This window comes from Daucus carota, chromosome 4 (genome assembly GCF_001625215.2).
Source record: "Daucus carota subsp. sativus chromosome 4, DH1 v3.0, whole genome shotgun sequence".
Taxonomy (NCBI): Eukaryota; Viridiplantae; Streptophyta; class Magnoliopsida; order Apiales; family Apiaceae; genus Daucus; species Daucus carota.
Window position 1 is genome coordinate 25,220,049 of NC_030384.2, and position 65,416 is coordinate 25,285,464.

A 65,416-nucleotide genomic window follows, 5' to 3' on the forward strand; every position below is an offset into this window, starting at 1 on the left:
CCAATTGAATGCCATCAAATTTTAAAGAATAATTTGAAATCCTAATTGAATACCACCAGATTTTATAGTATAATTTAAAATCGCAATTGAATACCTTAAGATTTTAATATTTTTCAAACAATCCCAATCGAATACTCTCGGATTTCATAAATGCAAAAAAAAAAAACTTTAAAATCCCAATTCAATATACCCCTTTTGTTTTCTTTGCGACTTTACAATACCCAAAAAATGCTTTAAAATACGAATCCAATATACCCTTTTGCTCTCTTTGCGACTTTACAAAACCCATCCCGCATTGCATAAACAAAAGCACACATATAACGTTTTCACGTCACTCCCATTAAATACCAGTTGATTATACTCCTCCTTCCTCCTCTCCTCTCCTCTCCGTGTGTGTTTGATCATCTCATCTACCTCTTCCATTTCATCCAGCTAACTCCTTCTATCAATCACTTTATTCGATTAAAATGGGCGAGGAGAGCGAGTCAACTCAGTCGCTTCCCCTCGGCGCCGCCGCAGCCGACGACGCCGTTTCCATCAACGTCCGCTGCTCCAACGGCTCCAAGTTTAGTGTCCGAGCGAGTGTGGGATCCACTGTGTCGCAGTTCAAACAAGTCGTCGCGGAGAATTGCGATGTTCCAGCTGTGCAGCAGCGGCTGATTTACAAGGGACGGATCTTAAAGGATGATCAAACCCTAGATAGTTATGGTATTCGCCTCTTTCTCTTCTTTGTTTTCGCCTTTCGTTTTGTTTTAATTGCTTATTTTGCTGTTAATTGTTGTGATTCTGTTCATTTATCGAGATTATTCATTTCTGATACACCGTCTGTGTTATGTTGGGACCGGAGTAGTTTATGTGTTCGACAAGGTTATTGGCTCATTGAATCCTCATTTATCGAGGTTTTTAGGGCACTGGAGTATGATTATTGTAATGATGTGTTGATGTATATGTTGTCGGCATTAGTTATGATCTCGATTTCACTGGAAGCATTTGAGTTTTAACCTAATATGCACGTTTTTTTTACTACATAGGGGAATATCTAATATTATGAAGATCGCTTTCGTTTTGTTTTAATTGCTTGTTTTGCTGTTAATTGTTGTGATTCTGTTCATTTATCGAGATTATTCATTTACAAATACACCGTCTCTCTGTTATGTTGGGAGCGGAATAGTTTATGTATTCAACGAGGTTATTGGCTCATTGAATGCTCATTTATCAAGGTTTTTAGGGCACTGGAGTATGAAGCGGATCAAAACTCTTATTTTGGAATGTCAGTATATATATGATTATTGTAATGACGTGTTGATGTATATGTTGGCGGCATTAGTTATGATCTCGATTTTACCGAGCATTTGAGTTTTAACCTAATATGCACGTTTTTTACTACCTAGGGGAATATTTAATATCATGAATGTGTCATGGCGGTAGTGGTTCTAAAGTTTATTTTGTTCATCTGGATGAATTAATTGCTGTCCGTTAATCTTGCCTTGGCTGCTTATAGTTAGAAAGCGGATAAGATTTAAATTTACAATCTGAGCTTGTTTGTAGTTAATGTCTTTAAAGTCAATATAAGCGAAAATGCTGAAATATTTTTATTGACCGGCACTTGCTTTGCCAACTTCAAAGGTTATATGAATAAGTGTGTTCTGATTTTGGATGCCAAAACTGCTGTCTGAAGTATGTGACAGAAATTTCATTGTGTGAAAGCGAGATGCAACATATAAGAATTGAAAAAAAAATGTTTCGTATGAGTTGTCAAAATTTGGTTGGTTTAAGAGCAAGTAAATAGGGAGATTTCTCATCATGTCGATGATTACATGGATATGTTATGAAAATAGACTTCATTTCGTATGTTTTGTCCTGTACAAATGATTTGGGAATTTGGGGGGGGGGGGGGGGGAGTTGTTTGTTTACATATATGTTTATCTTTATGTTTCTTGCTTGTCGGGTGGGACCTACTGTCGCTCGCTTTTGTCACATGTTAAGTGTTCTCCAATGTATTGAGGTTTTATTTTGTTTGCATGAATAGGTAAGTACATACCTTTTTTGCTTGTCGATAGTGGCTTGACATTATTTTCTTTCTGCATTAAGGTTTCGTAATAAGTGTTCCCTAATGCAATTCAAACTTTTATAGAAGGAATGGGTTGTTTGTTTGCACAAATGAATAAGTATATACTCCGTTGCTTATCTATAGCGATTTGCTATGGCTCTCTATCTACGCTAAGGTTATGTGTAATATGTAAGTTACATAATGTAACTCAAGCTTGTGCAGTGTTGTTCCTCTGTGAATGTTGGATATATTTTCTGTCTGTGGTCTCATGGAGATGCTTATCATCTTCATATTTCCTGCAAAACTTCAGTTTTAAATGCATTTAATGTTTTGCACTTGTGCCGTGGTTCTTTATATTAATACTGCCTGAGTATAACTTAAACTTTCGAGTTTATATACCTAAAGATAAGCTGCTCTGATTGACCTGAGGTCCACATAGCTCATGTTCTTCAGATGCATTTTTATAATTGACTTCTAGATTTTTGTTATGGATTCACAACTATTAAGTGTTTTCATGTTTTTCTGCTGCAGTAGATTATTTGGCCTATTATATATTCGTCAATAATATTGTTTCATTGTTTTTGGGTGTTGCTAAAGGTCTTCAAGCTGACCACACCGTGCACATGGTTCGGGGTTCTCCCCCTATTGCATCGCCACCAGGTGCTGCAGCTTCGAGTGTTGGAAATCCAAATGCCACTACCAATGCTACCCAGCCTGTTAATCCTATTGATGGAGGGGGTTTAGGAGGTGCTGGTCTTGGGGCATCACTGTTAAACGGTCTTGGTGGTTTTGGTGGGCTTGGCTTAGGTGCAGGCAGTGGTACTGGTGCTCAGGGCTTATTTGGAGCTGGACTTCCAGAGTTTGAACAAGTTCAACAGCAACTTGCTCAAAATCCCAACATGATGCAGGATATGATGAATACACCAGCCATTCAGAACTTAATGAATAACCCAGAGATAATGCGCAGCTTGATTATGAGCAACCCCCAAATGCGTGATATCATTGATCGGAACCCGGAACTTGCGCATGTTCTTAATGATCCTGGCATTCTTAGGCAGACATTGGAGGCTGCTAGAAACCCTGAACTCATGCGTGAGATGATGCGCAATACTGATAGGGCAATGAGTAACATTGAATCATCTCCTGAGGGTTTTAACATGCTTAGGCGCATGTACGAAAATGTTCAGGAACCTTTCCTGAATGCTACAACAATGGGTGCAGGGGCTGGAAACGATTTAGGATCAAATCCATTTGCCGCGCTTCTAGGAAATCAGGGTGGTGGTAACCAAGGCACAAATGCCTCTAGCGACACTTTGAACACCGGTTCTGAAGCAGCTGCAGGGACTACTATTCCTAACAGCAATCCTCTTCCTAACCCTTGGGGTGGTACTGCTGGTAAGCTTAATTGTATAGTTCATTTTATGACCTTTCTGCTTTCTGTAAGGAATATTGGAAGTAGTTTGTGTCAGTAGGATAGAGAACATATGCCATTAGTAGGTATAAATAGCTGGAAACAATAAGACCTAAGCGCCATATGGGTTTTGCAATGTCATTATACCAGAGTTTGACCTGAAGATCATGATATACTGATTAAAGAGAGCAGTTGCTTTCTGTACTAGTTCTTAGAATTTATAAGGTTTCAACTACTTTTTATTTGTGATATGTATTATGACATTGTACCAACTACCAAGAGATGCCCATGTATGCGAGGAGATGCTCATGTAAGTGCACCAAGGCAATAGAATTTTTTTAGCTGAATAGGACAGGATGACAGATGCTAATGGAGTTGTATACAATGTTATAAAATTTGTTTGGATTTACTAATCTAAAGATCACTATGTTATTTATTACTGGATTAAGTTGAATATTTGTGCATAATATTTACCCATTACTTTCTTCCTTCTATATTTAAAGAATATTTATCATACTTTTTGCCAATATAATTTAACACATGCAAGTGAGTAGGCTAACAAGTGTCAAACATTAGGTTTATTGTTTTAAGTAATCAACGTGAAAAGTTGTACATGTACCAGATGGCAGATGGGTGTCATGTCAATTTTGTGCAAATATGTGATCCTGAATGGTTACTACAGTAATACTTGTTTGCAGCAACAAGAAATGCTGACATTGGAAGTAAAAGTTGGCAACCTGTTTTCCTGATTTTCGCGGCCAAATAATTACTTGAGCTTGTAATATGATATATATATAGTTTCCTCACTTGCAGTGCTGTGTGTAAGCAGGTTCCCAAACAAATACTGCTGCAAGGTCAAATCCAACAGGAGATGCAAGGGGAGCAGGAATTGGTGGTCTGGGAGGACTTGGTCTCCCAGGGTTGGATCAAATGGGCGGTGTTCCGGATCCATCAGCGATGAACCAACTTCTGCAAAATCCAGGTGTTTCACAGATGATGCAGAGTCTGCTTTCAAACCCACAATACATGAATCAGGTAAGTGTATAGAGTACTGAATGTCTTCTAAAATATAGGATGTTCTTTTCAGCTAATTAATTGTTGGATGTTGTTAATGCTTTAGATAATATATAGATTTTATTACTTAAAATTCTTCTTTATAATTTCAGTTTCTTGGAACTAATCCTCAACTCCAGAGTATGTTTGACATGAACCCTCAATTAAGAGAAATGATGCAGAATCCAGAAATCATTCGTCAGCTTACGTCTCCAGAAATGATGCAGGTTCATAAGAATGCAGTCATCTGTTTGTTCTCTTGTCTTCACCTTTCAGTGGACCTTTCTTTTATTAACAAACAAATGGTACGATAATTTGACGATTGATATTTTTCTTGCAGCGGATGTCGACATTTCATCAGGCACTTCTTTCTCAGCAGAACAGACCACAAACAACTCAGTAAGTGCAGTGTTTCATGTAACATGTTGCTATAGCAAATATATTTGGTCTTGAATCTTGATGTTGTATATTAGGTAAAGCACTGATGTTAGTCAAAACCTTAAGCTAGCGGGCATCTGCTACTTTGTTATGTATAATTTATCTAGTTTACCATGTCTGGATAGTGGTGAATATTAAATAGGGTTTCAAGGTTTCTGAAGAGTGAAGACATGTAGTGTTAAGCTATTCCTGAAATTTTTTCCGAGGACTTGAATTTTTTGAAACATCAGGTTTTAGTCAGAAGGAATGAACTATGGGCAACCCGAGTAATTAGGTTGTGATTTTATTGTAGGTATTAATAGGGTAGCATGATATACTAGGATTATAGGGAAAACTTTTTGTCTTATCTCATGCATCATGCAAACGGACCTCGCCTGAGTTATTGCGATCTTAAATAGACACACTACATAAATATTAGTTCCAGTGGTAGTTTAATCACATTATCCAGCACTTTCCAGTTCTATTCTTCAAAAGATTGAAACTGTTATAATTATGCTTCTTCTTGGGTAATATCTTTTTGCATCCAGCTACATGGATCGGTTAGTATCCTGTGATCTTTAGTAGGCTCTGTTGATAGATTAATTTAAAGCACACACTTGTTCGTGCAACAAGAAAACTGCCTTTATAACTATAATAAATTAGTTAATCTATCTATTATAGAAATAGGTGAAGCGTTAATAGAAGTTGGGGGTGAACCAGTAAGCATGTGTTAATTATCAAAATTCAATTTCTTTTATAGGTATTAAAATTTAACTTACATCAACTACTGCTATTAAATTGTTTTGATTTTTTGTTAAGATCCAACTCCACTTCGACCTGATTAGCATATCTGGAGATGGATTAAATATTTTGCACGTCGCTTCATCTTATTGTATATTGTTTACTAAATACTAATTTTATTGGTTGTTTTGCTGTTTTCTTGCAGGGAACCAGCTCAAACTGGTGGGACTACAGGTATATAAGAGTCGGAAAGTAGATAGCTAAATAAATTTTCAAAAAGTTTCCAATCTAATATGCATGTTCCTGTTCCAATTGAAGGTGCAGGAGCACAAAACAACATGGGACTGGATATGTTGATGAATATGTTTAGTGGACTTGGTGGACTTGGAGCTGGTGGCTTGAATGTCCCAAACACTTCCAATGGTACACTTACTGTTGAATTTGCAATTTGATATTGATTAGCATTCTTTACCCTACTAAACTTGTTTTTATGTTTGTTCGTGTAGTGCCTCCAGAAGAACTCTATGCTACTCAACTTTCGCAACTTCAAGAAATGGGTTTCTTTGATACCCAAGAGAATATCAGGGCATTGCGTGCTACCTCAGGGAATGTGCATGCAGCAGTGGAGAGACTTTTAGGCAACCTCGGGCAGTAGCACCATTTCTGTTTCCTCGGAAACTTGGTGGTGTGTAAACTTAATCAAGTAATACAAGTGTCTTGTACAGACAATAGACATGTCAGGCACTTGTTTTAATAAGTTAAACATTTACATAGTTAGAGTTGAGAACTTGGTAAATGGTGTGGCCTTTGTAAAACAGGAGTCTCAAACATCCTCCCTTAGCATATGCCTGCCTGTTTGTGTACATGCATTGTTAAAATTTTTGTTTTAAATTATTATTATAAACAATTGTTACAGTTCCGGAGACTAAGTCCCTGGTTTTGTGTATTTGATCGTATCTGTTAAAGCTATATCTTGTTTAAACAGCAGTTTTTGTTCAGCAGTAATTTGGGGGACGTTTAAGGTGAGATCAACATGCCTTGAAACCTGTTTATGCCTGGAATCTGGATCAATATGATGTTGATCAGTGCAAGTCTAAAATTATGCAATATTTAGTTAAACTGTTTTCATTAGTTGGCTGTGATTAAGTTTAAACAAAAACCAAATTTTTCTACAATATTTAGTAATAAGTATAACTAATGCAGTAATGCTGCACAATACTTTACCCTTGAAATAAGTAACACCACCCTTGAAATAAGTAACATTCTTATTATAAGTTGTACCTTCGAAATCTATATTATACTGGAAAAAAGTTGTGCCCTTTAAATAAGGAATAATCTTATCAAAATAAATTGTTTTTCCGATACTAGTATAAAGAAGATAAAATTGACAATGAAAAACGTTTTTGTTTGGGAAAAAATTGATAATGAAAAAAATATTTTTTTCCAAACGCCCTTATTTTATTTTTGTAGTATCTAAATCAGTAATCTCTCTATAATCTCTCTATAAGAATAACTGTTTTGTTTTTATAATATTTAGATCATTAATTTTCTGATAATTATTTTTGTTTTTGTAAAATATTATATTTGATGAGATATTTGAATTATATAAGTCTTCTCGATGATAAACGGATACATAGAGATGATACTATAGTTTTGATAAACTAGTTTTTTTTTTCTTTTTTTTTTTTCTGACACAAAAAGAAAGATTTTATTAAGTCAAATCTTTACATAGAATAGAAAGGAATTCCGGATGGACATTGTCCTTTCCCCACTGACGATCAGCTATTGAAGAGTTATGACTTGATAGGTAATGAGCCACGCTATTTGCAAACCGTTTTACAAATCTTAACATTACGTTTTGTTTTTGCAATCCTATCAAGAGCAGCCTACAATGAATTGTATGAGCTTCGAATCCATTGGACTATAATGAGACAATCAGTTTCAATCGTAGCGTTGTAATCTTGCTTCTCTTTCACCGAGCTGAAAGCCTCACGGATCTCTGTTGCTTCTACTAACTCTGGAGTTACCGTACCTTGAAGCACTTCGACTTAGCTTCAATTAGGTGTACATTGTGATATCTGACTATCTGAGCATGACTGAATCTGTGTGGATTGGTAAAGAGCGATGCATCAATATTAATCTTGACTTTGTTACATTTTGGAGCTTGCCAAGATATTCTTCCATCCTCAGGCGTCAAAAGACTGATGGAAGGAGTAAATTTTTATCTTGGACGTATTGTCATTGATCAAGAACAAACATTGCTGAATTTACCACCTCTAAAACCGTCAAACATCTTTGATTCTAAACAAGATCATTTCTATTTTGCCACACCATCCAACAAAGCATAACTGATTGAATTATAACTTTTTTCTTATCATGAGAATAAAGTGTCTGTAACCGGTCACCAAAAGTTGTGAACTCACCTTATTATTGCTAATGATGCTGCTGCCCTACAACTCTCCGTAAATGGGCATGAAACGAGCGTATGAAGAATTGATTCAACAGAATTTTGACATAAAGGACAAATAACATTAATAGGAACCTGTTTTGTTCTGAGAAGATCCTTGGTAGGTAGACAGTTTTGAACAGCCCTCCACAAGAAATTCTTTGCCCTGGGTGGAATTTTCAGATTCCATAATTTCCTCCAAAACCCCGGGTTATTGTCTTAACTACTCCTTCTAGCATTGAAGCTCTAGGTATTTGCTCTTCACTGTATAAGTACTCAGTTTTTTTTCTCTTAATTTTAAGATTATTATTTTAAAAAGATTAAGCATATTGAATTGTGAATTGTCATAGAGGTTGTAAAATTTGCTCCTAAAATTCAAAACTAGATTATAAAGCTAAATTTATTTAGGTTAAAAACTTGTAAATAATAAAATTTTAATTTACACTAAAACTGATTTTGCGACTTGTCTATTTATTACGAACTAGGTATTTTTGCCCGCGCTTCGCGTGCTCTAAGTGCATCTATTAAAATTTTGTTTTTTTTTATTCATATTTTTTATATTGTTTTGTTGTTATGGTTATATTTTTACTTAATCAATTACTTTTACTTATATTTTTACTTAATCAAATATTTTATTTAATCAATTATAAATTTTCTATTACTTAAATTTATTTTATTTATAAATGACACGGGTCAAATTAAATTATTAAATTACTATTTTATTATTAATATGAATAAATATTATATACGTCATCAAAATATTATTTTATTAAAAATAATAATTATTTTCATGTGAAACATTGAAAAAAGAAATTAATTCTTATAAAATTCTATTAAGCATAATTTATTCATCTACATGTCTATTCAAAGAAAAGCTCAAACATTCTACCATCCTTGAAAATCACTTTTTTGGACTGAATAAAATCACAATATACAATTAATAAAATTAATAGAAATATTCTCTTAAATGATGATATCAAATAAATTACAAACTCCCTGACCAAAAATAAATAAATTACAAACTCAATTTTATTTTAAATGAAATAATATAGCTATCTTTCTCCATGTCTCCATCTATTTTTCTCTTTTGCTAAGTGGCAGTAGCTACTTTATATTTAGTCATTCAGGCTCTTTTACTGTCATCAAATCAAGCTATTGCTGATGCAGGCACTCAAGATTCTCCGAGATAATAATAAAATTCTGATAGCTTACCCAGAAAAAAGTCATTGACATTCATATCAATGGTGTAGGTCTGGACCAAGCAGAACCCATTCATCCATATGAATTTCTGTAATTAGAAGATTTTCTGTCTTTGTTGGTTCCATTAGGCAATCACCTTCATGCATTAGTAAGATGCACCATATAATCAGATAACATTAACACACGTAACAGAATGTCTTCGTGCAAAGCTAATCTAGGAATACCGAGGTCAAAAAACTAATATCTACTCCAAGCAATCTTGTATAGCTCAACCCCAGAGGAATTACATGACCATCATTGTGGTATTACTTCTGTCTTCTTTTTTCTCAACAACATCCCCGACCACATCCAGGTTTTGTGTTAATGTTGCTAGTATAACCAAGTGGCCTGCCATTCCTTGGAGCTGCAAAAGTATTTTTGCCCTTCATCTGCACCTCTTTCCCTCTGAACCCTTAATCAGAATGAGGACCTTGTGCGACCGAAACCTGACGTGGTCAAAGTAAAGTACTACAGAATACATGTGACTTTGTCCAGAACAAACGTTGTATAAAGCTTGTAGGATAATGTTCAAGTTAAAATTCTATATTGGAATGGTTATTTGCACCATAAAAAAAAGAAATTGATGAGTTGGGAGTATAAGACGATACCTACTTGTGCATCTGCCTGCAGAATGAAATCTTGTTGACCGAATTACTCAGAATATAGCTACCTGTGCTTAATCAGAATGAACAAAACTATAATTTTTATTTAAAGAGATATTGTGTAATAATCAATCGAAACAATAGTAACCGATCATGAGGAGAGGAGAATACCTACCTGTGGACGACAATAAAATTCAAGAATTAGAAATCTGGAGAAGAGAAGATTATTATCAGTTTCAAATTGATTTGAAATCTGGAGAAGAGAAGATTATTATCAGTTTCAAGTATATTTATTACCTCCTTTTATCAAGGTTTGATGTTTAGATACAGGTAGAGAATCCTCGGCAAACCTCTGCGCATACAACTGCTCTATTCCCGGACCTCTTCCTCTACGTCTGGCAGTTGTGCTTGCTGTAATACATGTCGGAATTACCAAAGCTGATATATATTTGCGTTCAAAAACTACATTAAAATGTTTTACAGATTAAACAAAAGCCTGACCATCTGAATTTCCACGTGCTACATTAAAGTCTTTCATATCAATACAAATTAGGACGTGAATGTAAATTGCTTACATTGCGAGATGTGAAATAGTAAATCCTTGTTTTGAGCTTCCAGAAGTTAATTATGCCTAGACCTCTGCCTCTTCACTTTTGAACTGATAAGTGTAGGTTTAAGACGAAAAATTCACATTAAATTTTTCCTGTAAATTGAATAGTAGAATGAAATATGAGATGATACCTGAGTTTATTGTGTTTTCATGTCTAGTTTCGAAATCAGAAGCATTTGATTGGAGACTATTGATAGCAACAAATCTAAAATCTAATGATAACAACAAATTCCTAAATTATGAGAAACTGAATCACTTAAAGATTATTGTAACAAAGGAAATTAAATTGGATTTTAATTGGAGAAAAATTGCTAAAATATGAATCGTGACAAATTGGAATCCTTGTATACCTGCTGGTTTTTTCCGGTTATTATTGCTGGTTAGTAGCCATGAAACTTCAAGTATTTCTGTAGTATCCTCACATTGTTTGTTTGGCCACAAAGAAATTAAATAACATAAATTTCAATAATAACAAAATTGCTAAAATATGAATCATGACAAACCGGAATCCTTATATGCCTGCTGGTTTTTTTCGGTTACTACTGCTGGTTAGCCATGAAACTTCAAGTATTCCTGTAGTATCCTCACCATTGTTTGTTTGGCCACAAAGAAATTAAAGAACATAAATTTCAATAATAATAAACCTTGAACAATATTAACTCTTTACAAATTATATTTCACTACATTATATAAAAGATTATATACACAATTAGCTAAAACTATATTGTAGGGATATGAAATTGTTCCCATATCAGGTGCAGGAACATCTGTCACCAATCAGATCATGTATCTACTGCATAAAAACTATGCTAATTCATTCTAGCTCAAAAATACTCCCTCTTTTAGCACCACCGTAAGGCACTACTCTTTTCCAAGTCATTAGTATGCTGACGCATTCACCTCGTCAGGATCAACCAACAAACATCTATCAGTCCAGTTATTTTTGGCCATTTACGACCCAAATAGATTTTAATTTCGATATGATCCTTAAATTTATACTACAAACCATTTATACTTTTTAATGTTGAAAGCAAGAACCTTATACCATTGAATAGAGCATGCTAAAAGAGAGAACAAATATAAAACTAAGCAGAGGCTGGTAACGACCTACATTACTCAACCAAATAGAATGCAACAAACTAAACACTTATAGTTTACACATGTATGAGCCCAACTCTCCTCGATGATTATTAAATTACCTTCGAAAGTTTAATCATTATAGGGCATGGAAACATGCATGAGTTAAAGAAAGAACTAATCCTGACATAACATAACAACAACACATTTCATTTGTTAGATTAGCCAGGAAGGACTATACTTTGTTTCTGGAAGATAATATTAACATTTATACCACATGCTTTTCACTTGGAACTTGGTCAACCATGCAACAACAAAGCAATATCCCAAACAATATTCCCAAGAAATATCATAGAGTAATAAAATATTTTATCAAATTAGCTACAGAAAATAACTAATGTTTAAAATTCACAGAATTATCACCCATTTCAATTTTCTTACCATTTAATTTTGTGTCCAGTAGTGACATAGTTTGATCCTTGGCATTGTGATCAACGACAATAAGAGAAGTTCGCTGTGAACAATGAATGGCAGAGGATCACAAGTAGAAATTCATGGCCTGCTTGTAACTATTAAATTTAAAAGTCACCAATATATAGTGTTTTTTTTATGTTAATAGTACTAACCGTTTGAAGGCAGTGAAATCAAGTTTTGAGAAGGAGTATGGACTATGTTAGCAATTTCAGATGTATGGTCTATAGACGGAAAAAGATAGTAAATGGTGTAGCCTTTAACATCAAAAAGAAGATTAGCGTCTATTTGTTGAACAAAAGCATGCCGCAATTTAGAACTCTGTGCAATGTTCACCTCCTCGATTAGCAGATGTGCAGTTACCACCTAAATTTGTTTTGCAAATGCTAAATCCTGAACTCGTCACTTATATGTCGGGCCTCCAAAGTCGGGGAACCTGTTAGTTTGCACACCAAAATAGGATCAATTTGACAGTTTAAAATTTTAGCCTTTAAAGAAGTATAAAATCACACACACACACACACACAACATCCATTCCAGGCTTCTGTCCAAATTGAAGGTTTATAGGGTCTTTTGGGAAGAATTCACCTTGGTAGACTCCATTACATGTATTAATCTGCAGCACTTACACAACTTGATCACTAATGATCTTGCTTTTAAAGTGAGAAATAAGTTATATAACTTTAGAATAAAACATGAGGACATTTCAACAATGACGATAACAAATAATGAAGAATTAATGAGCTTTGAACTCAAACCTGAGAGAGCATGATAGGGCCTCCTTGAGACTCTTTGTAACCTTGAATGGCTCATTGTATGTCCTCAAGCTAATGCCCAGAAGTATGTCAAGCCAAATAGGAAACCCTATGAACACATTACACAAAACACACATTATAAATTAGTGTATAAATGAAATTTAAAAGAATAATTCACTAACTACACAATAATCAATAGAAGTTTTATGACACATTAACGAACAAAATCTCAAAATGATCATTCATATTTTTAAAAAAGTACAGGACACTAAGCAAAACTAATTAGTACCAAACATTAAAAGTTTGAGCAAAATCAAATATACCAGTAACAAAATAATAGTGTAAGCAATGTGGTTCCATAACATAAAAATATTAAATTACCAACCTTGATATGCCACAATCCTGGTTGATTTTTGTTTACTCCTAACAAACACTTTATGCCTCTGATTTATAGTAATAATAAATTAGAAATCATACATGACAAACTATAACAAAATCAAAATAAATTTAATCCAGAAGAAATAAAAGACAAACACAAACCACTATTTTTTTTCCAAGCTTCCACCATCAAAATCATAGCCCCTCTCACTACTTTCACCTACAACACTTACAATCCACAATAATAAAAAATATAATTAAACTTTTAGGTTATGGTTTGAGAAATCTATAAATTTCAAGATTTGAGCTGCAAATGCATATGTTCCAAGAATGTTTTGTTTTATATTTTTATTAAAGAAGAAGATGCTACCACCACTAAGCTCAGATATCCATTTGAATTCAAAACAGAAATGGTTAAAAAAATTTCAAAAAAAATACACTAATATTGCAACATACTAACATGCTCAACTCTTTCTTTAAAGTTCTGTAAGCAGAGCATCAGAATTAGATGAAGGCACATATCAGCTTTTTTATTCTGATAAAAAAATGATGCATATGTTCTGGTGCTAACCTGATGCATATGTTTCCAATAAAGAAATGGTGACAACTTATGATTAATACCAAAAACTTGTACATGACATTGGTAAAAACACAACAAATAAAGAGTTAATAGTCACTCTATTGATAACACTTGACAACCATTCTGTTATGCAAAAATGCATATACACCATTGCCAGACTTTTTCCTTGGCTCACCTAATACATACATATACTTAAAGAGTTAATAGTCACTCTATTGATAACCATACAACACTGTATTATGAATTAAGGCAACTATAGTGTGCCAAGTGAGAAGTATTACCATCAATAATTTCAGTTTTGAGATGAATTCCAAGTACGTTTACGGGTCCAGTAAAAGATCAACTAAAATACTTGCAAACAAAAATAATAGTATTAGAGAACCATAAAGACAGACATGTTTTAGTTCCTGGATTTTGCAAGAGTGGACGGTATAATCATTTGGGCAACTGCATCAGCACATCACTAATGTGTCCAATCAAATTAAAGAAAATAATTAAACTTACACAATTAAATTTTCAAAAAAGAAATAGCAAAACCTATAAAAACACAATTGTTCATCCTTACCCAAGTTAAGGTAGCAAAGTGAAGCCAAGCCTTGTAATTCGATATGTATCAACAGCGATCTCCGGAACCTCATTACTCAAACTCCCGACCATCACTTATTTGATCAGACTCTGGAGAATTATCCCCAGCCTCTCCGCCGCACTGATTTAAAAGAGTGAAACCTTTAATTGAGTTGGAACTGCTAGACCCAGGTAAAAGCAGCTTCGCTTCTATTCTGTATGAATGATCATCACCAAGGGACAACACGGATAGAATCTTGAATTACGGTAATAGTGAAGGAAAGAAAATTATACAGAGCGAGAGTAGTAGTGGAAGGGGATAGACAAATATACAAATATATGAAATCAATTAAATGAATCAAAATGAAAAAAGTAATAAATCAAAATAGCTAATTAACAAATTTAATGGTGTACTAATATATATATTTTTTATGTAATCTTGTGAAAATATTTTAACTATATCTTAATTTTAAATATTTTAAGAAAAGACGATTAGCAGTTTAAGAGGTATATCAGCTTTTCAATTTTTAAATTTTGAATGCAATATCGTACAAAAAATCTTCTAGAGTGCTTAGGAAGTCTTTCCATGTTTAATTTGAAAAAGATAGGAAGTTGATAATATATATATATATATATATATATATATATATATATATATATATCGAATTTTGAGTACAATATCATACAATAAAATCTTCAAAATGTTTAGGAAGTCTTTCCATATTTAATCTGAGAAAATAGGAAGTGAGTAATTATACAAATATATACATACGCATACATGGATTTCCATACGTGACATGCTTGTATATGTAAACCTTACGTGTTTAGTAACTCAATCAGTAATATGAATTAAAGTAGGCCAATATATTTAATACATTACTTTTTTTATGTCATCTTGTGAAAATATTTTAGCTATATTTTAATTTTAAATATTTTAAGAAAATGTCATTAGAAATTTTAGAGGCAGCTTTTCAATTTTTGAATTTTGAATGTAATATCGTAAAAAAAATCTTCTAGAATACTTAGAAAGTCTTTCCATGTGTAATTCGAAAGAGATAAGAAGTAACTAATTAATATATTGAATTTTGAATTTTAAATTTAGTGAATCATAATACAATGAATGCATATCAATATTCGGATTTATTACATTTTCAAATGCTAGCACTGATTATGGGATTGATTGAGCAAGTGTAATATATAATAAAATCTTCTATTTAAAAATTTCCATACGTAACACACTTTTATATGTAAAGTGTATCCCAAGCATTAATACGAATTAAATAAGTAGAACAATATAAGCTTTTTAAATTATGAAAAGCACACTTTTAATACCTCCAAATTAGTAATCTACAATTAATAATTAATATATATAATTACAAATGGGTTAACGGGTCGGAGCAGGCAAATCAAAAAGAAAATGACCGAAGTACCCTTATTTTGTATGGGAAAACCAAACTCTTCACTAGCACCCATTAAGAATATATAGATTACCGCTAACCTGCTGATAGAAGAACAGTCAACAAAGTTGACTGCGATAATCAAATAATACAACAAACTGATATATTGTTGATGGATTAAACTGTACCAAAGCACGAAAAGTGATAAACAACACAATCAAATTCTAATCATATTCAACCATAATCACTAATGGTCTAAATCATATTCCATCGCAAACATAGTAATGGAATATATTATTGATCAATAAAAATAACGATTAAAGATACATTAATATACTCTCGTTTTAACTTAATTACTAAAAAAGTCTTGCTGACGTGTTACTTTTTCCTCATGACTATACAGGAAAAAGGGTGAATAAGATAAGCATGTAAGTATAAGAAGCTAGAAAGAAAAATCGTGTGCTCAAATAAAAGGTGCAAATACTTACGATAAAATGGTTATAATATTATATTTTCAATTAATGTTATGCAGGGACAAGTTATGGTTGTATCTTATTATATATGGCGAATTAGCTAACTTGATAATTATGTGTTAAGATATGATCAGGGGGATTCGGTGTATTCAAGTATTTCATAATCAAAAAGAGGACATTGTTGCCTTGATGTTTCAATAATGAATACATAACTTATGAATGTATTATATTCTATTATCTAATCTTATTTTGTGGTAAATATCTAAGTGAGAGATTTTTAGCTCACACATATATTGATAATGTGATAGATTATAGCTAAGTCAAATATATATTATGAAAAAAAAAGAGACATCGTTACATAAGTGTGCTTTCATGTAATATACAATATAAGTTAATAGAGTTGTAATAGTATTTCATAGCTAGTGTTTTTTTTGTTAGGGTCTACATACACGTAGATGAATCGTATCGAATACAATAGATGTATCAAGGGAATTTTTTCATTCAAGAAAGTTTATTTTCTAACTGAAGGTCATGCAAGATGTCCTCAGAAATTTAGAAAATAAGAGGTTGTGCTTTAACACTATTTTGCATGATATCTTGTTTGAGGGAAAGTTTTTAGCTCACTCCCATATTGATATGTAATTACAAAAAACGGGAAGATAAAAATTCTATAAATTATGATGAAAAGAGCATCACCAAATTGATTGTGCATACAGTAGCAAGTTACATTTTGATATGCACTCACTTGATTTTATTGAGCAAATAGCTTATTGATACACAAATCAAAAATTTTAAACAACAAGCCATCAGTTCATGATTAAGATATCTTGTCAAGGCAACATCAAATATTTTGATATCAAATAATAAGTTGATCAAGTAATGATAGCAAGTTGAATAGACTCGTCCGAAATCTACTAAATCAATTTTAATTTTGGAAATTTGTTAAAGATACCACAGATTGACTAAACTCTGTTATTTAACATGTAGGAACCCGTAACCGCTACCCTTCGGATGCGCACTGGGTAAACCCACGAGCTCATGTAATAGCCTGCAAACTACGTGAACCAAGGTAAACCGCACTTAAGCGATAGGCTTTGATCCAGGAGGCATAGCCACACATTCTGCCCCCTTCGGTTCCTAGCTATCTTCAGGGGTTTCATCGATTTTCACCGGTGAAAAACCCAAATCAGTTATATTCTTTGCCTTGTTCTTCTTTTTCAATAACACTCCTCCCCAGCTCTAGGTAAGGATTTCTATCTTTCAAAATTATATTTTTTGTTTGATAAATTTTTTTGGGTGAGTTTTTTTATCAATTTATTTGGGTTTTGTTTATTATCTCCTTATGAGTGTTTGATGTGTTTTGGTGTGATTCAACGTCCAGGACGTTAGACCTGTCGTATTTTCAAGTGTTTAATTCGGTGATAAAAATTTATATGAGATTGTAATTACGATCGATGGCTCAGACTAGTTTTGGTGAAGGTGATACATACATACATACATATATATATATATATATAACAAAGTTCCATGTAGTCCACATATTTACTGTAGTACCGTAGACCACATATGTTCTGCAATTATAGAATAACATAAAAACATTGCAAAATGTGTTATTTTGCAAATCATGTTCTATAAACATCATTATTTTGTTAAATTACAGAACATATGTGTTCTACTTGTCGAACATAAATGATTTGTAATATTTTTCATGAAATAGTGATATTTATAGAATGTATTTCACAAAATAACAAGTTTCATACATTTTGCAATGTTTTTATGCCATTCCATAGTTGCAGAACATACGTGGTCTACGGTACTACAGTAAATATGTGGACTACATGGAACTTATCTTTATATATATATAGGGTCATGTTTCAGAGAGAATCATTAGAGAGAGAACCATAGAACCATTACGCAGGGTTCTGCAGCAGAACTTAAGTATGAGTTAGGGTTCTGCAGCAGAACTTCACATGCAAAAAATGTCAATATCTATGTATTAGATTTTAAAATTATTTTTGAACACACACAACGATGAAAAAAACATGTATTTAGATTTAGATCCTAAAAATCTATTTAAAATTTAGGGTTCCGCAGCAGAACCTTAGTGGTTCTATGGTTCTATTTTAAGGACTGGTTCTTTCTTGAGCGAGACCCTATATATATATATATATATATATATATATATATATATATATATATATATCAATTTCAACAAATCGTTTAATTGTGTTTTTGCAAAGACTTAATCGATGATATGACCTGTTTTATCTTTGTTCGACTCGTTGTAGATGTCATATGGATTTTTTTGATATGATTTTTTATTATTGAATTAATTCTTTTTAAAAAAAACAAAAAACAAAAAAAAGCAGTTATTTATAAATATTTATCCCCCAAAGAAGAATTTAATAAGTTGTTTGACGCTGAAGCCTAACGCGACTCACTCAGAGTTGTCGTGTTTATAATTTCAGTATTCATCCGGGCCGGAGCGCCGGGCGATTCACAGGCGACCAGGTTATATACTAATCCCTGTATGTATATATTGCATTCTTTACTTTTTCATTCTCAGTGGTTATAATTCGATATACTATTTCTCAATTTCAATCGATCATCAGTTAGTTAACTATTTGTGCTTCGTTTGATTTCATCGAATTCTCCTTTGTTGGTAATTGCACTTGTTAGTTTGTATGTGTCTTTAACGCCTCGCTCCCGAGTTTTTTAGGGAGGAATTATAAGAATTAAGTAGTGGAATGAAATGAGTTTGTTACAAGTTTGTTAGGTTGTTGCAAGTTGTAACTATAAGTTAATTTCACAACTACTAGCAACAAGTTATGACTTGCCCTAATTTGCTCAACCTGTTAGGGTAGTTGCGATTGATGATGTGGCGTTGTGTTTCGTGATCTTAATTCTCTTTCAACTTTTACTTGCGTCTAGATGGACTCTAAACTCGACCCGGATCCAACTCATGACCAATTATTGGCTCCAGTGGATACCGATGACAAAGCCTCTTTAGATTCGGAGAATCATAATAAAAGGGCTATCGCTAAATTTCCGGGAAGCCATCCGCTGTCAGCAGAGAGTGCAAATGGTATTGAAGCTTTAAATGTGCAATTACTCCAAGAGATTCAATCAATGGACTCGGAGGTCAAGGATAGTAAGCTCGATGAATCCAAAATTGTGTTTCCTAAGAATGATAAGGAGTTATCAGTTCCCTTAACTACAAAACAGACAGCTTTAGGAGACTTGCAGAATGATAATGAAAGGCTAGTGCTTAAATCTGTGGGGAATTCTGCACTGTTGACGGAGAGTGGATCCTCTGCTGAAGCTGCTAAGCTTTCTGGCACCAAAAGAGCTCAACCTGAGTCCTCTCGTCACCCTTCTCCAGGGGGTACTGCGGCTAATGGCCATTTTGTGTATGTGCGTAGGAAAGCTGAAACTGAAGCAGGTAAATGCAGCAACGATGACAGCACAAGTATTAGTGCCGATCATTCTCAATCAAAGGAAAACAGTCACCAGAATGAGAATATCGAGGAACACTTACAGGAAAAGGAATCTAATATTGTGGTACCAGAAGCTTCAAATATTGAGAGGTTATCTGTAGAGTGCGTGTCCAAAGCGCCAGCAGGTTCCCCCCCGGTGTCAAAGTCCAGTAATACTTTTCCATCAACAGTCTCAAATCATTTGCCAGTTAGGTCTTCTCAGCCTTCACTGGGTCATCGAAAAAGAACAAAAGTCCAACACTGGGAGGAGAGATATTACAAGTTGCAGAACTTATTAAAACAATTGGATAATTCAAGTCATGAAGGCTATGTCCAGAGTATGTGTTTCCATCACAGCGAAGAAGCCTTTAAGTTCCTGTGTAAATATTGTTCAATGTCATACTAAAAGATTCTCTTATCATTTTTTTTTCAGTGCTCCGCTCATTCTCGTCAGTTGAACTCAGTAGGCATGCTGTTGAACTAGAAAAAAGAGCAATTCAGCTTTCTTTGACGGAAGGTAATATGTAATATCGTTTATGCTTTTCATTATGCAATTAAATCTTAACCTTTAATCGAAGATTATGGCTAATATTATCATTTCAGTTGTTTGCCTTTCCATTTGCATCAATCTTTCCTGCTTATTCTTTGATCTTAATTTCTACAAACAAGCCGAACTTTAAAACTTTCTTTTTTTTTGTTTTGGGCCCTAGTTGGAGCAATCTTTTCTATCTTAATTGCTTCATTTTGACCATTTAGAATGACCTTAATTATGTGGAAAGGCTCAAAACCCGGAGGCCCTTACCTTGATGCTGAAGCAAAAACTGATGCCTCCTCCTAGCCTGAAACCCTCAACATCTTGTTACCAAGAAGGGGTATATCCACTAGGCTACAATTTTTTAGTTTCTTGAAGCATGGGTTTGTTACCACTAGTCATTAGATTCTTTCCTATTAAGAGAAGGATTTTTTTGTTCATCAGAGTGAACATATTGTGCATCTTGGTACTATTTATGTTTTAGAGTAGTTACATTTAAAAACTATATCTACAATAATATGCAAAATCATTTTGTAAATGACTCTGTCGTTTATTGTTTGATGAAGTTTTCACTAGTATGCAGGCACAATTAGCTTAGAGCATGAGGGGGACGATAGGATTTTGCACTCAAAGTGTATATGAATTACATATTAGATCCAGTCCTGTTATACTATGTTCCACATACCACATGGCAAACCATTATTTTATGCTAAATTACAACATACTTTATTGTACAACTTGAATAACTATAACATTTTACAAGGAAGTACCATATGCAAACCTAATAGTGACTTTTCTTTGGTCGGAGTGAGGTCAGCACAAACAAAATTTATATATTTTTTTGTGATGAATGTAAACACATTTGCTTAAATTCTGGAAATGGAGCCATTTATGGTGATAGATTGTTTCTAGTTCAAGTTTTATCCTTTTGATATACAGTATATATCTCTTGAGATCCAATTGTTATATGAAAACTTGGATGGTTCTTAATGTAGATGTACAAGGATTTATTTATTCTTTACATTACCTTTTTCCTACAAGCATTGCTTGTTCTTTTCTGTAGATTGAAAGCAGTCACATAGTTCTCTTGACAGATATAGCTGGTAATATATTTTGCTAGACAATTTCTGTTCACAAACAGTTCTTGCCTAGGATTAAAATAGTTGTATGCATATTTTCAATTGGTCCATCTATAGGAGTCGTATAGTTTACAGAGGTCAAGGGATGTGATTATTTTTTACTTAGTGTAGATCCAGGAGCATCAGAATGTATGTAGTTCCTTCACTCTGGAGTCTCGAACCCTTTTCTCCTTGGAGTTCAAGATACTCACAAGGACATTTTGGTTAATGTAGTTATAATATGTTATACGTATAATTCTTTTATATGTACTAAAATAAATGTACATGTATGATGAGTAAAGGGATTCTACTGTCATGGTGGAAAATTTTCTACTAGAGAAAGCAAAATGAGGACGTTCAGAGTAAGGCTCTGCTTCCTACTATTGTACAACTCTTCTCTTTTCTCATTGAGGCTTTTTTTTTTTTCTGATCCTGTGATCGTTTCTCCAGTACTAATTTGAAGTTGTCTCCTCTCTCTCACATACCTTCATAATATTATAAATAAATATAACAGTGAACACTGCTCATAATACAACCATGAGGAAAATGGACGTATCTACATCTACATTATAATCACATATTATACAATTATATGACTTTAAAAGGAATTTTAGCTTTTTCAATGTAATATTTGCAGTAGCAAATGTAAAATATATTGGAATGTGAAAACATAATATAATCTGGAATTTCTTTTCAGTAGAGATTAGTAGTCTTTTTCTTTTGTTCTAAGCAAAATTGTATGAATAGAAAGCACATGTATATATATTTCTTTTGTTTATGAAGCTATTTGCATTTTCATCCTAATGCCTCAAATGTTCTCAATCACACAACGTACATTACAGAGTTTAAGAAATTAAATTTAATTATATAACATTTAGCTTAAGTGATCATTTGTTAACCGAAAAGAAAAAGAGTGAACGGCAAAACAGATTAATAGGGCTTTACATGGGAAGGAAAAGTGCAAATTATTAGGGGAACTGCAGTGGCAAAAAAACAGATCTAATTTTTTTCTAGAAATATCGGGTGAAGTTGTGATTATAAGTTACGGATATAACCCTAGGGGAAGAAAGTTTTATACTTGAAAATTATCATTATATATGTAAAATGTGTATTGGTTTATAAGGCTTGTTTGACGTCGGAACTTATTAATTTGAGTAACTTAGTAACCACTATCTTTCATCTTGTAATAAATAGATAAGATATGCACATAAATTGCCGGCATCCCCATTATTAGGTAACTTCCGGAACAACCACGGAACATGTCATTTATTTGCAGATCACAATATATTTTATTGTAGATACATTTTCAGAAATTCTTTTTAAGAACTTCTTTTATAATTATAGAACATATATTTTTACTGAACATCTTTTATATTACATAGCACGGAACATAATATATATTCTTATAGAACAACACATATTATTTGTGGTACAACATTTTTTGTATTAAAAATCTTCTTACAGAATATAGTATATTTCTTAGATTTACAAAAACGGTATATTGTACATAACACAATATATACTCTTTTGTTTTACAGGACATAATATTTTTTTCTAGAACACATTTATCTTGTAATTAAAATTAATTTTTCTTATAAATTTATTTGGTTTTATTAAATAAATTAATGTATCTTTATGATAAATAATATATCTTTTGTTATAAGTGTCACTTATATTTTTAATCTTAAAAATATAAAGAAGTAATGTAGTGCGAGTAAATTATAAAATAAATAAATGATTATTAGTGTTAACATTAGGTAAATAATAAATAAACAAAGAATAAAAATTATTTGTAACCTAAAAGAATAAAAAGACAAAGCAGCTTGATAGTAGTACCAAAGAGAATGTATTTTTTATCTTTTGACACATATACTATTTGCACCTTTATTTTAAAATATAATGTAAGGGTTGAGGATTAGTTACTCGATTACCCATATAAACTGACCCTCGTCCCTCAGTACATTTCTTAGTACTAGAAAAACAATATTAGATGTTTTGTAGTTCCTAAGTTATGAAGGCCCGACAAATTCTAGACTTTTTACGTTATTAATGAATAAATATAAGATTATTGATTTGTAGTCTTTAAGTTTTGAACATGGACCTTTTCCATGAAAATGCTAATATACAAGTAAACAAGTCTCCTTTTGTAATTGCCATTCATTGAATCTTATACCTATATAAGAATCCTAGTAGCAGGGTTGAGTGCCCCCACAATCGACGAACAATGACCAAAGATATCTTCAGCTTACTTTATATAGTTTTTATACTAGTGTTGTGAACGCACCCCTAGGCGCAAAGCACACCTTAGCGCCTCACCTATGCTGAGGAGAAGCAACTTCAATCAGGCGAATGCTTATGGCCTTTGAAGTGCAAAGGCACCTAAGCGCTAACCGATAGAAAAGCACACAATGATAAAACTAATGCTATCGAGTCAATTTTAAGGCCCAAAAGTACCAACCCAAAACCAAAATAAGATTTTATCAGCCCAAATAAAAAGACTATTTCAGCTTCCAATGACGCCAAAAAGGGAAAACAACATTAGGAGTTCACAGAGTTAAAGAACATTTAATTGGAAGTCGAAGACATGCAAAGGGTTGTCCAAAAGGTCCATCAAAGGTGAAAAAAGAGAGAAGAGTACATGGCTGGCAAGAAGCAGGCTAAAGAGGATCAGAAAATACCATTTGAAAATATACGATCAGATTTTGAAGATACAGAGGAGATTGAAATTCTGCAAAGGAGCGTCAAAAAGACATCTGGTAGCTCAACTTCAAAACAGCAAATAAAGGGGCCACTTAACTTAATGTTGAGGCCTTATCCTGAAACAGTGGTGCAAAAGCTCAAGGGAAAAGGATGCTGTTAGTAGAGGTGGCAATCGTTTCATTTCGTATACTTTCGTTTCTTGTATTTTCGTGTTTCGTGTACTCGAAGGTGAAACCTGTATCCGCCCGTTATTAATTTCATGTACCTAATTTGAAACCCGTGTCCGATCCGAATCGTTTCGTGTAAATTATATACAAAAATATTAATATAATTTTTAATCAAAAAAATAGATTTAATATATATTTTTCTATATAATTTTACAAAATGTGAATGATATATTTATACTTGTATATAATTCTCTACAAATTTGTTAATGTATCTATAATATATAGGGGGAAGATCCTAAGAAAACTCAGCTTATCAAGAAAACCGAGAAACCCTATTAATCACTGTTGATCACATATCAAAATATAATAATATTCACAATTGTGATTTACAATAATATCTATTAAATCTAGTCTGATTGGGGTATTTTGGTAACATTGAAATAAACCCAATCAATCACAATTTAATACCACATTAGGTCTCTTCTTAATCTCTTTCCTAATACAACTTTATGAATCTATCTCTTCCACACCCAAATCTCTCTCTCCGAGACTCTCACGCATTCACATCTCACCATTGAGTAGCAAGATGAGAATCAGAGTGACTAAATCAACCCTAATCCCTCCGTCTAAACCCACACCTTCTGTCGAGTTGGAGTAGAAAAAAGGTTGGTGGTGGAGAGAGTTTGGTGACGATGATGAAGGGGGGGTGATTAGGAGGGAGACGATGTCGGACGTAGGGGCGTATGGATTGGGGAGGAGGTCGTGTGATACAGAACCTATAAGGTTTTCGGTGGATGAGAATAGGATATCTGTGGATGATGTGAGATTTTCATTTAATGAGCCGAGGGCTTCTTGCCTTCTTGGGATGCTTATTTGATTTGCAAGGACTATTCCGAGGTTGACGCCGATGTTTTCTGGTATAGAGAATATTATTTTGAGTAGGCCAGAAAAGTAGATGATTTTGATAAAGGAAGATGAGAAGGCTGAGATGACCAATGGTTTGTCGGTGTAGAGTAATTTTGAGTAGTTTTGATCGGATGAGTTCGATTAAAAGTGGTTCTATGAAAGCGGCGAGGTTGCAGGGTGAAGAAGCAAAAGTGGCAGTGAATTCAAATGCTTTTGATGGAAGCAAGTTGGTCATTACAGAGAAAGAGTTGAAAGATTGTCATTTGAATTCTATTAAACGTGATCAGCCAAGGAGAAGCTTTGATTCTGTACACAAAAATGGCAATATCGATGCTTTGATTGGGTTCAAAAAGTTTACTAAGTGGAAGATGGCGAGTAACCGGTTTTCAAAAGTAAGCTTGGTGACAAAAAGACAGAAACTTTTGGGAAAGACAGGAGTCACGAACGCGTTGTTGAGCCTGACAAGCAGGAAAACAGAGATATCAGAATAGAGAATAGGGGCTTTAGTGGCACTCTTGCTCGTAGCGTTAGTTGTGTTAAAGGTGCTTTTCCGAGTGCCTAACCCCTCTGAGGGGTTTCGTAATTTCCTTTCGAATTTCATTTTCTGGTTTAAGAGATTGGTTGTCAGTGTTCTTGATGTATGTTCTAGTTTTGTCTAGAATAAAGACAACTGTTAGCGAGTATTCTGATGTATGTTCCTGTTTTGTGTAGAATAAAGGCAATTGTTACTTTATTGTGCTCATAAAAAAAATGATTCAATACCATTTTTAGAATTAATTCTTTTATCTTTTAATTACATTAAATATCTAATCAAGCATCTATAAATAATTAAAACGTTTCATCCTTAACTTAAAACACATAGTGGAATCTAGGTTTATATTCTATACGATATAGAATAATATAATATATTACTAAAAAATTCTAAACTATTTTATTAAAATACTTAATAGAATCCAAAATTTAATAATTAAAAAAAATTTGATCGAATTTATATTATTTTGAAAAATTTGTCATTTTAACAGAATCCAAATACTTATGGGAAAACTAATATATTATTATATATCATAATAATTCATTAAATTATCTGTATATTATATTGATTTTTTTTATTTTTTATATAGTACACAAAAGAACCTCAAGATAGTGAATAAATGAATATTTTAGCAAAAGATAAATGAACACTTACTAGAATCTCAACATTTATATAAAAATAATTAATAAAACACGGAGTGAAACCTTAGCACTCTTTGCTTTATAGAATATAGAACAATAAATAATATTAGCACATAGTGGAATCTAGGTTTAGATTCTATACAATATAGAATAATATAATATATTACTTAAAAATTATAAACTATTTTATTAAAATACTTAATAGAATCCAAATTTTAATAATTAAAAAAATTAGATCAAATTTATCTTATTTTGAAAAAATTTGTCATTTGAACAGAATCCATCTATAGTACAAAACACTGAATACTTATGAGAAAACTAATATATTATTATATATCATAATAATTCACAAAATTATCTGTATATTATATTGAATTTTTTATATTTTTTATATAGTACACAAAAGAACCTCAAGATAGTGAATAAATGAATATTTTAGCAAAAGATAAATGAATACTCACTAGAATCTCAACATTTATATAAAAATAATTAATAAAACACGGAGTGGAACCTTAGCACTATATGCTTTATAGAATATAGAACAATAAATAATATTAACACACAGTGGAATCTAGGTTTATATTCTATACAATATAAAATAATATAATATTTACTAAAAAATTATAAACTATTTTATTAAAATACTTAATAGAATCCAAAATTTAATAATTAAAAAAAATTAGATCAATTTTATATTATTTGGAAAAATTTGTCATTTGAACAGAATCCATCTATAGTACAAAACACTGAATACTTATGGGAACACTAATATATTATTATATATCATAATAATTCATAAAATTATATGTATATAAATATTGAATGTTTTTATTTTTTATATAGTACATAAAAGAACCTCAAGATAGTGAATAAGTGAATATTTTAGCAAAAGATAACTGAACACTTACTAGAATCTCAACATTTATATAAAAATAATTAATAAAACACATAGTGGAACCTTAGCACTATATACTTTATAGAATATAGAACAATAAATAATATTAACACATAGTAGAATCTACATTTTTATTCTATACGATATAGAATTTATATAATTTATTATGTTAAAATTAACATTTGAAAATCATCATTAGAAATATTAAATATATAAGTGAATACTTAGTAGAATCTATTTTAGATGTACAAGAAAGATATATTCTAAAATTGTTTGTAGAAATTAGTGTTAGTCTATGGCAAAATCATGAAAACTTTCTTTATATTTTTTTAAAAATTATCATAAATTAAATGTTAGTTTGAAATTAGTAGAAACATATATATAATAAAATATAAAGCAATTAGATTAAATTATAAGTAAAAATTTGATAGAATCTCAACATAGCATGAACATTATTAAATGAATTATATTGTTAATATTAGTTATGAAAATAATTTATGTTTAATTAAATTTTTTATAAAATTGATAATTTAAGATCAGAAGAAAGTGTTTCTTTTGACTATTTTCTTCGAAATCAATTGTTAACTTCAAACATTAAGGAGTTCTTGTTAGTGTTCTTACATGTGGTATGTTATTTCTAATAGTAAGATTCTATGAAGTTTTCCATAGAGTGTTATTTAATTTTATAATATTTTACATTCAGAAAATAAGGTTTAAAATAAGATTCTATAAAGTGTTATTTAATTTTATGAGATTTTACATTCAGAAAATAAGGTTTCCAAATAGGTAAAGATATGTAATAACAGTCAATATATTATATTATTGAATATTCAATAGGATGTAAAATACTTTTTAGCAACAAAGATACTACTTAAGAATTTTTCTAGTTATCCACACTAGAATATTCATTGTGGAAGGAAAATGATGTTTACAATTAGAAGAATATATATAAGTTATATTTTTTTTTTCAAATTTATAAGTAAATATTTTATAGAATCTCTTCATAATAACATCATAGAAATGTGAGAAATATTTTTTTCAAAATCACATGAATAATTAATAGCACTGAAAAGAATCGTACTAACATATATGTTATAAGAGATTTTATTAAGTATTTAGTTATGTATTTAGCTAGAACTTAGTAGAATTATTCTATTAATAAATATAATCAAATAGCTGACAATCAGAATATTGAATAATCTTTCCATATACAAGTGTATTCTGATTGATTTGAATGAAATCAGGCGTGATGCAAGTTTCTTTAATTTAGATTGCTTGCATATATGTAATACTTAGTGTTATTTTATTGACAGGCCGAGATCCGGAAAATACCAAAAATAGAGGATATTGAAATATTCCAAAGTAGATTCTTTCCGAGTTTGCCCTTTTGATATTAGATTTGGAATATATTTTAATTGCAATTTAAAAAGGGAATATGTATTTTCAATCGTGTAATTTCGTGTTTCGTATATCAAAAATCAAAACCCATATCCATTTTTTTCGTGTCGTTTCGTGTTAGCGTGTTACATGTCAAATTGCCGGGCCTAGCTGTTAGGAAAGGATCAAGGGCCAGAGCTTGTACAGCTTTTGCAAGATAGATGTATGACGCTGGTATATCCTTAAATGCAGTGAACTACGATAGTTTTAATACGACAATAGAGGGAATATGACGATATTGTTCAGGATTGAAGCCACCAACTTACCACAAGGTGAGAGTTGGAAGCTTCTACCACTAATAACGTTGGAAGCTGGAAGCCTGGAATTAACCTATATAACTTAAATTTCGAATTTTAATGTTTAGTTTTAGTATTGTTTTTCCCTTTAGAAGTATAAATAAATATATTATAAAGTACAAATTACATTATTTTTGCCCTATAATGTGATTTAATATATTATAAAGTATATATTATGTTATAAACCTCTGTAGATCTATATATAACCTTAATAATATGATTTTAAAAAAACTGTTAAATGTGCGCCTAGCTTCAAAGAAGAGCGCGCCTTGCTTATGCGCTTTGCGCCTCGGTTGAACACTAATTAGGGTTAATTATACAAGTAATGTAGTTCCGGAACAACGAAAATCTTCGACTATTTAATTTTGAATATTGAGATTCCACTTGTTAATGGTTGCGGAATGGCAGTAATTTATCATTTCCCCCCTTGCGCGGTTAGATAATCCCCTGGGTAATGGTTATTATATCATTCAATAATGCAAGACTATTCTTGTATTGATTTTTCCTAATATGTTCTCTGTTTTTTAAATCTGTCGTACATCATTTGTGGCATGAGAGCCGGATCCTTGAAATATCTTATTGTTTTACCACCATCAAAACCCACTTTACTGTTTTAGGAACTCTAAACCGAGTAAAAAAAAACAAAATCAACCTGCTGCCAGGTAATCATCGCAACTTCAGTTGTCCACATTGAAAGTGTTCGAAGGTTGCCCAATATCTGAACCTAATTCACAAATCGTAGTTGCTGCCTGTTCTGCCTTCAAATCCTGAATCACCAACTTTCCACAATCAGCCGCCAGTAGAAACCACTCATTATGTTCCACCCACCTTCACAACACATTCAAGGCCAAAAAAGGAAACTAAAAAGATTAAGGTAAAGATCAGATTGGGAGAAGGGGGAATATGAAGATGTAGGAAGCTAAAAATAAGCAAATTGGTGGATTGAAAGAGAAATAAGGGAAACATGCTTGTTCGCTGTATTGTTGTCGTCGCGGCGACATGGACAGCTGTGAGAGCCACTGTTGGTGGCCGTGGGTATTTCCATCCATATATATACTTTCTGGTGGAATTATTCTTTGATCCCTAATATGTTTATTATATAAACATAATCCCCAAGATTATTGCTCTTTTGAAAAGTAACTTTTTTTGTTCTTCCATGTTAGACATTATTTTAAAGTTTTTTAAAGTTTTATGATTTCATATTAAAAACCCCTGCTTTATTATTATCAGCAGTTTGATCCCTATCCTTGTCCCATGTTTTAGTTTAAACCTTGGAATTTTTTTCTCATTTAAAATGAATTTTGTTTTTTGACTCTCCAGATCTTACCCACATTTTATACATGTTCTCAAAGTGAATCAAATGTAATAAGCATAGCCGATATTGTGGATACAATGTAATCAACATAGCGAGTTTAATATGGTCCCACCCGCCCATATTATAGATACAAACTGAAGCCTACATATGTTGTTCATATATTGCTTGGGAAGTAAGACTACAACGAAGTTAGCCAACGCTTTCATTCCTTTGTGAAGATGGACAAATATGCATGTTATTTGTGTAACCATGTGACATAGTTAAGACTTTTAGCTATCCTTGAGCCCTAATGAATCACATTTGAAGCATGAATGAATATGTAAGCACAATAAATAACATTTGAGGTATGAAGAGATGGTCTTGACAGAGAAATGGAGACGATTGAATTTCTACTCAAGTATGTTAGTAATAATTACGAAGCAACATGCAAATAATTTGCTCAAGAAATTGTGATTATTATGGAATGCAGAATTAAATGTGCTCATGATATGTAAAAGTTGTGGAAATTGAGCTTTCCAACAATGGAACTCGAGCATGTGCGCTAAATCGAGCATGTTTAACAATAAATAGATGGCTACTAAGAAACACAAGAAAAATTATACTGTCAATATTATTGGGCGCGAGGGTAGAAATGTTTTTGTAATGTATGAAGGAATCCCGTAAACCGATTAAGTCAACAATGCTAATGAAAGCATTTGTCTCCAAAAGGTTCCTCTTACTCGATAAAATTATATTAGGGTTCTAAAAGTTGTTCATGTTAGTTATTAGGAAGTTTTCTTATGTCATGTTTAGGCAAATAATCTTTGTCAAAGTTTGTTGAACCAGATTATGTAAAATTGTTTCCTAAAAACTATATTTACCTAGTGCCATGTCTCTGTCCCTAAAATTTGGGTTTCAGGTTTATGTTTTTTCTCAATTAAAGAAAGACTGAATTTATTAACTTTGTTTATGTATGGGATTTGTACAAATATCTAGTATAATCTTCGTTTAGATTATAATTATTTTGTTAGGGTTAACCTATACAAGTAATGTGGTCCGCCGTGTAAAGGTAAACTTAGACTTCATTACTTACAATGGTGCAATTACCCTGAAATTCTGATATTTATTTTGAACCAACCCTTTGGCCATTTAACTCATGTGTAGTTTTATGAAAAAAAAGTGAATTAAAATTTAATCACTTGAACTTCTGTATTCTGTATTAATTAGTGTGTAGAGTAATATATACATATTTGATATAATCTAAACAATAAAATATGAGATTGATGGGCCTGAGGGTGACCTTAGGGAGGGTGTTGTCTGAGGTTAAAAGAAATACAATAGTATAAGTAGGGGTATTTTTGTGAATATGGGCTTCATATTTACAGATTCACCCCTAAAAATTGTATTCAAAAATATTCTAACCACTGGTAAACTCCCTGAGGGAACCTCAGACCCATTATTCATTCTCATGATGTATATGTATTATAATGATGGTCATAAATTTAAAATTTAAAACTATTGCATGTATTGTACAGTGTCATGCGAGTAATCTTCTTATGTTCACCTTAAATTTCCCATAGCAACTTATGGCAATTCTGTTAGGGAACTTTGAATTATATTTTCTGTTTTAGATATTTTACATTTAAAACTTGTAATCAGAAAAGAATGGTTATCTGTAATAGAAAGAACCTTCATTTTATCTGGTCTAAGTATACATATAATATAAACAATAAAATTAATGTTGCATTCAAGGTATTAAAATTAAAGTTGGAGATACTTATCCATCAATGGAATTAATTTAACCATGCAAAATGCAATTAACTGTACCTTTTAAAAAAATATAATAATTTTATGTGTAATAATGAATCTCGGGGTAAGCAAGAATCGGACCCAACCTGGGACGACAAGGGAGGATAAACCCTTACCACTAGGTTATCCCGTCACGCTCAAAATGTATAACAGGAAAAAAGAATTTAAAGATTGTAGCCGCGACCATTAGATAAGGAATTGAATTAGGAGATTTTAGCCTTGACAATTAAACAAGGAATTGTGCATTATGGTAATTTAGTCAGTTTGTCAAATATAGGTATTGAGATTTTCTTTCTTTTATGGGCTGCAATCCATTATCTATACTTGGTCAGGAATTCCTTGCGGGTAGTCGTACTCGTTGAGATTAATTTAAAGATATAACTAATACGTATAAAGATATATTTCTGTTCAGTTGCTGCTTGATTTTTGGAAAGAGTTATAATAACTAGTCTATTATGTGGCAATAATCTTTTTGATTTGTTTTATATGTAGCTTATATAGGCATTCTACTTGTATTTGAACTTGAGTAAGGTTGCAGTGATTTGAATGTATAAGTTGTATAAATTTAGCTTCCTTTCTCCTATAGTTCTTTGTGGTTGAATAAGCCATGCCTATTATTTTGTTGTTTTCCTTATTAATTTCATATATGTTAAACTTGTCATGCAGAGATAGCTTGTTAAATATATGGATTCTCTCGTATTATCTTGCTGGTAGAAAGTGGAAAGCAGATGATTATCATCCGATGATAAATTTTTGTTAGAAAGTAAAAGTCACTTTGTAATATGCAAGTTTACTTCACTTTTGTCCATAAATCTGTTGTCATCCAAGATTCCGAGGGTTACCTTGATGTTAGTTATATTGCCCCTTATGGACAAGTGGCACTATTGGCTCTGTTATGTGTAATTTGGATTTATGTCACCTTTGCTTCTGAGCCTACTGTTGCTGCATCACCCATCTTATTTTGAAAAGACCTGACTTCATATTTGGACTGCTATGATCTTGCTAAAGATCTGACATGGGAATTCGAGTGTTTCTACTCTATTATAAGTTAACAAAAAAGAGTAGTGTATCAAGTACAATTACTAAAAGCTACTCAACTGTTAGCGAAGAGGTTGACATTAATGGTTTTCGACTAGTAGGTGTATTCCCAGATACATCTTCTATCAACATGTTTCCTACGCATGTCAGTTTATAACTAATTGTTTGTTGTGGACATATTTTGACTGAAGCTGATAATAATCTTGCACAGCTTTCTCTTCATTACAGGTAGAGAATGGGAAAGAGTTATGCTTTTGGATGTTCTTGGCAATAATCCAACGAGTTTTATAGCAACCTCAACTCAGCAAGAACAGTCAAGAGTGAAGGGACAGTAAAAAATGTAGACCTCACATTGCTTGGACTCTTGATGGGGTAAATCCCCTGTAAAATCTGTAATCTACTAGTTGTGGGTAGGTTTCAATGATACCGTCTTCATGTCTTTTATTAATTTACTTGGCGGATGTTGTATCTGATTGTTATATACATCGTTGTTACCTTGTAAATCATGTTATAACATCATATCCTTTATACATCTTACAAATTGGTAGACATTTTCTTCATGTCTCTTCTATCATTAAGTATACACATCACACTTGTTTGCTCAAAATGAAAACGCAACAGTTGAGCCAACAGAGAACTTATCTCCCCTGCTCTAGTTTATATTTTACTTGTTTTAGTTAGATGTGATAGGATTAAGAGGTCAAAATAAGTTCTTTTTCTACATAGAAGCATCTCAAAAAATAAATTGTACTAGCGAGCGAGTGGAAAATGTGCTTACATAAATGTGGTACATAGATGTGACTACTGTTACTTTTTTTTAGGGAGACTAATGATCCTTTATAAAGTTAATTTGAACACAGCTTCTGGGAGATGTTAAACTTTATTTTAATTTAATTTGTATTTTATATTAATTTTTCAAGCTGAGTATTATTAATTTTACAAAGCTGATCAAAATGAATTTAGAGGAAAAGAAAAACAGTCAGTTGAATAAAAAAAAGTGGAAGTTATGGGAAGAGAGATTGGAGAAGGTGATAGAATTGCAAAACTGAAAATAACTACCAAAAGATGTAACCGCCCATTCTTCTACTCTCCTTAACAAAGCCTCTTCAGTTTCTTTGATCTTTTCTTCTCTTGTTCTTGTTCATTTCATCATACCCCTTGATGAATAATATTTTCCAACACCAACACTAAGCCATTTACTCATTTTACTTGTAATGATGTTGAACAATCATGCAACTTCTCATCCTCCTGATAACACTCCTCCTAATTCTGATGATCAAGCAATGATTAACCGCCAGTTCTTTCGAACTGGCTTTCGTTATGATGATGATATTGATGATGATCAGAATGTGCCCAAGAAGATGATGATGATGAACCCAAGAAAGAAAAGAACCAAAATGGTCAGAATTGACAATGCCAGTACTACTGCTTCCACTTCTACTGATCTTGTTGTGGCTGCTATCAAGCCTAAGTACAGTAAAAAACCGGACCCGTCTGCTCCGAAGATTACCAGGCCTTGTACTGAGTGTGGGAGGAGGTTTTGGTCTGTAAAAGCTTTGTTTGGTCACATGCGTTGTCATCCGGAAAGGCAGTGGCGTGGCATTAACCCTCCTCCTAATCTTCGTCGTTCGTCTCCTATTGATCATCACCGCATTGCTGAGGACCATGTTTTGTTAATGAATGAAGAGGATCAGGAAGTGGCTTCTTGTTTGTTAATGTTGGCCAAGTCTCCTCCACCTTGTACTACTATTGTTTCTGATCAGAGTAACTATCCTACTAGTGTGACTACTAATTGTACAGTTGGGTTTTCGGGTTTGGAGATCAGGAATCAGAATGCAGTGTTCGGCTGTGGGGATGTTGATAATACTGTTATGGATCATGGTGCTGGTCCTTCCGGGGTCAGCAGTTTTAAGTTCGAGTGCTCCAGTTGCAAGAAAGTTTTTGGGTCACACCAGGCTTTAGGGGGTCACAGGGCTAGTCATAAAAACGTAAAGGGTTGTTTCGCTATTAACAAGAATCTTGACTGCAACGCTGAGGAGGACTACAACATCAATGGCGGTCATGATCATAGGAATGTTGATTATGCAGGGAATCCCTTTGGGGATCAAGATAAAATGTTAATGGTATTAGGGCACAGGTGCAGCATTTGTTTGAGGGTTTTTCCGAGTGGACAAGCGTTGGGTGGCCACAAGAGGTGCCACTGGGAGAAAGGGGATGAACCATCATCTCTAACGCAAGGAGGGCCAGAGCCATATCAACAATTTCCTCAAAAGGGAGCATCTGCTCTAGACTTGAACTTGCCTGTGCCACTTGAAGATGACTATCTGTCATCCTCTTTGAATTCTGGGCTATCTCTGGACTTAAGCCTGGGGCTGTGAGCTAGTTATGTGTTTCTTACTTTGTTAGTAGCTTAATTCTACTTCTTAGGTTTTACACAAAACTTGGAAATGTTTTTCATGGCTCCAAGATCGGGAGTAGAATACGTGTATGTTGATGTAAAACTGTAATAGATTATACTATATATACTTGTCTGTATCATTAATTACTACTAACAATAGAGAAGTTCAGTAAGTTTATATTAATAGCAAGCTTCAGGTACAGCTTAAGTGTAAATTGATGTAGTATCTGTCTCCAGTGATGTTCATTTGCAGCTTCTGTTATATTGTTTCTGTTTGTTCTCTCATGTATACAAGTAGTAAACTGTCAAGTATTTCCATATCAGGTGTTGTTAATCCTAATTACATGCAACTAATTCACAAGATTGCGTTTTTTTTTTTTTTTGAAAAGAATTCTCAAGATTGCGTTACTTGTGATAGTACCATATAAAGTGTTACTGCAGTCACTGATCAGTTTTCAGATTCTGCAAGTCCGATGAGTTGCTACTGCATATATAAACATTTATATCGATTTCTCTATGAATTTATCCATGAGTATCCAAATGTTATTACCGGAGTAGCCCTTAAATGGTTCAGTCTGTGATGACTTATAAAACACCTCTATGGGAATACGACTGATCTTTGCTACAGATTCATGGCTTATGGAAGTTGAATACAAAAAAACTCAAATTCTATGAGAGTAGAGTTTGCATCTGAATCCATTGTTTCATGTTTGAAGGTTTACTTGTTTATAGGCAATAGCAGAGCTAACATGAAGGGAATTCCAGCACAACCCACAACGCAAAAGGAAAGCTGTAGTTATTGTTGGATATTTTAGTGTAATTGAATTAACTAGTTGATCAATGTAATCATAATGTTACATCGAACAAGTCAGCAGAGTACGGAGTGTATGCTTTGTTCGAGTTTATTATGATTATTAGTGCTTATAAGGCATGTTCATTGGCATTAGACACATCTATTGGAAAAGAAGTATCTATTGGCATTAGACTTGTCCATTGACATTAGACACATCTATTGAGATAAGATGTATCTATTTCCATTAGACAAATCTATTTGGATTAAGATGTGTCTATTGTCAAAAGACACATTTATTGACATCTATATATAGATGTTGCATTGATCATTTCAAGTATATGGTTCATTTGAAATAGTAATACTCAACAATACACATCCTCTCTTCTTGCAGAATTTCTGACTTTGTCTGATTGAATTATTTGGTGAACCACAAATAACTTCAATCTGAAAGTGTTCACACGACTTCAGAAAAATCCAAGTTATCACCATTTCAACAACAGTTATTACAGCAAAAACCAATGTTTGATGCAAAAATATAGCCAAGCTAATTCATTTTCAAGAATCTACTACTACTATTTAGCTGAAATGTGATCTATCTCATCGATCCTTTCTTGTTCGTTCATGAAGTAAAGGATGCTTGTTCATTACACTTGCATTCATTTGGTTTCCGCCCATAAAAACTCTGGAGCAGCGTGTAAATGACAATGATATCTTAAAACATGAACATTTTGATCAAATAGAGTAAGTCCTATATCTGATCAGAGATATATCTCCCACTGAAGTTAGTTGCTTCTATGGTTAAACTACAGTTGGGTTAAATGGCAATAAGGTCACTCAACTCGATAGTAATTTTCACTTGGGTCATCCAACTCGAAAAGCTCTCAATTGGGTCACAACTCAAATAATAATATTCAAACTAATCATCAAACTCGATTAAATTTTCACAACCGTTAACTTGCGTTGACAATAGACGGAAGTCCGTCAATTGTCCCACATCAGCGGCCACGTATACCGCCACATAATCAGCCACATCAGTACTCAACCCAAATTAAAAAACCCGACCCATAACCCACCCTTTTTATAACCCACCCTCTTTATACATAAATCAGTTCAACCCAAATCCCTAATTAACCCCACACCCAAATCACCCAAATCAATCGCTGAATCAATCGCTCATTCGTTGTAAGGTGTTGAAAAAATGGTTCGAAGGCGATCAGGTGTTGGAGTTCGTATAACCCAGAAACGAAATGATGAAGACGAGATTGTGATCGAAGATGATAACGCTGGTGAAGATGACGGAGTCGATGCAAGTGATGGTGAAGATGAAAATCCTAGCAATGGTGAAGAAACACTGTAAGGCTGTTTCTTTTGTGATCATTTGTTAAAACGCCCTTTACATTTTGTAATTAGGGTTCTTAATTTCTTTACATTTAACAGGAAATATCTGTACAATGTTGAATTATACTATGGTGGGCATTTTGTTCATGTTCCTTACGAATCGTATACAAGTAGTGTGAAGAGAGTCTACAAGCATGTTGATCTGGAGAAGCTTAGTATCGATGAGTTGAAGAGCTGTTTTAAAGGTCCTGTTGGTGAGTTTGATTCTCTCTTTTTTAGAAGTCCAGAACTCAAGATTTATTTGCTTAATGCTGAATCAAAGCCAGTGCTAATAGAGTTGAGTGCACCGTGGTCTGTGCAGGAAGGAAGGACACAAAAGAGATAAGTGCCCTGATAAACACCTGTATCCAGAGCATTCAAAGGGTAAAAAGGGGGGTGCACAAGAGAAGCAACCTGCTCCTGATCCTATGGAAGAAGAAAGTGCAGAGGTGCACTTACAAGAACAAGAAATTCTAACTGGTGAGGATGACCTAATGAATGAGACCATGGCAGAGATGGAAACTTCAGTTGCACATGAAGCTGGGCCTAGCAAAGGGATGAAATTTGTAAGACATTTTTTTTTCCGATTTTTTATCATTACTTTTCATGCATATATATATGTAGTAACTTATGTATTGTATTGTATTGTGTTTAACAGATGCCAACTCCAAGTCTAATCCAACTCACAAGCACTGGATGCACACCACCAGCGTCAACACCTCCAACACCAGCATCACAACCAGCCAAGAAAAAGGCACCAAGGAAGTCTGTCAAGTCTTTTGCACCTCCAAGACCAAAAAAGCAGTGATGCTACTTTAAGTTTTAGAATAAGATTATGCAAATGAGAATCTTTTGAGACATTTTGTCATAGACAATGTGACATGTTCACAGCTTTCCACTCTTTTGAGAATCTTTTGACTATTAGTATTGATCTTTGTAATGAGAATCATTTGAATATTATTGTTAATGCTCAATCTCTGTTTCTATAATTTGGCAATGTTTGGTTTTGTTTGTTACTAGAAACACAAATCACACAGCATTCAATATAGAAAATTCTTCAGATTTATAAACTTTCATTACATAACGTTGATACTCAACTGAAATATCACATTCAAACATTGATTACACTACTTGAAGAACCTAAAAACAACCCAGGCGTGATGATCATAAGCAATACCAACTTCTTCATTTTGCTGCCATATGTTTTTATATGGATCGAAGCTGTCAATTCATCATTTTTCTTACGCAGCGACATACATTCTTCATTCAAGACCACCATCTTTTTTTCGACAAAACGCAACTCCGCCATAGCTTTTTCCAGCTGATCTTCTTTGACTCTCAATTTTGTCTTCAAATGTTGAACCACCTCTCGTGCTCTTTCTGTGTATGGGGGATCAACCCATACAAAAAAGTTACATTTTTTGCTTGCATCCTAAACAGAATGGTAGAGATTAGCTTAATACAGTCAAATACTAAACTAAAAAAATACACACAAATTATACCTTGTATTGACTGCAACCAAAAAACCTCCTTCCCGGGTCCATTGTCCCTTCTCTCCAAGCTTCTTGACATGGAGCCAAAAGATCACACTTACATTTGATACCATTGTAGCAATATTCCAATTCAGAATTGAAGTGTTTATGGGTTATGAAGGAGTTATTAATTGTTCCAAACGGATTTCTAACTGATGAACTACTACTCTTAGAATCTGACATGGAAGATGGAAGGGGGAGGGGAAGAACCCTAACTCAGAAATGAAAATGGGGGAAAGCGAGATGAGAGATTGAATGGACTGATTAACAAGTGGGTCGGGTTTTAATATGCTCAGCTGATGCTTGCCACGTCAAACTGCCACCTCAGGTTTCCATCCATTTTCAAACGGCGTTAACGCCAGGTGACCTTTTTGAAATATTTTAAGTGAAAAGTGAGTTGACTGATAACTTTTTGAGTTGGATGACCCAAGTGAAAATTACTATCGAGTTGAGTGACCTAATTGCCATTTAACCCAACTACAGTTAGTCATCTGTTGTTTGACAAAAAAATGTCTTGTACAATCATCTGTTTTGCCAGGCCCTCTTATATTCTAGATAAGGTCCGATCCTGACGATCGCTTTTTATAGCAATTTATTTGGTGAATTTGTCTGCGATTTTTTATACTTAAAAGACACATTTTATGTGAATACATAGGGACTGGGTCACGTTGTCTGTCCATGTTTTAGACATCAATTGTAGGGTTCCATCTATCTATTATACAAAAGTGTGGAGAGTCACATTGTCTATCCGTGCTTTAGACACGTATTCTAGTGTTCTATCTATCCACTGTATAAAAGCTTGGAAAAATTTTGTTATCAAAAAATGATTGTTAGGATCATCTCCCTCCATGATAAATAACAGGTACATAGATATCATCTGGTGGTGGCAAATAAACAAGTATAACGTATAAAGGATAATCAAGAATTTTATAAGGAAAAAATCCATGAATCTTTTTAAGATAAGGAAAATATCCAAGAATCTTTTTAAACTTTGGATGAATAGCAGTAAGGATAAATAGTAGTATGTTTTAACGAGCTGGTTTGATTAGATTAAAGAATAATATAAGATACCTAAATTGTTGTTGTATCGTGAAGAACTTGCCCATAATAATAGAGCTGACTTTACTAAAAAAAGATAATTGTTGATGTATGTTTTGACATGTGAATTGTGATGGGGTGATGGAGCAGTTATTAGCATGTTTCATGAAAAATTTATGTACATTCTCGGCTGCTTCAGAACTCTTTAAAATACGATTTATTTGTTGAAAAAGACTTATTTCAGAATTTTTTTTAATATATATTATATATTTTTAAAATTTTAATGGGGACTTATAGAACCTAAGAGCATCTCCAACCATGAAGACCCCTTAGCTAAAAGGTGAGTTGTCATGCCAAAAATGAAAAATTTAGCCAACCACGTCAAAAATTCACACTCCAACCACAGTGACCTGTTGTCTATAAATTTAGCCAACCTCTTATGGATGGCTAAATTTGTCAAACCTCTACAGGTCTGTAGGAAATCTGTAGGAAGATTGCACATCATTTATTACTATATTGAACTGATATATTCTATTTTAACAATCTAAAATATTAATAACATGCTATTTTTAAATTATAGCCAACCAATATAGCCAATACCATTGAAGAGAAATGTCTTACAGGTTCAACAAATTTTACATAACGTCTTACAGGTCCAATTTAGCCAACAATTATAACCAACACTGTTGGAGATGCTTTAAGAACATCTCCACCTGTAACAGATTATGTAAAATTTACTGAACTTGTAAGACATTTTATTGTGCTTCGATGGTATTTGATATATTAGTTGTCTATAATTTAAAAATAGTATCTTATTAATATTTTGATTATTATAAATAAAATATATCAGTTTAATATAGTAATAAATGATGTGTAATTTTCCAACAGATTTCTTACATGCATGTAGAGGTTCGACAAATATAGTCATCTTAACAAAGTTGACTATAATTATAAACAAAGGTTTGGTGTGGTTGGGGTGTCCTTTTTTAAAAACGTTGGTTATAATAATTTTTATTTATGGTATGACAACTAATATTTTAGCTAAGAGTTTCTCAGATTTGGATATGCTCCGACCCAATCCATTTGTATAATGTTGACATCAACGAATCCAAAAATATTTTCGGTTGGAATTATTGTTTAACAAGTACTCTAAGGAAAAGAAAAAAGAGGAAGTTATCAATCCATCCTCCGCAAACCCTAATTTTCTATCCTCTATCTTTTTCTTTTGCTTAGCAGTGGCAGGGGCTTTCAGCAGATCTCTACCGATGAAAAACCCCAAAACTTTTTATTTCTTTTCTTTTGTGTTTTCCTCTCCTTTTAATAAAACTTATTTGACATTAGTTTGTTTTTTCGGATCTAAGGATTCAAAGCCTTTTCCGATTTGACCTTATTTTTCTTAGATCTCAATTACACGGAGTTACGAATTTCTCGTTCTTTTCGGTGCTTTTATCTTCGAAAGTGGTCCGAGTTATCTTGTTTTTTTGGTTTGTTCCCAAAATCTAAAGATTGCCTTGGTTTAGCTAATATTTCATTTACGAATTTGTTAGGTTGTCACGTTTGGTTGGTTTTGGTTTTATTTGTTGTCTCATCGTTTTGTGTGTGTTTTGTTATTTTCTCATCATTTGTTTGAGTTATCTTCAACAAATCACAAATCACGGGATTTTATCTATAAGAAGAATGGATTAAACAGTGATTATTTTTATATTTTGTTTGTACAACGCGACTATTTATGTAGATGTCGTATGATTTTCATTATTGAATTAACTCATTTAACAAAAAAAACAATTACTCTGAGAAGGATGAAATTCGCATCCGTGGCTGATAATTTTTTGTCACTCTGGAACTTGGTGGAAATATTCTACGATCACTTTGTGGTTAGTGGCTTTCAGTTGTCATGTATTCTGAAACCTTTGATGCTATTAATAATGTTCTTCACTTTCTATCTCATATCGGAGAGCAGGAGTAACAGATCTGAGATTCCTGTCCAAAATAAGAACCGGGAAAAAACAAGTTTTTTGATGATCAAAAAAATCCACTAATATAATTATTAAAATAATCAAAATTTGACGAAAACATCGGACTGTTGATCAAATAAAACCTTCCAATCACCGAATTTAGCATCATTGATCAATTTTTCAATTGTAGAGCAATCGCTAAAATATACGGTACAGAGAAATAATGCAACGATTTGTTGTAGTTGTTTTTAGAGGTGATCGTGGTGCGGTTTTTTTCTAAAACCGATATATGGTTTGGTTGAAAATTCAAACCGCGCCGCGCTACCATAAAAACCATGTAAACCACATCAAAATAAGCGTTGCGGCGCGGCTTGTGCCGTTTGTATGCTTAATTAAAAATAAATATTTTTAGTTGAAATTAAGAATAAAATTTAAACATATAGTAATTAAAATTCTTTTACAATGAATTTATATGATATTTACCATTTGAGAGCTACAACAACTACTAAAATAATACAAACAAAAGTGTTAATATAATAATACTTCCAGAGTACTAAGAAACATATTATAATAATATAATCATTTCATAAAACTTTGGTATAATAGTCATGCGAGATTTATAAACTAATAATTAACTATTATTTGAAGAGATTTAACAAATAAATACATAAAATGATTATAAATAATATAAATACGTATATAATATAATTTTATTAGACACTTATTGATATATTAATATATGTTATAATAATATGGTGTGGTGCGGTTTGAACGGCATTAGTATTATGTCAAATCGCAACCCGCACTGCACCGTGCGGTTTATGAAAAATTCAAACCGCAACCGTATCATGAAAATTTTAAAAACCACATTTTATGGTGTGGTTTAGTGCGGTGCGAGTGGTTTACGCGATTTGTACGGTTTTTTTATCGAACATAGTTATTTTTATGAAATGAAGCCCTAAATTGACAAGTAAAAGATAGGGCTTTGTGGGGTGGGGAGGGGAGGCGGCAGAGAAAGAGTAGATGGTTTGGATACTTCTCCTGCCCACTTGTTTTTTTAAAACAACAACAAATTTATGAATTTAAATTTTGTTTTTAATGGAGAGGGGTGGTCCTTGATTTTTAAGCTTGTACTTTACTGATTGACACATATATATGCTAATTTTCGTAGACGATGAGCCTCATAAAAAGATGAGGCGAATAGGCAACGTTGAAGCAAAGAATCTAAGATGAAAAACACTACGAGTAGGAAACTCCCCCAGCTACAACCTCGATAAATGAATATTCACTGAATACCATTTGTCAAATGAATATTTTATGGTCCTAACATATAAAGAATAATGCATTAATACCCTGATAATAGAAAAGATTTTCTTACGCGAAGATATTCATTTATCAAGATTTAAGTGTGTTTTTTATATCCTAAAAGAATCTCCAAATTTCTTCTTCTTTTCCTAGTTATCATGGGATCTTTCATTGATTTTTACCGGTGAGAAATCAAATCAGTTTATGTATTTGTTTTGTTTTTACTTTTTCAATAATACTTCTCCACGTCTTCTGATAACTTCTGATAAAGATTTTTATTTTTCAAAATTATATTGTTTGTTTAATAAAAAAGTTTTTGGGTAAGTTTTGTTCCTAACTATTTGATTTTTTTCCTTTTCTTGTAAGAGTTTAATGTATTTTTTTATGTATTGAGATTGTAATTACGATCGATAACTCAATGTGATGGAGCCGATACATATATATATATATATATATATATATATATATATGAGTCACACTCTATGGAGAACCACCTTATATAGAGTCTAGTAGAGAACACCTATATATACACATAAAATTTTTGTATCAATCTCATTATTCGTAAAATATATAATTAGTGAATCAAAAAATAAAGTTTCATTATTTTTTCTTCAAAAAAACGTTGGAAATTAATCATAATATACAAACTGGTTCTACAGTAGAACCATATTCATCCAGAGTGATTCTACAGTAGAACCAAATTTAAAAATCAATTTTTTTTACTTAGATTGTATATGTTAAATTGTTTATACATGTTATGTATGATTAGTATTCTACATTAGAATCAAAATTTATGCATAAGTATGTCTAATTTTAATATTATTAATGAAATTTTAAAGTAGAATCAAATGGTTCTCCACGGGACTCCATATAAGATGGTTCTCCATGGAACAATAGCCTATATATATATATGTATATCATCTTAAACAAATTGCTTGGTTATGTCTTCACGAAGATTAATTACGATAATTTATACTTGTCGAACTTTGTTTTTTAATGCCGTACGTATAATTTCTCATTATTGAATTTATATATTTTTCTTAAAGTGTATCTTCTTACTATCATTCTTCTGTTCTACCGTCTATTAACAAGGATATTAAGTCCCAAACTTTAAAAAAAATTATTATCTATATATATAAAAACTTCAAAAACTAATCTAGCTTGCTTAAAATTATTATAATTAACTTAACTTTTATTATATGTAATTAATTTAAATTTAAATAATATTAATGCTTATAAATCAAAATATTCTTTTTTTTAATTATTACCTTTTAAGTACAAGTTAGCCAAAATCTCTTTCACTTTTTTTAGTACTTAGGCTCTGTTTGGAAATTAACGGTTAGCTGTAGCGGATTGAATTAGATATTTTGACTAGCTGTCGATTGAAATAGATGTTTTGACTAGCGGATTGAATTAGCCGTTTCATGTAAAATTGTTTGGTAAAACAGCTGTTTCATTAGCTTTTTATGACACATGCCAAAACCGTTAACCTAAAAAGCTCCTCAAAGTAATTTTTTGAAAATTAGCTTTTTGAGTCCAAAACTCTATTTCAATCCGCTAACTATGAAACGCTATCATTATCGGATTGAAATGGTCAAACTCGTAACTCACCCCAAACCTTCTGATTTTTTCCTAAACTGCTAAGTTCCAAACACGGCCTGAGTCGCTTTCAGCGACTCGGTAACGACAACAATAATGCATGTTAGTATCGACGGTGTATATAACTGGATGAATCAGGCAGATGGTATGTATTAATCACAAGAATCTTTTTCTATTAATTAATTGTGGAATACTTACAGGTATCCATGATGAATATACACGTTCAACTGATTCTATTGGCTTGTGCATGTCACAGTCCAGTTTTATTTTTAAACTCCGTTTTATTTGACACAGTCCATGTATATAATTGAGACTTGCTTATATTTTAAGCTCTTGAGAAGTGAAGAACATCAATTTCAACTTCTCTTTTACGAGCCTTGTGAAAGAGGCCGTGGCAGCATGATAACATAGGACCATAGAGAAAATAGAGGCCGTGGCGTGATTACTCGAGTCAGGTCCCGATTCTTGACAGATGATCGTTACAACATACTTGTTTGAATATATATAAGGATAATAATTGTGTTTTGTTTGAATATATGAAAGGTTATTGACTTTAACGGTCCGTTTGAAAATCTGGATTTCATTTGGAATTTTGAATTTGAACAAATTACTTGTTCAAAGATTAGTATAAACCTGTAAATTTGAAATTTGGATTTCATTTAAAATTCAGGACATTCAAATATTAGTATAAACATGTAAATTTGAAATGACAACTCGGATTCTGTTATTTGAAATAAAAGGCACGGTTTTCCTCTAATTGAGTTTGTGATAAATTTACAATTTTCATCTTACCAAAGTTATTAGCGAGAAATACACAACGCCAGTCATCTGCCAGGAGGGGCCTTAAATATGAATTACCGACATACTTAAAAAATTATGTCTGAGGAGACTGTTGATAAATCAAGCCACAAGGTTCCCTAAGAGGGGTATTTTTCTAATTAAGATTAAGCTGGATTCTGACTAGATGCTTATGTAAGAGTGAGAAGTGTTATTGCTAAACATATGTGGGGAAAGGAGGAGTGGTTGGCCTTATAAAATATATAGCCCCTCTTGCTTATATTTATATAAAATGATCTTTAACAAGGATTAATAAGTGGAGTTCACATCATCACACACATTGTTTAACAATTCTTGATGTACTCACCCTTGTGATTTTGCTTTTATAATAATGCAGATGAATGGTATCAATCTGCAGACAAAGAAGATGATGCAAGGAACAATAATATTTATTTGGAGCATTATAAGCTTTTGCTTATGTCACAACTCACAAGGTAGGCTTTAGATTAACATTAACCTCCTTTTCAGTGACTAATCAAACTTGTTAAACTAATAATGCATGTTTGTTTGCTCTTTAGTTTAGCTTTTGATTGTGTGAACTTTTGAAACTATGACTTTATACAGCCATTGGCATCACATTGTGTATGTGGAATAACAAAGGGCTGGATTTATATTAAGAGTTGATGGATCAAGTTGATTTAAATCTTTGGACTTTTGATTAAATATTTGATGATTCAGAATACTAATCAAACCCCATTAATTAAAGTCCTTTATAAGTAAATAGGTTATTATATGTTAGGACTTATAATTTCTAGTACAATGGTTGGTTGTTTCCTTATCAGCAGCACATGTGGGCTCTGTTGCTTTTGCCAAAGCATTATCAAGCTACTAGTGTAGCAAATCCTCACCGTGAACTGAAGATTATGATGACGATATGTGATTGTTCCGTATACGTGCTGGAATGATTTTAATAGTACATAGTAATTTGTTCTAGGCCAACAAACAAATAGTGGATGCGGCGATCTGAAGCTGCCGCGAATAAAGGTATGGCCCCTCAGGAGTCTGAGGGGTGCTTAGTGTTTATCATTAATAATGACTAAGCGTCTTCTAATTGAGATTAAGGTTAGGGTTAGAAGAGAAAGTGAATCCAACCTCTGGATAATCTGTACGGGTAAAGCACATGTAGCGAATCAGAGAGAAGCAAGAAACAGATACTAAATGATGGATCAAAATGTTGCATTTCAGGTGTTCAAAAATAATATACAAGGATATATGGACAACTTAACTTTGATTTAAGGAAACAATCACGGAAAACAATGAGCGATTTGCTTGTTAGCCAAAGCAAATATACTGGGTATGTCTCACTCGGAAGTAGTATTTAGGATAGTAATTGTAAGCAAATCTAAACCAAACTCAAAAGAATATTAATTAGTGCAAAGTGCAGTCTGGAAACTCTAGGATCTCTCTCTTTTTTGTGCTTTTAGCTTCTTACCTTTACATGTTTTCAATGCAGTATAGTATATTACAAAGTGTTGCATGATTTCATGGGTGATGAAACCAATGTAGTAGTTTAAGGCTTTAAGCTAAAGGTGTGGCTACAACATGACAGAGCTACATGCTTCAGATTTCAAAATTTAATTTTGAAAACCAAGAACAAAGCCATGTGTGATTAATTTGAAGCAGAAGAGACCCGAATGAAATACAAAAGAAAATAATAAGATAATTAAAAGTTAGATTTGAAATATGAAAGATACTTTTAAAGAAATTAAATAATTTTACCCCTTCTCTTTTCTGATTATTTAAGGAATTGATTATTTTGTCCCCTTTGATCATGGTTAAAATGTAAACCTGAGTTTGGGTCTGTCTGTTGTCCAAGAATCTTTTAGTCAATCAGGAAAATCAAATGCAATGTAGGAAAGAATCTTTTTCTGAACTCTGCCTAAATAATAAAGAACTACTAAGAAGAGCAAATAATGACCCAACAAGTGCTTGTTAATCTACTTAAATATTGTAAAGTTGTACTACAAAGTCATATCTTGCAGATAATATTTTGGGTAAATGTAACCATCACAACACTAGTAGTTAGTTTTGTATGCCCTCTCTTGGCTGCAGTGTTTTTCTTTTTATACTACTAGTGGGAAGGAAGAATAAATTATAATATTTTAATGGGTCCTCTCTAACATGACTATAAGAGATTCTGCTGGATGAGATGATACTCATGCCTGGAGCTAAACAAAAACTGATTTCTTAGCCAAAAGCAAACCTGGGGTTAGAAGTTAGAACAATTAATATTCTCTATCTTTTACATATAAATAAAATAAATATACAAAGAGCTCTTTATATTCTGGTGGATTGAGTTTATTCCAAGAGGGCTTGATGTATCTTTTGTGACTTCTGCACAAGCATAGACAATATCTAGATAATAAGAGTCTCCAAATAATCTTGATAAAGTGAGTCACTTTCCTCTATTTTCCTCCTTATTTGTTATTATTTCTTTCATAATTGTTTGTATTGGTATTCAAACCAGTATGGATTCTGCTCTTCTGAGATATGGACTGGTGGTTTAGTTTGTGATTCTCTAATTTTGGGTTCACTTCTTTTTTTGTTTGATCATGATTTTTACTGTTCTATGAGGAATTCTTGTCATCAGAATTCACATCTTAAAGTTTAGTACTTTGGGTTTGTGGTGTGACCTCAATGAAAAAAAGATTGCTTCTTTTGCTTGTTTTTGGACTTTGAGACAAAGGTGAATCATATCTTCTGTTTTATGTCAGCCACACACAGCCTAGAGGGTTTATCTTTCTTGTTGTCAACCCCTTTAAAATCTTGAGTTTCTTACCTTACAAGCTTCACTAAAAGCTACTAGGATCACCTTGTCATAAAACTGGAGTCTGCTTTATTTCCTCTGAAATGCATTTCTGATTGCAGTTCCAAAGAATTTTTTGTTGAGCAATGTATGTGCAAGCCGGATTGATTGGGGTTTTGAAGATGGGTGATACCAATCCTGCCTGGAAGTTCCTCTTTCTGTTTTTTATATTTAGCCTTCTTTTGTGTTTTGGTTCGTGATAATTTTGTGTTTTTATTTATAATTTAGGCTTTGGATGTAATGGAAACTTGAAACTAGTTCAAGATGGATAGTGGTGCACCTCTTACGCCTAATAACATGTTAGCAACACTCTCGGACAACAACATGGATTTTGATCTTATGGATACTCTATTTGATGATGGATGTTGGTTAGCGGCGTCGCCTTCTAACTTTTGGCCTCAGGGGTTGTCGCCAGTTGCTTCAGATTTCTCCTCATATTACTTTTCAACAACAGATGCTGATAATATAAACCACTTGGAACCAAACTCGCTTCAAGAGGATTTTCAAGAGGAAGAAGAAAGATTGAACTACAGTGAAAATGTGCGCCTCGTGTGGGAAACATCGGCATCTTTAGCCCCAGAAAGTTCTTTGGTTGATGGCAATAGAATGAACACAAGTTTGTGGATTCCACCGAGTGAAGATCCAAACTCTACAACCTCTGTGAAGAACAAATTATTTCAAGCATTTGAACATTTAAAACATCACACAAGAGATGATTTTCTCATTCAGATCTGGGTGCCTGTAAAGAAAGAAGGCCAAAATGTTCTTAGCACTAATAATCAACCATTCTCTCTTGATCCAAAATCCAAGAGTCTTGAGTGGTACAGAAATGTTTCCAGTAACTATCAGTTTGCAGCTCAGGAGGACTCAAAGGAATATTTTGGCTTGCCTGGCCGGGTTTTCTTAAAGAAATTGCCAGAGTGGACGGCTGATGTCCGTCGTCTGAGGAGAGAAGATTTCCCACGCATTGATTATGCTCAACAGTGCAACGTCAGGGGTTCTATAGCACTTCCTGTTTTTGAACGAGGAAGTGGTGCTTGCTTGGGTGTTGTGGAAATCGTGACAACTGGTCCAGATTGCAGACCCGAGCTTGATGATGTCTGCAAAGCACTAGAGGTTTCTTCTTCTCCTTCAATCATTTATAGCAATTCACTGATGTTTAGTCAAACTATAAAGAGCTGAAATTTGATAATTTCAAAGTACTCTTACAACAAATATTTGAAAAAATCTGCAAAGTTATTCCGAAACTTAAAGCAATCTGAATTACTGCAATTTTTTTATAAATTAATTTGTCAAACTTTTATATACACAAATTGTCATAGGCAGAAACATATACTTTACTTCTATGCCTGCTGTAAGCAGTCTTTCTGTAGTCACCCTTAGTATTGTTTGAAATTTTTCTTTTCCAAAATGCTATTGGCATCACTCACTAATTCCTTTTTACTATTTTTTTTTATATATATTGAGTTGAGGGATAATTTTTATCGTGAATATAAGCATTCGGAACTCATTCGAGTGAATTGAATTCCTTTGCAGGCAGTTGATCTTAGGAGTCCGGGAAATTTGAGAATGGTGGGCAAATAACATTCGACAAAACTTTTGCTTTTATATTTTAGAAACCTGAAGCTATTTCTGATATTTATGTAATATTGTGTATCAGGATCGTGAAGAAGTGGCAGAAATTAAGGAGATTTTGACGTCTGTGTGCAAAAGACAGAATTTGCCATTGGCTCAGACTTGGGTTCCATGTACTCAGCAAAGCACAGAGCAGTGCCGATCTAATGGAGATATGGCGTGTCTTTCGGTTGATGCTTCTGCTTGTTATTATGTGCAGGATGAACAAGTGTTGAGCTTTCACGAGGCATGCTGTAAGAAGCATCTGCTTAGTAATGAAGGTGTCGTTGGGAGAGCACTCATGACAAATCATCCATGTTTCACCACTGAAATTAGTGCTTTTAATGAGATTGAGTATCCTCTTGCGTATCATGCCAAGATGGCGAGACTGCATGGAGCTGTAGCAATACGTTTCAGAAGCATCTATACTGATTCAATAAGCTTCATCATAGAGTTCTTCCTACCAATTGATTGCAAAGATTTAGAAGAACAAAAGCAGTCTGTAAGCTTGCTATCATCTCAAATCCGACAATTATGCCATGGTTCACATTTTCTTCCTGATGTAGAGATTGAAACAGAAAATCTATCACCAGTAAGAGAAAACTCTCCGCCAGGAGGAAGACTAGTTGAAGAGATCCATACAAAGTTTGTATCTTCTTCATCGTCAGAAGAGGCTACTCGAGATGAATTATCTTGGATTTCTCAAATGTTGGAAGCCCAGCAGAAGGGTAACGGTATATCTGTTTCCTTGGGGAATCAAAAGCAGGAGCCAGAGGATTTCAATATGAATACAGATTGGATTATTCCTGATGGAAGATTTTTTAGTTCTGGGGCAGAACCTTCACTGCATAAAAACATTGTGCAAGATAAATCAAGAGGAACTGCCAAAAATGGGGTAGAGCTGTCTTCTGTGAAGGGGCAGCGGTCTTCTGGCGCCAAAAAAGCGGGGGAGCATAGAAAACTGAAGGCTGAGAGGACTATAAGTTTGCAAGTATTGCGACAGTACTTTGCTGGTAGCCTGAAAGATGCTGCTGCAAGTATCGGTGGTACGAAAATTCATCACAAAATCTCCTTAAATCAGTTATATTAAATCCACAGTCAAATACAGGATTAAAATTCCCTCCAAGTTTGCAGATGCAAACTGAATTAAATGGTTAGAGCCCCCATCACATAATATCTGAATTTCATTTGCTGCAAGTTGAACAGATCTTACTAAATAACTTCTTTTGCTTTAAGATATGACAGAAACTCCAGACACAAAATTTTTGCTCTAGACTGTTAGCCTGACTTCGTAGCATTTTCTGTAAAATATTCCAAGTGTTTAAATTTCGCAAAGAATTAGTTTCATGTTTTCTGCTTCATTCATATGCATTATTAAAGGGTTCTTATAGTATATTCTATTCACGCAAAAATTCAATAACCAGTACGAGCTTGATGTGCTTAAGGTGCCCTCGGGTAACACCCTGAGGTTAAGAACAATTACAAAAAATGAATCAGGGGTACTTTTGTGAATGCAGGGGGTGAAACTTTTCTTAACAAATCTGCCATTCTGATTATAAATTGTTTTAGCCTTAGGAGAACTTCCTAAGAGCACCCTCAGGCCCAGTTTTATCTTGCCAGTATAAAGTATTCTGATTGTTTCGGATATTGGCGATGTTAATAAACATGTGTTAAACGACCATCTCATGCTCATCATCATTAATATTCTTGTTTTGATCCAAATGCAGTGTGCCCCACCACCTTGAAAAGAATATGCAGGCAACATGGCATTTCTCGATGGCCTTCACGAAAGATCAAGAAGGTAGGACACTCGCTAAAGAAACTCCAGCTTGTGATAGATTCAGTCCAAGGTAGTGAGGGTGCTATTCAACTCAGTTCCTTTTATACAAACTTCCCGGAACTAAGTTCTCAAAATGTGACTGGAACAAGCTCCTTGTCTCCATCAAAGATTGATAATCAGCTGAAGCCACAGCCTACACAACACAGGGAAAGCTTATTAAGCCCTGCAACCACAGCTTCACAATCAACTTCTTCTTCCAGCCCCAGCTCCAGCTCGAGTTACTGTTGTTCTACTGAAGCAAAGGAGGCGAAGGTCAATGCCAATTTCTCTGGTACCGGAGATGCCCCACCAGCAGTAGGGGTGCTAAAGAGAGCACTAAGTGACGCCAAATTACATGACTCGGTTCAAGAGGATACAAAGTTTCTTGTACGATCCCATAGCTATAAACTTTTCAGTGAGCTTCCGCCACTTGGCTCCCTAATACCACCGCAGAAAGGTAATAACAATCAGGCCTTAAAGAATGGAACTTCTTTCCGAGTGAAGGCCACCTTGGGGGAAGAAAAAATCCGCTTCAGCATGCCGCAATACTGGGGTTTTACAGATCTGCAGAGGGAGATATCAAGGCGTTTCAATATAGATATAGAGGATGTCAATAAACTTGATTTGAGGTACTTGGATGAAGATTCAGAGTGGATACTCTTAACATGCAATGATGATCTTGTGGAATGCATCGACATACACAGATCATCCAAGAGCCATACCATCAAACTCTCTCTGCGCCACTCGCGTTATCCCAATCTTGGCAGTTCACTAGATAGCTGTGGACCATCCTGATGCTCTGCAGTAGTTGTTTATGGTTACTGCTTTTGCAATGTTAGGAATGTATTAGAATTACAGATGAAGCTTTTGGTCATCTTGAAGGCATGGTGATACAACTGCCAATAAAATTTAGAACCAGATGATGGCAGTATGCCCCTTGTTAAACGGGGTTTAGTAATTACAGTTGTGCTATATAAAATATTTTATATATAGCTAGTCCATCCAGGTGGACTCTTCATGTACTGCATATGCTTTTAGAAACTACTATTTCTAGATTCTGTGTAACACTATTTGAATCTATGCAATCATTTTACCTGTCATCCAATTCTTGCGTCTTTAGGAAGTTCTCTGACATTCAAATTCACCTGCAGTACACATAAATGGAAGATCTGCTGCAAAAATTTGATATCAAGGCAAAGTAATAACTGTATATACCAAAGAAGAAAAATTCAACATACTAGGGCATGTTTTAGAGCAACAAGATTGATGAGAACAATCTCTCACTCAACCGAAAGGAACAGAACTGCGCCAATGGACACTCCCGGTCGCCAATTAACTAAGAAAACTAATTACTAGCTCAATGCTTAACAAATAAGCTAGATAAGTACAGAAGACTGAATAAAGTATGATCATGTTGTACAGCTTTTAGAAATCTAGAGCAGGTGGAAACTTTGTCAAGAATATTTGCATAATAGAACATAACACAGGAGAAATGGGAGGTTGCTTGTCATGAATTTGAGCATTTTGCCCCTGTCATCCTCTATTGAAAGCAATAACAATGTAAGATGTTCAGTTTCCTTTTGGTGGCAATCAGGCCGAGTAATGATTGGGAAGCCTCTTAACCATCCATCCTTCAAGATTTGTGCATCATGCGAGAGCAATACCGTCTTTTAGCAGATAATTTTATTGCTACAATATGTGCAAGATCACATCCCAGGCTGGTAATTCTTCCCATGGTCGTACCAGTGCATTTTCATTTCCTAAGCATCTCGCTGCAAGTCAGAAGTCCCTTCTTTACCTGGAAAATTTATGCAAAAGATTGCATCCACAAACTATCTGATCTGAGGGAGGACATGCATCTCTGTCACCATTACTTGTTGCAGCAATGTATTGGGCTTTAATTGAAAGGCTATCCCCACTGGAGAATGATGTGTAAACCTCCCAACTTAGCCCTCATCTCATGCTGGTTCTGGAAGGTGACAAAGCCATGAACCTTCCTAAATTTTCAAATAATAATTATTATTGGCTGAACATATCAAGACTTGTTGATGCACACCCGATGTCCAGCAAACTTTACACACTACGATACAAGAGTTGTGTTGATGAATATCCCCGCAAGACAACCGAGACGCTTTTGGAAGCAAACAAAAGTAGCCAACTTTACTTTGTATACCACTTCCCTGCAAAAGATATGTTGTTTTGTCATGTCATGCACTAGTTTATCCATAATCAAAGTTGCAAATTTCCCATAAAAAAAACATGCTTGGAGGCACGCTGCACATGTATAATCATATAGATATTGCGAAGCACACAGGAAATCTTTTGGTTTATATAATCATATAACACATTATTATATTGTAAGCTAGAACGGATAAAATATACACACTTGCCACAGCTCCGTATGAAGCATATAACATGGAATTCAATCTAATAATGTAATAAATTGAAATCTCATGAAAGATCTGCAGTTGAATTAGCATAAAAATCGTTCATTTGTTCTAGAGATAACTTATTAGTTAGATTTCGGTAAGGTCAATTACAAGATATATAAATGCTCATGCACACAGTTGCCTCCCAGTGATTTGTTGAACTGTAATCTAGATAGATGCTAACATTACTCACCATTACATGTAGAAAACAAACAAACCTAAAGTAAATTAGTATTCTGAATTCTGTCCATCAACACGCGGTATGTTTGGGCCTGCAGAAACAGCACGTGCTAGGTCAGTAAGAGCATGTCAAAGGTCTTCAAATGCTAAAGGATACATAATATATTACCTGTTAGCCTTTAGTAAATACAGAAAGCCAGTTTAAAAAGGCTGAGTAGATATCGAACCAGCTATCCAAACACCAAAGGATGTTTTCACTGATACTTGATGGCTCACGATGAACAGAGTTCAAGAGTTAAAAACAGAGGAACTGTTCAGACCCAAGTGCAAGGCAGTAAATAAGTCTAAACTCTAGCAGCACTCTGCCAACCTTTGAATCTAGTGCAGATTATCAATGCAATGAAAAGTTTTATTCAGCCATCCCAAACATCAAGATAGTCAGTTTTTGGGGGTTGAAAACTTGATATACTTCCCTGACCCCAGCCCTTTTGTACTCGCCTAAGAGTTTTTAATGTTGTTCCACTTCCATCATCCCTGTACAGTACATGTTAACAAGTATAAGTAATATCAAAATCCCGATTTTCCTGTGTACAAAAAGCAACTATGAAGTATGTTGTTAGAAAGTAGTCTAAATAATGCATGTGAAATAGGGAGCACCAGGTATAATAAATTTCTTTTTGTGACTTCAGCAATGACAGGGGTGAAGAGGGAATGAGGGAAAGAATTGCTAATCCGCAATGATACCTGTGCACTATTGTCTTCCAGTCACTTTCTCTATACTTCTTTGATTTTTCATAAACTCTGGCATCTGCACAAACTTTGTTTGTCACCTTAACTTCAGAAGCCATTTCCAGCATCCGTTCTGCAAGCTCGTCAGCCTCAAGCTTCTTTCCCCTTTTAGAAAGACCATCTATGACTGGCACGAATGATGCATGATCAAAGCTATATCCTTTATTAATCATCTTTTGAAGTATATCAGATGCAAGGTCGATAAATTCATTCTTGCAAAGCCCGTCGATGAGATCTTTGTATAGAAAACTTCCAATATCCAAAGATCTTTCTACAGCAGCTTCAAACAGATCCTTAGCTTCCAAGACTTCCTCTTTAGCAAGCAATCCATTAAACAATAAGCTGTAAAGTATTTCCTTGTGGCCAACTATACTCAAAGAAATACTGAACACCTCTCGTGCTGGTACAAACTCTCCAACCTTGCAGAAGGCACTCATTAGATATTGGAAGGAAGATATATTGGGAGACAAACCCTTTAGTAACATCTCATCTAAAAGATTAATTGCATCTTCTGCCCTCTCATTCTCACAAAGACAGCTTATTAAATTATTATATGTAGCAACAGTAGGAGACACACCTCTTTCTTTCATTTCATCCATTAGTCCATACATCTCAAATATTTGACCTTTCTTACCCAAACCACAAATTAAAGAGTTATAGGTTACTAAATTCTTCCCACAGCCTTTTTCCTCCATATCCTTGAGAACCCTAAATGCAGATGATAGTTTTCCTATCTTACAGAAACTATGAACGAATATATTATAAAGTAATGAATCAGGGTATAACTTTTTTTTCATCATTTCAATAAACTTCTTTTTAGCTTCATCAAGCCTCCCTTCCTTGCATAAAGTATTTATTAAGGTGGAATAAGTAACCAAGTCAGGCTTGCATTTGATTGCATTAGTATTATTATCATCATCCACTAAACCAATATATAAATTTCCCAGCTCACCAAGAGCAGCGCTTCCATGTGTCCACATACCATTAACAATATCGATTGCTTTGTCAACCTTTCCACTCTTACACAGACCCTCTATCACAATATTGCAGGTCACAGTATCCACTCTATATCCTCTCTCATTCATCTTTTGCAGGAGTTTCTCTGCTTCCGCTATCTTCCCTTGTCCCCAAAGGCTATGCAGCAAGATATTACAAGTGTAAGTATTCGGAAAGCAGCCACCTTTGATCATCTCATGCAAAATCTTCGTGGCTTCACCCACCTTCTCTTTTTTGCAGTAACCGTGAAGTAAGCTACTATAAGTAACTGTATCAGGAGTAACTCCATTGCTCTTCATTAGTCCCATAACAGTTCTTGCATCAGAAAGCATCCCATTCTTGCAGAGTCCATCTATCACAATGTTATACGAGACAATATTTGGTCCAATGCATTTATCAACCATCTCATTAAGCACCGACTGAGTCTCCAAAAGCTTCCCATTCCTCACCAAGCCTAACAACCATATATTATAGCTCTCTAGTTGGGTAAAAATACCATTTGTTTTCATAGAATCTACGAGGGCACTAGCTTCCTGCAACATACCTTGCGTGTAAAAACCTTGAAGCATCAAATTGTAAGTTACGTTATTAGGCTGCGGTAGCCCCAACTCCTTATCAATTTGCATATCTCTAAAAATCCTAGAAGCTTCTAAAATCTTTCCCGAGCTACAAAGAGCTGATATTCTGGAATTAAAAGTAACAACATTCGGATTAATCCCGGCCAATCTCATCCTCTCTACTAATTTCTCCGCTTCATCAGTCTTACCATCTTTGCAAAACCTCGAAACTAAAGTATTAAAAATAACCACATTAGCAGCAACGCCTATACTTTCCATATAATCCAAAAGCTCCACACCTTTATTAGCATGCCCATTTCGACAATACCCCCCAATCAATATACCGAAAGTAAACTCATTGGGCAAACATCCCTTCTCAGGCATTCTATCAAACAGATTGCGGGCATCCTCTAACCGGCCCGAATCACACAACCCAGCAATAAAAAGATTGAAAGTATAGGTCTGAGGTGAAACCCCAGCAAGAATCAAATCTTGGTACAACCATGAGACGAAATCAGGGTTGTTTTGATCAAGTGAAGCGTGAATGAGCATGTTGTAGAAGGAAATTGAGGGGGGTTCAGCAGGGAAACGGTTTCGAAAAGCTCGAAAATGGGGAATGGCCTTGTCTAAATGACCTGCATTGGCAATTATACGAACAAGGGTTAGTAAATAAGTATACGAAGAAGAAGAAGATTGGGTATTGACAAGGAGGAGGTTTGTGAGGAAATGAATTTGAGGGAACATTTTGGCGGCAACAAGAATTCGAGTGATGTGAGGGATTGAAGGGAGAATAGAGGTGGGATGATGACTTGAAGAAGCAATGCGAGTGAAGATTTGCCATGCTAATGCTGGGTTTTGAGAGTTTTTGAGCAGAGCTTTGATGAGCTTCTTGCCTGCTTGCTCACCCATGCTAATGTTCTTCCTCGTTGCCTCCACCAGACTATATATATACCATAGTTGGCGGAAGGGGAATTTTAAAATTCTGAAATTAGCATGTATAAGTCAAAATTTCGGGAATTCGACGTGAAGTTACGGAATAAAGATTAACTGAGATTAATTAAATCGATTGAGTATTAATCTGATTAATTGAAGATTAATCACAGATTTAATAAATTCAGCGAGTTATGAAACAGTGATTAATCGCGATTAATCATCGAATTTTAGACTAAGTGTATAAGCCACCAAAATTAAGGTGTATAAGCGGCGAAACTTAACAAGTGCGGTATACAATAATATTTTAAAATAGTTCGAGTTCAAAAATATTAATTTTATTTTTATGAATTCGCCGACTTCAACCTAGGCTGATCATTTTTTTCAAGATTTAATAATGGTGGTGTTTGGCAAACACTTAGAAGCCCAGCTTCCGGGATTATAAGTTATGAGCACTTATTCGTACCGTTTGTGTAATAAGTCAAGAAGCACTTATAAAAAGTTAGGAATGCTAGCTTTTGTCTCAGAGCTTCTGTTTATTTCCCAAACACTTTAATCACTTATAAGTCTTATTTTGCTTCTAACTTCTACTCTACTTATTTATTTTAAGCAATAAGCACTTATTTTAAACTCACCCAAACGGCCCCAATATTACCTCTTTTAGAAACCTTGTTCGGCTCAAAATAGTGTGGTAAAATTATGTGTGCTTTCTTTCAGTAAAGAAAAAAGATTTGACACTAGGTCAGACTGCATAAAGCTGCAACCCTGCATTCTCAACTCGAATTAGCTGCCTGAGCAGGAGGATCGGCTGGAAACCACATTTTCATCCATAAAAGTTTAACGTAGGAGCACGATTGGATAGCCCAAGTGGTGGGTTTATCCTATGTTGTCCCGTGACACGCGGGTTCGACTCTGACTCAACCCCGAGAAGTATCAGAACAGATACTCATTTGTAAGAAGAACTCGTATGTTAAAGTAAATGCATATTTCAATTAGACATCAGTAGTTGCCTGGCAAAGAAAAAATTGTGTATGTATTGCAATCCAAGAGCTATAGAGAAAAAAAAATGTTTACAATACAACATTAGAACCCCATCCGGTGGCACTCAGCTACTTCAAAATACACAATGCTGCATACTATCCTATGCTAAGGTGATCTGGTAGAATATATATCACAACAAAATCCACTGCAAATCTCTAATAGCGAAACTTTTAAGCCATTTGTTATGTTCGCGTGTGTCAACACCCTCACGTTGCTTTCAAGCCTATGTGTGTGCACAGAAATTACCTTGTTGGTAGTTTATGCAGTCGATTTCTATCTTGTCTTGGGTGATGAGGAGACCGGTAGCTTTGTGCATTTCTGGAAGATAAATGCTGTGAAGAATGTACTCTTGGCGGCCTTGGCTTTTCATTAACTGCTTCAACCCCTTCCAGTCTCTCCACAACCTCTTTCATCGATGGCCTGGTTTTCTGTTCAGGTGCAAGACATGTCAGAGCCAGCTGAGCAATTAAGACAGCGCCTCTGGATGGGTACTTCCCTTCCAACCTTGAGTCCATTATGTTCTTCAGCTTTCGTTTATCAGATAAATGTGGTTTCACCCACTCGACCAGGTTATGCTGTGCACTGGGACGATTAGTATCTAGTGCCCGCATGCCTGTTAACATCTCCACCAGTACAACACCAAAACCATAGACATCACTCTTCACATACAAATGCCCTGTCAAAATACCTACAATCTTAGTTTTCAACTTCACTAAAATTAAGGCATCCAACTTCAATAAAACAGAAGCTTTACTTACCCGTGGCAACATATTCTGGTGCAGCATATCCATATGTCCCCATAACCCTTGTTGTAACATGTGATTTACTAGCTGAAGGACCAATTTTTGCCAAGCCGAAGTCTGATAATTTGGCATGATAGGACTGAGGAAAAGAGCAAAGAAATTTATAATTAGGCTTCCTGAGGTACCAAGGGTCTCTAGGTCTAGTGGTATCCCCCTCGCTCCTATTGGGGGAGGTGGGGATCCGAATTGTGTCAAAGACAACTTGGGTGTGTGAGTTATAAAAGAAACAGTATACCAAAAATTTGTTATGCTAAAGTCGAGAAAGAAATAGAATTTCAGATAAGATAGCTTGTTACTGACATATCAACTCTATTCGTTAAACTCACCCCGTCCAGCAAGATATTTGAAGCTTTGAAATCTCTGTAAATTATCTGTTTCTCTGATGCGTGTAAGAATGCCAAGCCTCGAGCAGCTCCAATCAAAATCTTTAAACGTATGCCCCATGGAAGTGGCTGAACAGCAGAGCCTCCTGCACATATCAAGACAGAGGCAAATGAGATTGTCGGTATTGTTACAGACACAAAGGCTAAATTTCCACTGCCTATCTTAAGTATTCTATGCGATGACTACTTACTTCCAAACAGGTGGTTCTCCAAGCTGCCTTTTTGCATAAATTCATAGACAAGAAGTAGCTCTTTATCCTCCCAGCAGTATCCCACCAGTCTAACAAGATTAGGATGAGAAAGGCGTCCTAAAAAGTTCACCTCAGACTGCACCAATGTATAAAACATATGCAAATTAAGAAACAAAATATTAAATTACAGAATTTAATTCAATATTAATGTGGTAGTCATGTTCATGATAAATTAGTATCAAAGTCCACAACCAAAAAACAGAGAAACTGCTCAAAGTGACTCATTGGATTCAGGAACAAAAATTACAATAACCTCTTATATTTGACCTAGCCTGATTATAGATGGCATGCAAGAAACACCAACAGAGATGGACATTTTAATTTGTAAATTACACATAATCTTCAGAGGTAAGCTTTGAATTGCTTATGCAAGAAACACCAACAGGGATGGAAATTTTCTTTTTATGATGAGTTGAATTTCAAAGATAGCACAATTAACTTTGAATTTGTTATGAAAGGAACTGTACCTGCCATTCCTCGTAGCCTTGCATACTTTCTGAATTTAATTTCTTGACAGCTACAACAGAACCACTTCCACCCCTCGACGAACCCCCCTTGTCATCAAGCCATCCCTTATGGACTTTCCCGAATCCTCCTTCTCCCAGCACGGTGTCATTTCTAAAATTCTTGGTTGCAATCTTGAGTTCTGCAAAACTGAATATCCTCAAATTAGGGGTGGGCAATATCTGACCACTAGGACAGACCTCCTCCCCTCCGCTTGATGCAGAGAACGCGCTGTTACCAGAGACATTGCTACCCCCTGATACTGTATTACTGGTTGTCAGTGATAAACCTCCTGAAATTTACAAAGTACAGAAGTTTAAGTAAAAAATTGGAAGTCTGAAAGATTGCTTGGATATAAAACTAATAATTATCAATCACAATTAACAACTAGTGGTTCTACTTGGTTGATCCTCTCCTCCAAACAAGTTCAAGATAAAAGTCAAAGTCAATGGCAGCCTTCAGAGGTATGTATACTTGAAATCATGGTATAACCCTCAATTCATTTGGTATAATCAATGGGACTTCTGTGATAATCCATACAGCAAACCGGAATCAAACATACCAGGGGTAAAACATATAACTAAAACTTTTTTTACTGATTATCCAAGATTACACGAAACCCTAAGTAAAATTCAGTTCAACTTTCAGCTTGATTGAAACCCTCAACTGCGTTCACTTGGATGAAATGTAAAGAAAATTTAGCTCTTATTTGGAGAACTCCGAGAAAATGTTTATAATTCTTGTTCCTTCCATCATTTCCCATTCCAAATAACCCGAATTAAAAATCCAACCCACATATTTCTGAAAGGAACGGTCCATTTTATCTCTTTTTACCTACAATTTTCATCGTAGAAAATCTAACACTTATATTTATTCATTTTAGGCCCATCATAATTCTATCTTGGTAAATAAATTTCATTCCATTCCATTCCATTCTATTCAAGTGAACACAACATTCTTGTTTCCGCCAGGGATAAGATATATATTAAAATACACAAATTTTGGCCATACCTGAGCTGATATCACCCGTAAAACCCGGGCTCTGACTGACAGAAGAAGGAGAAGAAGAAGAAGACGACTTAGATCCCCAGCAATTACCCATCCTCAATCTCCTATATATTTGTTTCTCGTCTTCTCACTAAGCAAAAACAGAGAAGATCATGCTATTCTGATTCCCAGACAGTATATAAAGAGTCTCTGTGATGTAAAAGTGGGGAAAATATAGATGCAGCTGATCTGTTAAGTATGACTTGAGTTGTGAGAAATTCTTGTGCATGATGCATGTATATGTAATGCTACAAGTCTGGTCAATATGCCGTGTTTGTGAAGCCAAGGGTATAGTCAACGCCATTTTTGTAATTAAATATGAAGGGGGAAAGTTTCAACCTAAATTATGTAGCCAATTAATGAAACGGGATTTATGTTTTGAGGACCTGATATCACCGTGAAATTGCATGGGACAAGTCTGACACTTTCTCGCTCTTTGTTTCTTTCTCGTCACAAAGTAGGCGGTCATGTTACACGACAAGCTTTTATTTTGGGTAGTGATATTTGCACACCCTAAATTGATTGTTGTGTGCATTCGGTTAACTCAAACTGAAACCGAATTTTTTTCGGTTAACCGAAACCGAAATTTATGAAAAAAACCCTACCGAAAACCAAACCGAAATTATTTTGGTTTATAACCGAACCGAATTTTAAATTTCGGTTAAAACCGAAAACCGAATTTATAAACCGAATTTTTTGAACAGTGTATAAAAATCTGGAAAATTTCGTTTAAATTTTGTTGAGTTCTTGTGTCTACTGTATTGCAGTTGTTCACGTAGTTGAGAGCTCCGGAATCACCATGTAATATACCATCTGCCTTTCTATACGAAACATTCAGACTTCTTGTTCCTTAACAAATCTCCAACAGTAGGTAAATTAAACAATACTAACAGAAGCTAATTGATAGGCAATGAAATGTTTAATTACATATTTAGGTTTAAGTGTCATAGACATATACAAGCTTATAAATTATGAACTTATAATATTTATGTTACTAATTAATATATATATTTTCTAAAAATATATAAAAAAATTCTGTTAACCGCGGTTAAAAAACCGAAAAACCGAAATATCAAATTTTGGCTACCGAAAATCGAACCGAAATTTAAATTTCGGTTAACCGAACCGAAATTATTTCGGTTTTTCGGTTCGGTTTTCGGTTAACCGAACCGAATGCACACCCCTACCCTTTAGTGATCATTTGATCAAAATAACCTCTCTTTTTCATTTTAACCTTTACCTGTTAAGGTGCGAGATAGGGGTGTACACAGTTCAGGTTAGACAGAATTTATTGACCCAACACAATTAAGTCGGGTTCTCAAAATTTCAACCCAACCCTAATCGTATAAATTTATAACCCAAACCAATTTGTAATATTTCAGTTTGGTTGAGTTAATAAATATAATAATCGTCCATATCAAATGGGTGTCAACATCCAATTTTTTACACTAAAAATTATTTTAACAAGCTTGTCAAAGACATAAAATTGAATTTAGTTTAAAAAAAATAAGTATTAACATAAATGATGAACAAACATATTCATGAATTTAATCTCATATTCTCATTCATGTTTGTTTTCCATTTAAATAAATAAATTTAAGATTATAAATATATTTACGTAACAAACAAACAATAAATTTAATCTCATATATATTTAAATATCAAACGAAAATTATTATATTAAATTTAAAGACACACAAATATAATGAAATTAATTGGATTAGGCTAATATGTGATGGGATGAATAAATTTGATATGTTCTCATATTTTTCAATCGGGTTGGGCTGAATCGGTTTATAAAACCCGAAATTCATGTCCAACCCAACTAAATCGAGTTAATGCTATTTCAATCCGATTACTAATCGGGTTAAAAACTTTCTGATTGAATCGGACGAAATATGGTTAGTTCAGATCGGGTTGGTCGGTTTCGCCAATCCGCGTACACCCCTAGTGCGAAAAAGGTATTTGATAGAGGTTATTTTAGTGATAGAGGTTATTTTAGTCATATAGAAGTAGAGGATATAGAAGTAGAGGATGTGCAACTATCAATTTAGGGTGTGCAATTATCACCACCCTTTATTTTTTTCTTGCCACCCAATGTTCCGGAATTCGCATGGTGTAGTTTTTTCTTTAGCCGGAAAACAAATACTTCCATCGTCTCATTTTATATGAATATTAACTCGGATTTTATGAAAAATAAATGAATATTTAAATTTGATTTATAAGAAAAATTATCTCTGAAATAGAGACAATGTTGTCCGAAAAGATTATCAGCCACATCGAGACTAAGAGGTATATTCAATTGAAATTTTAAAAAAAATTTTGATTTATGAAATTCGAGTATATTTAATTCAAATATTGAAAAACGTAACGGAATATTGGATTATCAATTGGGATTTTAATTATGCTACAAAACCTAGTGGTATTCAATCAGGATTTTACATTATGCTTCAAAATTTGATGATATTCGATTGAGATCGTTTAAAATTCATTAAAATCTAAGATGGATAATATGATATATTTTTTGGGGTTATTCACCGTATTTTAAGTTTTTCGAAATCTCATAAAAAACCATGAGATTTTGAAGCATGATGCTTGAATCTTAAAGAATATATAATTCTGCGACATTTTATCAAAAATCCGCATATGATCAAAATTAGATACAATTCATTAAAATTCATAAACTAAACATACATGTTTTTTTTTATCGTCCATCCTATTCTGCAGTACCGTTTACATACTAATTTAATTTATAGATACAAAAAATAAATAATAAATAATAAATAATAATATCACTGAATCAAGACAAGACAACGTGTTTAACGTATTATTCATAAATAACTTGTAAGCTGATAAGCATTTTTGTTTTGTTGAATTTGTCTCAGCGTGAGACACAGGATCAGCTGGAAAAATGCCCCACATATATCACCTCTTATTGGGCCTGTTTGGTTAGAAGAAGCAGAAGCTGCTTCTGGCTTCTGCTTCTTTTGACCTGTTTGTGTAAAAAAGTAGAAGCACTTTTAAGAAGCTGATAAGGCTAGCTTCTGTCTCACAGCTTCTACTTCTTCTCCAAACACTTTATTAACTTATTTACTTCTCACTTCTAATCTACTTCTTTACTTTAAGTAAGGAATCACTTTTTTTAAGTTTGCCCAAACGGCCCCATTGACTTGTGAGTAGGGCGTTAGGGTAATTTCACATGTAAATTATAGTTTTGAATTAGTGGGGTTTTTGATAATTCAGGTGGCTGCTTAAAGCAAAGACGATGGCGGAATTTTTTAAGCAAACGAAGCTTAGTTAGTTAATTTGTCATTAGTGTACAAGTGAC

At 33.8% G+C, this 65,416-nt stretch overlaps 6 protein-coding genes and 1 long non-coding RNA gene across 15 annotated transcripts; 4 read left to right on the plus strand and 3 right to left on the minus strand.

Annotated features, from left to right (window-relative positions):
- Window positions 1–307: 307 nt before the first annotated feature.
- Window positions 308–6,601, plus strand: LOC108219051 (ubiquitin domain-containing protein DSK2a). 2 transcript variants are annotated; one of them, XM_017392298.2, is made up of 8 exons: window positions 308–708; window positions 2,648–3,445; window positions 4,291–4,496; window positions 4,628–4,741; window positions 4,855–4,913; window positions 5,878–5,906; window positions 5,991–6,095; window positions 6,179–6,601. In XM_017392298.2, exons 1-8 carry the CDS (start codon window positions 468–470, stop codon window positions 6,325–6,327), a joined length of 1,701 nt encoding a protein of 566 aa, XP_017247787.2. In that variant the 5' UTR covers window positions 308–467; the 3' UTR covers window positions 6,328–6,601. The 2 variants fall into 2 exon arrangements, with proteins under 2 accessions (XP_017247787.2, XP_017247788.2); XM_017392299.2 differs by having other exon boundaries at window positions 322–708; window positions 5,997–6,095; window positions 6,179–6,535.
- A 2,704-nt stretch (window positions 6,602–9,305) lies between these two features.
- LOC108218380 (uncharacterized) lies at window positions 9,306–14,688 on the minus strand. 4 transcript variants are annotated; one of them, XR_010291105.1, is made up of 11 exons: window positions 14,396–14,688; window positions 13,413–13,478; window positions 13,258–13,315; window positions 12,876–12,981; window positions 12,454–12,553; window positions 12,273–12,341; window positions 12,088–12,160; window positions 10,535–11,142; window positions 10,257–10,370; window positions 10,131–10,168; window positions 9,306–10,023 (listed from the first exon to the last, which is right to left on the minus strand). It is a non-coding gene; the product is annotated as an uncharacterized LOC108218380 (long non-coding RNA). The 4 variants fall into 4 exon arrangements; XR_010291103.1 differs by having other exon boundaries at window positions 10,535–10,662; window positions 10,920–11,142; window positions 12,273–12,553; XR_010291104.1 differs by having other exon boundaries at window positions 9,306–9,803; window positions 9,966–10,023; window positions 12,273–12,553.
- A 3,954-nt stretch (window positions 14,689–18,642) lies between these two features.
- On the plus strand, window positions 18,643–33,656 carry LOC108218988 (uncharacterized). Of its 3 annotated transcripts, none has more exons than XM_017392200.2 (4): window positions 18,643–18,775; window positions 19,196–20,078; window positions 20,174–20,257; window positions 33,317–33,656. In XM_017392200.2, the coding sequence occupies exons 2-4, from the start codon at window positions 19,196–19,198 to the stop codon at window positions 33,394–33,396; spliced, it is 1,047 nt and encodes a 348-aa protein (XP_017247689.2). In that variant the 5' UTR covers window positions 18,643–18,775; the 3' UTR covers window positions 33,397–33,656. The 3 variants fall into 3 exon arrangements, with proteins under 3 accessions (XP_017247689.2, XP_017247688.2, XP_063947651.1); XM_017392199.2 differs by having other exon boundaries at window positions 33,334–33,656; XM_064091581.1 differs by having other exon boundaries at window positions 18,690–18,792; window positions 33,334–33,656.
- A 568-nt stretch (window positions 33,657–34,224) lies between these two features.
- Window positions 34,225–35,571, plus strand: LOC108217075 (zinc finger protein ZAT3). Its single transcript, XM_064091580.1, has one exon. It carries the CDS (start codon window positions 34,320–34,322, stop codon window positions 35,481–35,483), a length of 1,164 nt encoding a protein of 387 aa, XP_063947650.1. The 5' UTR covers window positions 34,225–34,319; the 3' UTR covers window positions 35,484–35,571.
- A 12,500-nt stretch (window positions 35,572–48,071) lies between these two features.
- LOC108218773 (protein NLP2) lies at window positions 48,072–53,278 on the plus strand. 3 transcript variants are annotated; one of them, XM_017391870.2, is made up of 5 exons: window positions 48,072–48,329; window positions 48,808–49,861; window positions 50,282–50,317; window positions 50,406–51,405; window positions 52,087–53,278. In XM_017391870.2, exons 2-5 carry the CDS (start codon window positions 49,010–49,012, stop codon window positions 52,971–52,973), a joined length of 2,775 nt encoding a protein of 924 aa, XP_017247359.1. In that variant the 5' UTR covers window positions 48,072–48,329; window positions 48,808–49,009; the 3' UTR covers window positions 52,974–53,278. The 3 variants fall into 3 exon arrangements, with proteins under 3 accessions (XP_017247359.1, XP_017247362.1, XP_017247360.1); XM_017391873.2 differs by having other exon boundaries at window positions 48,082–48,329; window positions 48,974–49,861; XM_017391871.2 differs by lacking the exon at window positions 48,072–48,329 and adding an exon at window positions 48,407–48,625.
- A 110-nt stretch (window positions 53,279–53,388) lies between these two features.
- Window positions 53,389–58,101, minus strand: LOC108219063 (pentatricopeptide repeat-containing protein At2g17140). Its single transcript, XM_017392315.2, has 4 exons — window positions 55,532–58,101; window positions 54,957–55,321; window positions 54,801–54,879; window positions 53,389–54,358 (listed from the first exon to the last, which is right to left on the minus strand). Exons 1-2 carry the CDS (start codon window positions 58,036–58,038, stop codon window positions 55,201–55,203), a joined length of 2,628 nt encoding a protein of 875 aa, XP_017247804.1. The 5' UTR covers window positions 58,039–58,101; the 3' UTR covers window positions 53,389–54,358; window positions 54,801–54,879; window positions 54,957–55,200.
- A 964-nt stretch (window positions 58,102–59,065) lies between these two features.
- Window positions 59,066–62,372, minus strand: LOC108219064 (probable serine/threonine-protein kinase PIX13). Its single transcript, XM_017392316.2, has 6 exons — window positions 62,053–62,372; window positions 61,005–61,333; window positions 60,478–60,613; window positions 60,230–60,372; window positions 59,859–59,982; window positions 59,066–59,776 (listed from the first exon to the last, which is right to left on the minus strand). The coding sequence occupies exons 1-6, from the start codon at window positions 62,141–62,143 to the stop codon at window positions 59,343–59,345; spliced, it is 1,257 nt and encodes a 418-aa protein (XP_017247805.1). The 5' UTR covers window positions 62,144–62,372; the 3' UTR covers window positions 59,066–59,342.
- Between the last annotated feature and the right edge of the window lie 3,044 nt (window positions 62,373–65,416).

Excerpts from the sequence above, each read along its gene's own strand:
- LOC108219063 (XM_017392315.2), bottom strand. The coding sequence starts at position 58,038 with ATGGGTGAGCAAGCAGGCAAGAAGCTCATCAAAGCTCTGCTCAAAAAC. Across the intron at positions 55,322-55,531 it reads TGGAAGACAATAGTGCACAG|GGATGATGGAAGTGGAACAA; the intron begins GTATCATTGCGG and ends TGTACTGTACAG.
- LOC108219051 (XM_017392298.2), top strand. The coding sequence starts at position 468 with ATGGGCGAGGAGAGCGAGTCAACTCAGTCGCTTCCCCTCGGCGCCGCC. Across the intron at positions 4,497-4,627 it reads ACCCACAATACATGAATCAG|TTTCTTGGAACTAATCCTCA; the intron begins GTAAGTGTATAG and ends TTATAATTTCAG. Across the intron at positions 5,907-5,990 it reads TCAAACTGGTGGGACTACAG|GTGCAGGAGCACAAAACAAC; the intron begins GTATATAAGAGT and ends TTCCAATTGAAG.
- LOC108217075 (XM_064091580.1), top strand. The coding sequence starts at position 34,320 with ATGATGTTGAACAATCATGCAACTTCTCATCCTCCTGATAACACTCCT.
- LOC108218988 (XM_017392199.2), top strand. The coding sequence starts at position 19,196 with ATGGACTCTAAACTCGACCCGGATCCAACTCATGACCAATTATTGGCT. Across the intron at positions 20,079-20,173 it reads TCATGAAGGCTATGTCCAGA|TGCTCCGCTCATTCTCGTCA; the intron begins GTATGTGTTTCC and ends TTTTTTTTTCAG. Across the intron at positions 20,258-33,333 it reads TCAGCTTTCTTTGACGGAAG|GTAGAGAATGGGAAAGAGTT; the intron begins GTAATATGTAAT and ends TCTTCATTACAG.
- LOC108218773 (XM_017391870.2), top strand. The coding sequence starts at position 49,010 with ATGGATAGTGGTGCACCTCTTACGCCTAATAACATGTTAGCAACACTC. Across the intron at positions 49,862-50,281 it reads ATGTCTGCAAAGCACTAGAG|GCAGTTGATCTTAGGAGTCC; the intron begins GTTTCTTCTTCT and ends ATTCCTTTGCAG. Across the intron at positions 50,318-50,405 it reads GTCCGGGAAATTTGAGAATG|GATCGTGAAGAAGTGGCAGA; the intron begins GTGGGCAAATAA and ends ATTGTGTATCAG.
- LOC108219064 (XM_017392316.2), bottom strand. The coding sequence starts at position 62,143 with ATGGGTAATTGCTGGGGATCTAAGTCGTCTTCTTCTTCTTCTCCTTCT. Across the intron at positions 61,334-62,052 it reads TACGGGTGATATCAGCTCAG|GAGGTTTATCACTGACAACC; the intron begins GTATGGCCAAAA and ends TGTAAATTTCAG. Across the intron at positions 59,983-60,229 it reads CAAATATCTTGCTGGACGGG|TCCTATCATGCCAAATTATC; the intron begins GTGAGTTTAACG and ends TCTTTTCCTCAG.